Source organism: Haliotis asinina, chromosome 4 (genome assembly GCF_037392515.1).
Source record: "Haliotis asinina isolate JCU_RB_2024 chromosome 4, JCU_Hal_asi_v2, whole genome shotgun sequence".
In the NCBI taxonomy this organism is placed as follows: domain Eukaryota; kingdom Metazoa; phylum Mollusca; class Gastropoda; order Lepetellida; family Haliotidae; genus Haliotis; species Haliotis asinina.
This window is the reverse complement of record NC_090283.1, coordinates 55807385-55878260: the sequence shown is the minus strand read 5'-3', so window position 1 is coordinate 55878260 and position 70876 is coordinate 55807385. Positions and strand designations below refer to the sequence as shown.

General features: G+C 42.2%; 3 protein-coding genes across 4 annotated transcripts; 2 read left to right on the top strand and 1 right to left on the bottom strand.

Moving 5' to 3' along the window:
- The first annotated feature begins 28376 nt into the window (after positions 1–28376).
- Positions 28377–29053, top strand: LOC137281023 (uncharacterized). The gene has a single exon (XM_067812182.1). It carries the CDS (start codon positions 28377–28379, stop codon positions 28944–28946), a length of 570 nt encoding a protein of 189 aa, XP_067668283.1. The 3' UTR covers positions 28947–29053.
- Positions 29054–31754: 2701 nt separating this feature from the next.
- On the top strand, positions 31755–35468 carry LOC137281022 (uncharacterized). The gene is made up of 7 exons (XM_067812181.1): positions 31755–32078; positions 32260–32384; positions 33684–33745; positions 33984–34229; positions 34421–34592; positions 34800–34951; positions 35281–35468. The coding sequence occupies exons 1-7, from the start codon at positions 31755–31757 to the stop codon at positions 35466–35468; spliced, it is 1269 nt and encodes a 422-aa protein (XP_067668282.1).
- Positions 35469–39349: 3881 nt separating this feature from the next.
- On the bottom strand, positions 39350–70631 carry LOC137281698 (echinoidin-like). Of its 2 annotated transcripts, none has more exons than XR_010956755.1 (6): positions 70498–70631; positions 67629–67790; positions 67072–67179; positions 66268–66381; positions 40374–41373; positions 39350–40096 (listed from the first exon to the last, which is right to left on the bottom strand). XR_010956755.1 is itself a non-coding variant. In XM_067813110.1 (6 exons), exons 1-6 carry the CDS (start codon positions 70562–70564, stop codon positions 40089–40091), a joined length of 558 nt encoding a protein of 185 aa, XP_067669211.1. In that variant the 5' UTR covers positions 70565–70631; the 3' UTR covers positions 39350–40088. The 2 variants fall into 2 exon arrangements, 1 of the variants encoding a protein (XP_067669211.1); XM_067813110.1 differs by having other exon boundaries at positions 41275–41373.
- Between the last annotated feature and the right edge of the window lie 245 nt (positions 70632–70876).

Below are 70876 nucleotides of genomic sequence, written 5' to 3'. Positions count from 1 at the left end.
TAAGGCATATACCCAATCAGTTGCAGACGCACTTACTGCATCTGAAATCGTGAGTATCCCTTCTTCCCAATTCCACCCACATCGTAAACCTTACTGAGTAGTATAGGGAATGACAGTCCGAAAACACTTTTCAAAAACCCCTCTAAAAAGCCTCATTTACTAAATGAGGCTTTGGTGGGACTATTAGCTCTTGCTATTATTGCCCCTACTACAAAGCCACGCCATCACGTTTACCGTGACTTGGCAGGCGGTAACACTGTGCCGTACGGCACGATCAATAATTCTTCTCTTACAAATCCCCTACCCGGCCCATCCCTCAAGTAGTATAAGTTAGGTTCGTCGGCTTTTATATCCACTTTATCTATGTTGTAAGTTTTGACTGACCATATAGGATCGGTGGCTCGCTTACGGCTATCGCCCTCGTGTTCCCCCGGCTGGTATAGATACCTAACTAAGGCCCTATCTGGTATCTGTTTCTCCTTTCCACGCAATGGAGCAGACGACTCTGCTAACACTGATTTTAGTTTGATAGCGTCTGCCGGTTTCTTACCAATGAGCCGGGTTACTTCATGGTTGATTGCCGACACCACCTCGGGTAACCTCGCTACCCATTCGGTCGATCGTTTTCCAGTGGTTGTCATTTCCCTAGCATACTGATAACCGAACAAGCGCTCAGCCAAAGTCCTATTAAATCTCTCAACTATAGCTTGGCTGCGATGGGCTCCGGCCGTGCCACGTCTGACCTTTGTATCGTGTTTGGCTAGCAGTTGTGAAACGGCACCCATGAACTCCCGTCCGGGATCAACTTGCAGCTCTGTTGGCCAAGTCAGCGGGCTGCGTTTGTATATGCGTTCTAATCCTTTGGCTACTTTGGCCGAATCTTTCGTGGTCAAGGGTTCGGCTTCCTTGTAACGACTGGCTACGTCCACTACGGTTAAGGCATACTTGTACCTCTTATCATGAGGTAGGAACAGTAGGTCTGCCTGGTGAATGCTATTAGGTATGTTAATTCCGAAACTCCTTCTAGGTACGTAGCGTGGCGCCGGCAAATAGATCTGCCACAGGGCTTGTTTTTCAAGCCACGCTTTGGCTTTCTCTGGTGATACTCGTGCCATTTTAGATAGCTTATCTACTGCGCTAGCTCCTTTCCAATATCCACGCGGGCTGTAATAAATAGCCTCAAATTTTTTCATGTCCATACGCGTATGTGTTTATACCATCAATAGCTATCCAACGTTTCGTGTCCATAGGCGATAAGGACGTCTTGTTTATAGTCAGTCCGTATATCTTATGTCCATCACTTCTAAGCGTGTTCATCTTATGTCTAAAGGTACGGGTTTTGAACAGGGCCTCCTTGAATCTGGCGTGTTTGATGTGTTGTTTCACCACATACTTCTTAACCCCTTTAGCTTTTCGGATCTCACTATTGTCGGCTTTCAATATGGAATACATCTTAGGTCTCAAACCTATGTACTCAGCTATTGGCGTGCCAGCACACTCGTCCTTCATCTTACCTAGGACCTTTTTATTTACCGTGCTGTGTATAGTATGGGTCTTAGGATAGTCGCTGGTGTCGTATAAATCGAGTTGTTTCCCCATGTCCTCGTACACGTCCTCGGTTCGAATCTCCATCAGCAGGGAATCCGTGTCAGTGAACAGCACTTCGCACCTGTCGCCGTACTGTTTCTTGAGCTCGTTGTAGTAAAAGTCGTACATCAGGTGTTTGGATAAATCGAGGATACTCATCCCAACGTAAACAGGTCGGTTGAATTTTATGTGGCTTTTCTTCATGTGTATGGCAACTAGGTCGTCTGTGAATATTTTATTACGGTTGAATGCCGGACTGGCTATCAATTTCCTGAGCTTGTCTTCCTCACTAGATCTAACCAGTTTCACGGTTACGCGTTTCCTCAGGTTTTCCATAGTCTTACCAAACACCGAGTTGTTCATGAGCTTGTAGAGATTTTTCTCAAAATCACTGGTGGCTTTTTTTCGTAGGTCTGTGTTCATTCTGATGTAGGGCTCCATCCATGGGCTCTGGTCGAACATGAGCACCCTGTGTATTTTGGTCAGCCTCATACCCAACGACAGGTACAGCTGTAGGTTGCGATAGTGAACGATGTACTTGGTCTTATTCATTAAGTTAGGCACGAGTTTTTCAACGTCTGTCACACGCCCACCTAACAAGTTATGTTGGTACTCAGACATCCAGTCTGGGTTAACCCTCATACGTTCGGGGGCCAGGGGGTAGCTGTTGTGTGATGTGTGTAATTCCTTGGTATACTCTAAGTCAACCTCGAGGATATACCCTTTGTTCGAATCTGGTGCAACCCCCATAACATCAACGTTTGGTACCCATTCGAATCCTCCTGTAGGTAGATACTGACTCATAGCCCAGCCGTACAGGTTATTTGCGTCGAGGTAGAGAATGTGATTGGTTGGTTTGTTAGGATCGTAACCTTTCACGTATTGATTATTTGCTTTCGCGTATCGTTTGGATGCCATGGAAATCCCACCTCGCAAGCCTTTCTCAATGAATAAGTGCATGTCGTAATCTATAAGCAATTCTAAATTAACTCCTGTCTTTTTAAGCAAGGCGTCCCACGACAGACCTGGGCTGGTGTAATACCATGCGGGGTCGAGTTTATACTGCTTGAAACATGTCCGCCGAAACGTCTCGAACACGTCGGCTAACAGCAGTACATCTGTCCTCAAGTACAGGTCGTGATAATCGCCAAGGTTCTTACAACCAAGTTTATTCCATACGTTAATCGCGTGCGAGTAATCGTCTCGTGAGACGGACGCCTCATTCAGCTTGCTATAAAAGCAGTCGATAGGAGGTAGTCTGGTCTCTGTGAACTTAGCCCAACTATCCATGTACTCATATGGGTATACGCCCTTCCTCATGAGCAGGTGTCTAGTCTCGGCGTCTGTGTATCGATCTGTGATAGGGAAGGTATTGTTGGCCTTGACCAGACTGTCGAGTGACGACAGGAGGAATTGAAACGAGTCAATGAACCTAAGTCCGTTTAAGCTGAAGGAGATGTATCTCTCCATGTTGTTTGGGATGCACGATATATTACCATCGATTTTCGCGATGGCCTGCATGATCAAGTGAGAGTCGTATCCTCTCAAGTTGTGAAAGACAACGGGGATGTTTATTGTCTTAGGGTTGATTTTAAGCTTGAGGTTGCACGCGTTGTGAGCGGCGCCTCTATACTTACCAGTTATATGGCAGTGATCTCTCACCGAATCACCGTTAAGTGGCGAGTCGCACACGTGGCAGTTAGTGCTACTGGCGTGAGCTAGCTTGTCGGCTCTGGTCATACGCATTGGAGCGATTTTATACAATGCATTCCTAATAATTTTTTCTTCCTCCTGCAAGCACTTTAGAAACCTTTCAGCCGCGTCAGGACCCCTATACACTACCGGAGCTTTCGTTTCCCCGTCACAACGGACGACAATGTATCCAAACGAACAGGCTTTATGCTCTTGTGTTTTGTGTGTGAAACTCCCACTAGTGGATGATTCCCCTACAATTAAGGCTTCGAAGTCGGCGTATATTATATAAGGCACAGACATTTGGTTCTTGTGATTGTCGAATTTTAGGATATTTTCACCTTCCTTAGGCATGTCGACTCGTATGGCCGTCTGCCCAACACCTTGGCAATCCTCCAGGTGGGATTCTAATAAATCAGCCCGACTGAAACAGTGTAGGCATCGTACACAAAAGTGTTTTTCCCCATCGTGTTTCGACTGGTCGTGTAACAACCGGCTGAGATGTTTTATCCACGTGTAGTGATACTTTTCACCTTTTTGAATCATGAATAAATTAATAACTTGACAATCCTTCACCGGGCTGACCCTGTGTATTATTGTTGTATTACCTTCGTGACCAAAAACATTTATAGCCAGATTATTCTGTTTTTCTACTTTAGTAATCTGGGTTATTGGGGTTGGTTCATCTATACCATCCCAGTTGAGCCCATCATCCTGTGGATAATTAGAAGGCCTGTTCGGATTAGTGGCAGCTGGAAATATGGCTGACCTGAGAGATAACCTCATGCAATCGTTTCCTCTATTCTTAACGTTTACTATGGCTTGTTTGTTCTTATAGTAGGGAGGCAAGTCTAGGTATGACCCACCTCTGAACGGCACGTATTTAGCTATGTCTAGATAGACGTTATCGATTTTATCTACAACCCACCCGGACCCCATGTGCGTGTAGCGTTCTAGGTATTCTCGTATCTGCTGAAAACTTGTATCGATTGATGCGTCAATGGTCTCTGCATGTGTGACGACCTCTTGTTTACCTCGGAAGTAAGGTTGAAAATACTCAGTGGTACTCCCAACCTGCTTATCGAGCGACATTTTCACTGTGATCTGAAACTTGATACTTCCTAGATTATTTAGTTCCTGGTTGACCTTATCAGCTATCAGAGGCTTGATATCTGTAATGTCTATGTTTCTATCAACACGCATGCACCAACCTCTCAAATAATTGCCTACGGCGTGCTCAGTGCGCACGAACTGTAGGTCAATAGCTCTATTCTGTCGTAATAATTCTAAAAGCTGTGGTTTTCTCATACGAGAATACCCGCCTAAACCCAAATCGTGTGCCTCGGTTTTCAGTTGTTTTATAGTTGGACGTGCTACTGGGGTATGTGATAACAATGTGGTTAACCCGGCTTTCCCCAGTTTTGAATAACCCGTGTATCCAAGCTGTTTCGCTTGAGCTTTTAACTGTTTTACCGTAGGAGGGACTTCTAAACCTAGTAATCTCAACAATGCTGACTTCCGCATTCTAGAATACCCGATAACACCTCTCTGCTTTGCGGCCCGCTTGAGCTCGCGCACAGTAGCCATAGTGTTTACACCTAAGAGAATCAATGTCTAATTGGTCGGCAGTAACTCTTAAAAAATATTTTCTGGTGGCCGGGTACAATTCTAGACATTCTGTCAAATCGTCCCACGTACCTGGTAAAATATATAGTGTGGCTGTTTCAATCCAGTACTCACCTTGGGTATAGTATTCCTTGTATTCACTTATACTCGAAAAACGTTCTATATGGTATTGAGACGCGATATCCCGCTCCCATTCGAAGGGGTGAGTATACTTAACACCCTCTTTAATCCATACCACGTCCACTATTATCTTAAATCTGAAGCTGCCCCATAAAGCCAGTTCATATTTGAATATGTTTTCCACAGACATAGCTATACATAGGTGTGTATAATCTCTAATTGGTTCACAGTAAGGGGAGGTAACTCTTAAGTGGCTATCTTGAGCAGTCGCCTACGTTCTTTTATGTAGCCTTTTTTATTCTCGTATATGAGTTGATGTCTGACTACGTTCGCTCCGTGAGCTTTACATAAACAGTAGTGCCCTTTAACCCCGATACCACACACAGAACACGTGTAGTTAGGACTTCCCATATGGAAACAACAGAACCCCTGATTCCTGCATTTCCTACCACAGGCCTCGGTCTTCCCCATAAGTATATATTCACATCGATATGGAGCGGGTCTCATGTTTACTTATATAGGTATTTTAGTTTAATTGCTTAGCAACCAACGCAGTAGCTGCTATACCCAACACTATGAAGCCCAGTTCACGATTCATTTGTCCCTTGGATGGTGTGTAGTACTGAGCGAGTGTGGGTTTATTGAGCGGTTCCAATTGTTTACCAGTTAGTAGGTAGTATTCTTTCATTCCTTCATCGACATCGTAGAATGTTTTAATGGCATGGTTTTCACGCTTGAGTTGTTCGTTAATAAAATCGATCCTCTGGAGGCGTTTTTTAACGTACTCGGCCTGTGCTCTTTGTAATTTCTCAGTAGCGAGATCGTGCCGCTTCCTTTCTTCCTGTATTTCAGCCGCGTGATCATCTCGTAGTTTCGAGAAGAGGAAATTACTCCCGGAAAATGCCAGGGCATTCACTAACGCCCCACCAACCATCATAGCTATCGTGGCCATCCCTATATTTATTTCATTATATTATCAGGTATTATTCCTTGTTTTACTAGGATGTCTTTTGTGGCCATCGCCATACCAAGGTTCATTATGAGCATACCCATATCCTGCAGGTTGAAATCTAGCTTGATAGTTGGTTGTTTGAGCACCATTTTAGTCAACCGAGCGTACCCTACTGCTAGACTGGCGACCACTGTGGCGTGGTATGCGTCGTTGACGAACGTTTTCCCCTCAGACATTATGTATATGATATAAAATATTTTAAATTATAACATGATATGCGGGTCTACCATGGGGGATACCCCCATACCCTCACTGTTCTCACTGTTGGGTTGTGGCTCACTGTGGGAGGTGTATAACCATGTTATAACCACGGCAGCAGTTACGCCTACAGCCAACAACAGTCGGGTTGGGTTGGTCACTTTATGTTGGTTACACCACCGTTTTTTACCGGCAGCTACTCTCTTAGGATTCTTCTGCCTGGTTACTGTTGGTGGTACCCCCACTGGGGTCACTGGTTCCTGTGAATCCACTGGGGCCTCCTCCTGTGCAGCATCCATCTATACTATTATTATTATTCTTTCTCTCAAATTGACAATGTTTTGCCGTGATAATCGCCGCCGTCACTGGAGCCAACAACATACCATATTTGTGGTACAGCCCGCAGCTGATAGAGCTCACGGCGTGTTCGATAAAAGGGTCTTTATCTAGGTCCTCCCACAGGTAAAGTCGGCGCTCTGGTGGAATGGGAAGGAATTGTGATACAATACCGGTGTATATCTGGGTCATAGCCGATCCTATTGTCTTTGTCATTTCTGCTCCGAGCCGGGACTCGTATCTAGCGTACAGCTTATCGATTTCTTCGGCTGACATTTTGTTGATTTTATCTGGAGTGTAGTCTCCAAAGTAATGTTTGGCTTTGCCGCCAACAGCCAACGCCACCAGTTTCTCTCGCTTGTCATCAGTGGGGCCTGCGGGCGACAATTGTTCGAGCAATTCCTCACACTCCATCTTATAATATAACAAGTAAGATTTAGTTTTAACTATATAATACCCGATACAGACAAAACACAGAGAAATGAAAGTTAAGTTGCACACGACAAATACTTCAAATATCATAGCTATGCTTAGCATTTGCTTAGCTTTGCTTAGCTTTGCTTAGCTTTAGCTTAGCTTTGCTTAGCAAACTATATATGCTACTGGTTGGTCGGTCTTTAGAACGAGCTTAGCGTGTTTAGTTTCAGCGAGCTGTTTCTTCACCCGTTCCCGTTCTAATTTACTCATCACATCGTTCTCTCTCAAACACTCCTCGAACGAATCCCTATCCTTGCAGTGAAATAAGGCCACCCATCGCGTCTGCTCCCTGAGGTCTTTCAACACCGAGTTGAACTTCTGCGTTAGCACCCAGACGCTGTGATTTGCATGCCGGCCGGAGAAGGCCAGGTACGATAGCATGTCTCTCTTTTTTGTTATCTCGCGATTAGCGCTGCAGTCGTCCAGTATAAACAGCGTCGGTTCCCCTTTAAATTTCTCGTGAAGAGCTTTCAACCAATCCTGCAGGCGTGTTCCAGGGTCGATTTTGTGTACGTCCGGGTCCGTCATCACCCAAGGTCGCGCGTACGTTTTATTCATGCCCAGAGTAGGGCACATGATAACGATGTTATCGAACACACCCTTGTAGTAACCCTCCAACATATCCAACACGAAAACGGTCTTCCCACAGCCAGTCTGCCCGCATATGATAGCGCAGTGTGGGTCAGTGGGGAGGGGGAGACCCCCACACCCCCCAGAGGTTGGTAGTTTATTGGGGGGGTACCCCCCACTAGTAGATGGCTTGCACGAATCTCCCATTGTCTATATTAAGTTGCGCGTCCATAATAACGTACAGATATAATTTCAACTTACCAGCGGTTTGAGCCTTCTTAGTAATCTGGATGGTTATCCCTTCGCTGCCGTTATCTATACGACGCCCGCTACCGTGCAGTTTATCATCATCCGTGGATCGCATGTCCAACCATAGGGCGTACTTGGTGGTCAGGTATTCACCGATCTGCACGGAGCCGAGGTCCAGGTCCTTTGTTATGTAATCCCCCACTGGTAGCTTTTTTATCTCATCCCACTGCTGGTGTGGCCTCATACCATGACTGAACAGCTGGTTGGGCACGCCCTCGATGGTAACTTCCACCTTTTCAATCTCGGGGTTGAAAAACTTCTCGCTGTCCCTCCGGAATGGATCGTAATCCTCCACGGGGACGACCAGGATACCTTTCATCGATCGCGCCGGCACGTTCAGGTTGATATTCCACACAGTGTCGCTCTTATCTCGCACGACTGATCTATGCCTCAGTACGCGATCGTACAGGATAGCCATCTTCCCAGAGTACTGGCTTCGAACCTGCCTGGCCAGCTCCGGGCTAGTGACCATGTCGAACTCCAGAGAGATGTTGTCTATGGAATAACTGGCCTCATCACCGTTCGGCGTACGCACTACTTTGCTATAGTCGTTAAACGTGAGCTCGTATTCTAGCCTATCACCCAGCGCGGCCTGGTAAAACGGCGCGTGTCCCGTGAGCAACTCGAAGTCGAGCGGCACGCAGAATCGATTCCCGTATGCTAGAGCGATGGCCTTTTCACCGTCCGATAGTTTGTCTTGCTGGTCTGTCGTGAAGACGTATCCTATGCGCGCCCGGGTTGATTTGCTGATACCCTGGTACACATCATTGACTCGTTCTCTCTCGCTTTTCCAGAGATCCTTGTAGCAGTGAAACACGTCGCTGTCGTCGATGCTCAGTACCTCGTTACCGCTGATCTTGACGGTCGTTTTCTTGATGATAGCTCGACCCACGTTCCGCACTAGCTCGCGTTTGTCGTTGTCGGAGGTCAACGTGATATTGAACGCCAGTCGAACAGTGCCTGGTACAATGAGGTCATTCTCACCAAGGTTTGGAAATCTAACCAGCAGAGTTTGATTCTGGTCTATCTTGCTGGGATTGTTGGTGATGGTCACCGACTGTCGCACGGCTCTGGCACCTAATGGCTCTCTCAATTTTCTGAAAGGATCTAATTTTCTACCGTACATTGTTATATATAAATAAAATATATTTAAATACTAATGGATGAAGACATACCTATGGATGATATGCGGGGCGCTAGTGCCCAGGTATACGATGATGAGCAGGAGACCTCATTTACTAGTTTGCCATTGAGCCAACAACTTTTAGAAACAACGGTAAATGATTATTACGAAGGATTAAAAAGCGATAAAAACTACGTTGAACCAAAGGGTCGAGACTACAATAATTTTTTTATTGATAAAAAGGGTGTTCTACGTCTTAAGTCTGCCCCAGAGGTCAACCTCTTTAACAAGATCAATAAAAAACCACTGGCCTTGTCAACTCTAGCCAGCCGCAATGGTGGTGGCGAATTTATCATTAAACATCTAAACATGCCTGATTACGGTGGTGCAATACCTAAGACCGTTAAAGAAGATCTGCAAGCTACCAGATCCCACCTCACCACTATAGATGAAATGACGCCAGAGCGTGCTACAGAAGCCTCGGACAGCATAGAAAAACTGTTGAGCACCTACTGGGACAAACCGTTACCGGGATTTGACTTTCCGGTAAGGGAACTGTACGGCTTAGACGAAGCCGTGAAACGCGTGCGTGGAGAACTCGTGAACAACATGGGGAAACTGAACGAAATCGACGAGCACATCGCTAGGGAAAAAACCAAACTCACCGAAACTGAAAACGATGATATGAAGCGTCGTATCAATGAACGACTACGCGATTTAGAAGACGAGAAACGTACACGATTGGAAGCCGCTTCCTCGAATCGTGAACATCTTCGATCCCAGATCAGTCGCATTCGGGAAACAATCGATAGAATACTGAATGAGGATACAACTTTAGCCAACAAGATTCGGATATTATTCCGGGAGCAAGGGGTCACCATCGCCAGCATTCTGACTGCATTGGGTTTCATTATATCAACCTTGGTGGTGTCACTGGTGGGGGGTGCCCCCACACCCCAAAGTGCCGGCGGAGGGGGAACTCCAACAGGTGGTGGTGTTAAAGACTGGATCAAAAAACTCGGGGAAGGCCTAGCTAAACTGGCTGGTAAAGCCGCCGAAGCCCTTCGCGGCATCCTGGGTAGCATCATCTCGTGGTTGTTGAGCGCTCTGTCTAAAACTGCCATGTGGCTCAGTCAAAACCTGTGGGCAGCCATCGTCGCCGTGGCGGGTCTGGTGTACGTAGCGGCTAAGAAATCTTTAACCAAATAAGTCCCAAAGTTACCCCACCAATCACTAAAGTTGTTTTATTATCAATATGCTGCTGATAGGTGGTGGAAACCCCCGGGGGTACCTCCACATGAATTTTAGGCTCCGGAGGTGGCGCCACTATACCCTTTTCACGTGGTGGGATGTGTGGGATATGTGGGGTGCTAATATCGGGGTTGATGCCCAACTTTTGGTCCGCCGTGGCTATGACTATTTTGTTGTTATAACCCACCACTTTTTTTATTCTCAGTTGCATATCACTCGGAGACATATACAGCCCCACACCGAACACGTAATTGACTTTCGATCTGGCGTATTCTAACACGTTTTGGTAGCGTTCGATGGCCCGCGGGAGATCAACTGGAGAATTAATAGCATCCTCAACGTTGGCAACGAACTGTTTCTGAGCGTCGTAAGCAGTTCCCTTACCAATGATGTTGGAACGCGTTTGCGACTGCGCACCCAACAGCGACCACACATACGTTCGAATCGAGTCGTTCAACCTGACTACCCCTGCACGAGTGAATCCTTTCGACGTGTCTAGCATGAACATTTTCCACCCGTCTGCGGTTGACTGCTCCACTTTCTGGACTGTGAAAGCAACACCACCTTTAAAGTTCATACGATCATCCCTCCATTCATTACTCGACAAAGCAAAGTCCGGGCGTAGTTTACCTTGTTTCAGTATAAGATCACTGAGTTCTTTCACTGATCGCACGCCATCAGAAGGAATACCCAACCCGTGGTTCGGGCCCGGCAAACGCCAATCCGTCTTCGGGTTTATTTCGAATTCATTACAAATACGTTCGTAGGCCCGTCTATCGTATGGGTTGTTTGTTGCGTCCCACGCTTTGTCCTGTGGGAGGGGGGCACTGATCTCTTTAAGGATACGTCTGACCTGGTAGTACACGTGGAATTTGAACACAGACTGACTCAGCGGTCCACGCCGAGTGTCGGTCAATGCCACACCACACCCCGTTGTAGCGCACCACACAGCAAAGTTGAATTGATTCTGCCAGAACTGCATAGGGTTGTTGAACCACGCGTGGACTGCCTCAATGTTAGTCACCATAAGCTTATACTTATCGAACACATCTAAAAGCTGGGCATTGAAATACAACTCAGGAGCAACCACGATCTTCATGGGGGAGAAATCTACATCCAGTTTAGGGTAAAACACACCAGGGGAATACATTTTAAAACTATTATATAATAAATATATATGTAATATGTACATAACACTTCCTGGAATAACGAGCGGTGAGGCCGTTCAGCTGACGCACGCGATCGATAACACGTCAGGTCAACTCGAAGTCGCACTCTGCGATATCACCTACCTACCGCAATGGACTAACATTAATATCAGCAACAATAAGCTGTTCGTCAGTGGAACTCGCAGCCAGATAACTGACGGCTACTACAGCGTGTGCTCTCTAAACGACGAGGTCTTCAAACCCCTGGGAGCTGAACTCAAGATGAACGACTCAAACGGTACAGTGGTGTTAATCAACAATGGAATAAACCCTTTGAGGCTCGGCCGACCATTAGCAAGGATGCTCGGTATGTCTCCTGACGAGATAAAACCAACAACAACCGTCACAGGCACGAAGTTACCCGACCTAGTACCGTACCGAGAGCTGTACATTCATCTCGGTCAGGTGAGCACAACGTACAACATTCAAGGAGGTCACCCTTCCACTATACTGAGAGCAGTGCCGGTGAAAACTGAGAAATTCAACGACGGTAGAACCGAGTCATTTTCACCACGGCAGTATAAGAGATTAACCCAGGGCAACATACCTGAGCTGACAATATCGGTGTTAGATATAAATCATAATCCTGTAAATATAGGATACCTCAGCTTAACGCTTCACGTAACATGACCAGCGCACAAGGACCCGGAGTGAAAAAATGCGTCAATATCGGGATCTCCGACCTCGGAGACACACGCGGTTTCGACGCTCCCGGAGTAGATGGTAAATCATACGCCTTGCAACTGAAAAACAACATTTACAAACGCGTTGAAATCCCCTCCGGTGGAGCCCTAAGTGATATGATAGATACCACAGGAGCAACAGCCAACACTAAGTACGCCCTCGTCAACACCGGTGATGACAACTGGAGAATATACCCATCATTCGGAGGTAAACTGTTCGATTTAGACGATTTTGAGAGCACTACCGTCGTCAAAAACAAACCATATATGCTCGTCTTCACCGAAGATGATAAGTGGGTGTTGTTACCCGATAACAAATGGTTTCTCAATATTAGACTCGTCTCCCCTTACGTGTTCACGGATAACAAAGACAACCACCTAAACAAAGTCGTGAACAATGGAACCCTGCTCGTGGCTTACGTCCCAACTCAGAGACGTAGCATAGTCGTCAGCCCAGTCAACACTATAGCAGCCCACATGCTATCGAGTAAACCGGCCATGCAAAACGTGAAATTGCAGTTGGTGTCTGAATTCGAAGGCGTGGTCAAGATACTAGAGAGTCTACCGGCAAACTCAACATTGTTCATCAAAGTCTACCTAGGGGAACCATCGGGGAATGATGTCGAGATCGTGAAGGGGATCAAACTCGGGTGGGTAAAACGACACCAGTTTCAAGTTTGCAACGTTTACGTGCGGGTGGGTGTCGACTCCAAGACCAGTCTACAGGGGGTCAACGTGATTGTGGAAAATAAGATATCACTAATCAATATCTTCCTGCCTGACAACATACACTTCATGGGCATTAAGTTAACCCCTGAATTATTATCAGAAAACCAGTTGGAAATTATATCATAATAGTATAATAATGACCAGTCATCATCCCAACACTACGCTTAACGACCTGGGAGATACGGATGGATTCGATCAGCCTGGTGAGGAAGATGAATTATACATCCTACACTTCAAAGACAACGTATACAAACGGGTGTCGTTATCAGATTTTAAAGAGCCTAAATGGTTGATCAACTTAACACTCACCTCACCTTATATCACAATAGAAGGAGATGAAGATCAATTAATCTCTAAGATTAGGAACAACGGCATCTGGGTCGGGGATTTCATTCCGGAGAGGGAATTAGCACACTTTCCACATGTTGGTCACAAAAAAAATGGGTTATCAACTTTCTTCGAAAATAAATTAACATTTAGCGAATATCTTCCTAGCATATCATCCCCTTGCACACTCATCATAGAAGTCTTCTTTTATAAAAACACCCTACGAGTACACCAAATTTTACCCGGGGTGTCAATACAATGGTTTGACGAACACTTAGACCAATATTGCCGTATTGTTATACAATGGGATACCAACGGGGGTACTATAAACCACTTAATAAGCCTCCGTGGGGTTTCTATTACAACAGGAAATTTTATTTACCTCTCACCTATTACCCTGGGTAATCTAGATCTTGTAGACTTCAAATACATTAATAGAGTATTAACTGAAACCCAATTAAAATATCTTTCAAAATATATATTATAGGATGGGTCTGTACCCAGTCGTAGAGGAAGTAGCGAAGACGTTGGAAACCGTAGATGGGTTCCGCTTGAGGCAGTTATGTGATGTGAAACGTCAACTAGAACAAGACCGTGACACGCGGAAAGCACTATGTAAAAAATACAATAGAGCTTTCAATATCGTGGACGGGGCTGACACTACCCTTATGGCAACCAGCATGGGACTAGGGGCGGCAGGCGTTGGGTTGTTAACCACCATCGTGGCTGCACCTATAGTGCTAGGTATTGAAATAACGGCTGGGGTGACAGGGTTGGTAGGGTTGGCGCTTAAGTTAGTATCACGCAGACTTAATCGTAAGGTATTGAAACACGACGAGATCAGGGTTCTGGCCGAAGCAAAACTCAACACAGTGAGTGAGCGAATTTCCACGGCACTCTCTGACAGTAAGATCTCAGAAGAGGAGTTTAGTTCAATCCTCTCTGAACTCAAAAAATATAACGGAATGAAACAAGATATTCGATCCAAGTCTCGTAAGTCTGCTATCAGCGAGGACGAGAAAAAAAAGTACATAGCACAGGGAATACAAAAAGCCCAGCAAGCCTTTATTATGAACACCAAAGAGATCGTAGGCGGTTCACGTTAAACTGTTTCCTCGATATAAACATAACATAGCCGTAAGCGAGCCACCGATCCTATATGGTCGGTCAAAACTTACAACATAGATAAAGTGGATATGAAAGCCGACGAACCTAATTTGTACTACTTGAGGGGTGGGCCGGGTAGGGGATTTGTAAGAGAAGAATTATTGATCGTACCGTACGGCACAGTATTACCGCCTGCCAAGTCACGGTAAACGTGATGGCGTGGCTTTGTAGTAGGGGCAATAATAGCAAGAGCTAAGGGTCCCACCAAAGCCTCATTTAGTAAATGAGGCTTTTTAGAGGGGTTTTTGAAAAGTGTTTTCGGACTGTCATTCCCTATACTACTTTACTGTGAAGGATAATTTACAAGATGTTCACTATGATATGCTCTGCGGAAGACGTTTCTGGGTAGCGAATGGGAAATCACATAATCAAAATGTTTCTGTGCGTCTTACAACCAGGCAAAACGTATCTTTCCAGGGCAGCATCGAAAATCTGAACATCTTTTAGATAACAGATTTGATGAAGTCTGTGAAGCTGCTGAAGCTGATAATCATGACTATTTTAAGGTCAATAAATGGTGTAAAAGGAATTCTGGTACTATTAACAAACAACAGTGTAGTATATGATGGGTAATGCAAATACATATCCAGTATTTTTGGTAAATGTTTCAAGCATCTTTCGATTCCTTATTTAGATGACCCGTGAAGGATCGGGGTAGAATAGGCCTTCAGCAACCCATGCTTGACATAAAAGGTGACTATGTTTGTCGTAAGAGGCCAGTAACGGCTGAGACTAGGATGTTGGAGAACATGAGCGTTTCGTAATCATATCTACACAATTATTATCTTAATTTATTACACACTTACACACCCTGTGGCAACCTTATGTGAACTGACAAATGGACTTATTTCTCACCTTTGTTTACCTACACCTAAGTATGCGAGCTTGTATATTTCGTAAACATTAGACATAAAAATCCCTATAACATCTAGGTCAATGATTTTATCGCTTTTCTTGTAGTCCATGAACCGTAATACATAGGATCACCAGGACAGTCTCGGTTAGAAGTACAAATTATGAAATGATCACGGGCTTGTCAGTCTGTCATCATACTAGTTTCAACAAGCAGAATGTTCTGGTTTGTTTGTGGGGTTTTATTTTAACTTTTATTTTTAGCTTTTTTATTTAATTATTTTTATTTTATCTTTTTTATTTAATTATTTTTATTTTTATTTTTATTTTATACTTTACAATTTTATATTATTATCTGCTGGGAACAGGTTCCACATGTCAATATGCGAAGACACTATACGTGTGTTTGTTACCTTTGTCAAGGTACTGCTTTGTGGTTTCAATGCGAGCAATGACTTCCTATTAGGGAAGACCTTGATTTGTGTGTTGAATATTATCTCACAGCACAATATATCCGGTTATACTAAATGTAATACGAGATCCTCCAAGGATCCACGATGTCAAAATGGCAACTACATACAAAACACAGTGTCCATCACTTCTGCAGGTAAGTAACATCAATAGTTCGACAACTTGAATCAACAGATGAAAATACGGTCTGGCCTCACGTAGAACTGATTGAATATGCGCCTACGGGGTCAGAATTGCCCCAAATACCAAATGGCGTCATCCGACGTATTCAAACATGTCTATTACCTGCGAGTGCCAAAATATTGGCTCCATGTTTTTCGTACGATGCCCTGGGGGAAAATATCAATTTGTCATGCTATGATGTTTCTTCTTATGGCGTTGCGTTCTACATTCTACAACGGCGGGTAGCCACCCTTTGTTTGAAAGTAGATTTCAGTCTATTTTCGTCAATTTGACGACTTCGGTAATAAATAAAATATTACATTCGTGCTCATGGTGTACAATACAACATAGCATGACACTGGATCTCATATAATATCCACTATGTTTTACTGTAAGGGTGCGTATGTCATAAGTTTGGTGGCTACCCCGGTCAGAATTGGTTTTCAGCAGATCATGCTCCAACTTACTGACAAACGGGTGGTGAGGCTCTGCTGTATCCCAGATACGTGCTCATGATGTCAGTCATTGGTTCCCGATCAATTCCATATCTGAAATTTACTCAATGCGGCGTCAGACAAATAAAGCGGAGGCGTATGGCACGATGACTAAAACTTTTTGTCGAATTGTGTCAGAACGATTTTCTTGAACTGGTATGATCCAATGCTAAAACATGGCAGTTGATGTGTATAAAACTGACAGAGTGTAAGGTTGGCAGATTAACTAGGTCGGGTAGGAATCACTGCCTGTAGAATGTAAATTCAAGACAACTTACATTCCTATAACACGGTTACATATTTCTCAGCACAGATTCAAGTGAGTGAGGGGGTTAGTTTTACACAAAGTTTAGTAATTTTCAAGCATTATCAAGGCGGAGGTCTTCACTCACTGCACCCACGTGTGGCATCGAACCCGGGTCTCCGGCGTGACGAGGGGACGCTTTAGCCACCAGGCTACCCCTCTCTCTCTCTCTCTCTCTCTCTCTCTCTCTCTCTCTCTCTCTCTCTCTCCTTCAATATTGCTGCGGTTTGGCGACTGATATCGTTGTGTGTCAACAGAAAATGGAAAAATGCTATTTTGCCAGCAAATATGTTAACAAAGATAATTTTAGATGTTCCTAAACACTTTGTCACAATATCAAAGACATGTTTGACCTGTTTTCACTAATGCAAATCAGCAGAAAATGTTTAAAACAACTGAAATCATAGGACAATTTTCAATTACAATTTTATACACTCTACAACAGGTGTTTCTTGTTTTATTATCTGAAAATGGTGACTATAAATGGTTTATCTTTGTCGCAAAGGTTTCAACCTCTCTTTGGACATCTAAATAACTGTTATTGGTGTGTTTCGGCATGGTCGAAAATAGGAAAAAATCATTCTTCTGAAAACGATTCAATTTACCTGAATAGGAATGCTTGTGAGAAATTCTTTGTGTGATTTGCATAAAGCCCTCTGACATATCTTTAACATTTTTTCAGTAATTCATAAATTAAATGTAGGAGCGTGACGGGTTTTTTTTTGGCATTTACTGTAGAACGATTGCATAAATGTCGTTGATACAGATCAGGAAAACTTTATTCAATCAGAGGCGGTTTAATTGCGTAATGTGGTAATGGCCAGGTCCCCTATGACGTCACCTGCTGAAAATGTTTTCGGTGAAATATATGTGCACTAGTCATACTGATGTTCAAATATCATGATATATTATTTCCCCATTGATGATTAAAATAAACTGATGTAAAGGGTTTCCTCCTCTAACTGCTGCAATTTCATTCTTATCGGACTCAAAGCGGATCCTCCCTGTGATTTTGATGTGTTGGTGTGTTGTGGGTTTTGATTTTGCAAGAAAGAGAAAGTTTCTTTTAACGCCAGTCCTATCCCCATTGCATTGTCACGTTACAGGCAGAAACGGATGTTGTCAATGCGAGAGCGAATACTAGGGATATAATTAAGCAACAAACATGTACTATAACATGATCTCATTGATTTAGCCTCCAGTTAAAATATGAAGTTGACTTAATTATCAAGTCACCACTTTGACGAGTTCACACGCGATTCCTCAAAGTGATATGTGCGGTGTTTCAAATACGATTTTCCTGAACCCCCTGCATGCATAAACAGAAGTGTAAACGATGCTTCGGTGTAATGAGCTAATCAATGTGATTTGCTTGTGTGTTTACCTTAAAGGTCACATGCAACGTAAAACACAACTTCGCAGATTCTGATACCTTTCCGTATGCACGTACGGAAACAAATCATCAAAAATGCCACTTCACCCTATAAAGACGCGATGAACACAATGCCCCCGTAATGAGCTATTTAATGGGTACTCCCTCACTATAGGATCACTATATATAGTGAGTGAGTATAGTTTTACGCGATATATTTATATATATATATATATATATGTGTGTGTGTGTGTGTGTGTGTGTGTGTGTGTGTGTGTGTGTGTGTGTGTGTGTGTGTGTGTGTGTATTCAGGATGTTTACCAGTTCCTTATCTTCCGTTCATACATTTGAATTTACATCTTATAACTTCACAATATCACAACAGGCATTTAATGTGGTTGACTTGTGTGTTTACCTTAACATGCATTAACATCCTAAGTTGGTACACACGAGACTGAGTCTGGTTTGTTGAGATGAAGACTGAATTGACACATTTGTGGATACAGTACATCGTAAGATAAATGCACCACCCCGGTAACAGATCTACAGCCAGTCTATCTCATTGTACCCATTTGAGGAATCGAACCCAGGTTTACAGCGTGACGAGTGAACGTTTTGACTACTACGACTACTGCTGGAAAGTATTAGATGAGCCACGACCTAACAAATGACTCTAATTTGCATATATGGGAAAGCCCTCCAGAACATTCCATTTGAAACAAGAGGGAAACACGTTGTCATCTGAATATTTAAAAGTTCAATTTCCTCGTGTGAATCGTGTTTTGATTGTTATATCATACTTCTGGACTCGTTTCCATTGAGAGGCATTGAGTTCACGCCACTTAAAGCGTGTATTGCACGTGCTTAATCCCCGATCTACCTCATGTACCTGTAGCAATGAAGTGTTTCATCTACATTCCCTGCCACGCCTACCTGTCACAAACGTCCTTACCGCGCGGGCTCATCTACTACCCGTCAAGCAGTAAATTACTCCACCGAACCGTTTCCAGGAAGAGTATGATTGGTGATTTCTACATACCTACGGGTAGTCTGGGCCACTAACTTTGTTTACCTTGCTCTCACATTTAAATGTCACGTTCAAGGTCTATAGCTGTGAATGTTATCTCACCTGTATGCAGTCATTCAGCAACACAATAAACATGCAGCGGACAGATTAGTCATGTTAGTCATCACACACAGGCGCAGCGATGACTTAGCATAACATCACTGCCACAGACTAATTCGCATATCACGTGACCGGAGTTTTCTCTGGCTTGTAAACAAATGCGCACATTCATTAATATGCTGAGCCTGGCATAAGGCAAGCGATTCGACGAGGTTTCCATAATGTTTTACAGTGTTACGTAAATATTTTTCTACTATTGCGTCAGTAAGGTTTGACAATACATATTTATATTTGAAACCGGCTGCATGGTTTGCTATTCATTAGGCTTCGAGGACAGCACATACAACCCATGTAAACAAAGGATCGCTACGCAAATCGAAATAATGTTACAAGTTTTAGGATAATTACTATTTTAATTACCATTTTAACAAAGATGTTTAATTAGATGTGTAGACTCATCACAAATAAAACAGTTATGAAATTTGTACATTATATTGAATGAACTGTGTATGATGTGAGGAATCGTCACATCTTTCTGGCCTGTAGCAGAGATACTACGCTAGCTCGCCGCATGGAACTCTGGGTAGGAGAGTGCTTAGTCATATCTCAGCTGCCGGAAGTGACCTTTGTAGCCACGTAGCTACTGCTTGTGGTGCAATTACCGTGTTCGTACAATGTAAATCCTGGTTATTTGTAATACGTACCAACAACAAATTTCAACTTTCGTTTTACGATGATGCTTTGCCACTCATACACGCCATGACTTGCTGTAATTGTATCATGTCCTACACAGAAAAGAGTCTCTATCGTGTTACGTTAGTTCTACGGTCATGTGCCAAACGCGTTTCAATTTTCACCGATCAGTGGGGTGCGAAGACGTTTTTATTTCGTGTCGCGTCTCTTGGTAGCGTCAGATTTTTTCAGTCTTTTTAAAATGATATCACTTATCGTCACCCACGTTCGTGAACGCAATTCCGGAAGCTGATTTGTCGTCTGCTTCGCAGTGTGACATAAACAATAGCAACTATGTCCGGATAGGGAAAGGAGACGAGTAAAGACGCAAAACAGGTCAATATCAATATGATAACTGATGGATATATCAGCCGATGTTCCAAGTGTATTAGACCTCCATCCTTCTACTATTTCCAAAATGTGTTGGGAAGACGTGTGGCATTCGTTGGACTGTCGATAGGGACTGGAAAAATGTCATCTTTACTGATGAAGTGACTATCGTTGCTAAACCTGATGGAAGACTTTGATGAAGTGTGAGGAAAGCGATCAGAAAGATGAGAGGCAAATGTCTCCGGGAATAGAGCGGTTTATGAAGTGAGGGTGAGGGTGCATTACATATTACAGTGTAGGGTGTTTGGTGTTCGTCGAGGGAACTGTGAACAATAGGGTTGTGTTTTGGCAAATAAATTGTATTGCAATATATTGCGATTCACGCACCAGTATTTTGATACGTATTGTGATATACTGCGAGCTCAAGTGTTTGACAGTGAGTGACACTAATTCTACTTGTCGATCCTAATTCCAACATTAGTCCCTAAACATATATATTATGATTCTGACAGCAGCAATATCAAACTTAAGTTGTGTATAGTCAGATTCAAACTGTATGTACACATAGACTCTTGTAACACACACACACACACGCGCACACACACACACACACACATACACACACACACACACACACACACAAAAAAAAAAAAAAAATCATAGTATTTCAGAATTACGTTTTATCACTGACGAATGAAGGAAAAAATTGTTGTGAATGAAATTTTATTTCAAAATAAAGATAATCACCTAAAATCTTTATTATGTTCTTTACCCCAATATACCGTTCTCAGAAATAATATTGCAACACGCATCGTTTGAAAAGCGCATTGCTACAAACCGGTATACCAGTATTACCGTGCGGCCTTTCATAACTTTTTGTGGCATGTTGTTGTGTAATGATGGCTGTTTCAAGATCACTCATGTTGCTGTTCACTGGATTGTCTGGTCCAGACTCGATTATTTACAGACCGCCGCCATATAGCTGGAATATTGCTGAGTGCGGCGTAAAACTAAACTCACTCACTGTTTCAAGATCATAAAGCACCAATCATAAAACACCACCATATATTTCCGGAAATATGGAAACGCAGGAATGACATTTCCCAGCTACCATGACCAGCACAGAGACCAGATATGTACCCAATCGAAAATGTTTGGCTCGTATTGTAAAACAATGTGAAAAATAAATAATAATAATTCTACGATCAGGGAGACTTGGAGATACTGGCAAACTTGAGAGACCTACGCTTTCACAAGTAATGATCTCGAAAGGGACACATAAAAGTTTGTAAAGCAACAGGAGCAACAATGAGGTATGCAACATGTTCTGTATTTGCCATATCCAGCCGCGACCGTAATGTCTGCCGTCTTGAAAAGTGAAACAATTTTGGCTCTATAAGTGCGTTTTGTACAAAATCGTATCAGCTGGCCACTCACATACGGTAAAGCACACTGTCTTTGCAGGGGTGTACCTACTATCAGAGCTCCAGATAAGCTTTTGGCCATGTGGGTATGATACCCATACTTTTCAAACTAAGTGGGTATTTCCAACTTCAAGTGAGTATCTATACTTTTTGATACCCACCATATTTTTAAAATATGGGTATTCATTTAAAAAAATATGTTTAAGAGGTGTCATCACTTTCCTTCATCAACTCTATTAACTTGTGAAATATTTGAACATTGAAAACCTATCGTTAAGTTCCCATACAACAGAAACAACTTAATAAACTATTTGTTAGCTGAACACTAGCTCTTGACTTTGGATGCGCTGAGGATCTTTCAGAAAATTGATTCAAAAGACACTGAGCAATAAATTCTTCTATTTCGAAATATGAGCATATTGCCAATATTGTAACAATATAAAACTGTGGTTAATAAATTAAACAATGTTTGTCACCCACACACGCACCCACACATGCAATTACACACTCTTTAGAATGGTACTAGTGATCTGCATCAGAAATTGCACTAATAACATACTCTGATGACTATGCTTGTCACTGTATTTTAAAAAAATATAAACTTTGTAAAAGAAATGACCAAATTTATTAGGGAAATGAACCAGACTTTCAAGTAAATCCACAATGTAAAAATACTCCATAGTAAGTGCCAACAGTGAAATATATTCCTGTGATTTCGCGGATACCAAAACTAAACATTGAAACAATCTGGAACAGGTGATTTATTTAAATTGTAATCAACATCAAACACCAACATAATAACAGGAACACAAGTTTATAAAAGGTTATTTACTAAATGTGTATGATTTTTAACTTCAGACACATTCATGACATAAATTATAATAGTAGGTATATTATATGAATCAATGCTATACTTTTAACATAACACAGCTCATATAATTCTAATCTAGATAAGAGAATGAATAATTTTGGAGTAAAACATCATACATACTTACATGTAACGTGTCATTATATGTGAGTATCATTGCCACAACTGGACTATTGCAATACCTCTGCAATACAACATTTATAGAGTCTCTTCAAAATAATCTAACAAAATGAATTGTTGGTAATAATTGAACGGGAATATCTTTCCCATTTGAAGAAATGACAAGAAGATTGTAAATAAACTATTGTCACATAATGGCTTTGACTTGGTTTGTTCTCTTTGATATTAAAAATCTTTCCCATTTGAAGAAATGACGAGAAGATGTAAAAAAATTGTCACATAATGGCTTTGACTTGGTTTGTCACTTCGATATTCAAATGAAAATGCAGTCATATAAGTATAATTTCAGTTGTCACTTTAGATTTCACTTAGTCACAGTGGCAGAAGAAAGCCTTGGCACTTTGGCAGGCCTGGGCTTGTATTCAGACATCAGTCTCCCCTTTCGCCTCTTTTTACAAAGCCAGCGGCGGATCGCTGGACGTGGATCATAGGCTCTTGGTGAAGGGCCAAACATGCTAATTTTCAAGAGAACGTCCAGCTTTTCAGAGCCCAAAGAAGATCTGAATTTTGTTTTCAAACGATTTTGTGAGCTAAAACTTCTTTCGCATTCGACACTAGTCAGTTGCATAACAAGAGCAATGCTCGCAAGTTTAGCACAGTTGGGCATTATGTCCTTGTGCAAAAGAATAATTCTTTTGCATAACTGGTCTGGTTGAAGTTTGGAGTATGACCCCTTTATCATGCCTAGAAGTCTCGGCCACTCCTCTGCAAGCCATTGTGGGTCAAGAAGGGGTTCCACTCTCTCCACATGATCAGTTGTACCTTCAAACAAACCTCCTTCTGTTATCTTTGTTTCTTTTTCAGTTCCGTAAAGCTCACCAAGATGAGTGACTGAATCCATTGCATCTTCTTCGGCTACTGAGCAGACTGTGATGGGTTCAAATACTTGGCTCAGGTCTTCAAATATTTGTCTGTCATTCTCTCTAAACCTGCACTTGATGTTTTTCTCTAGTTTCTTTACATAGTTGGTCTTCAGGGTTGTGAGCTGCTCCTCCATAGCTTGTGAAAAGGTGAGGTTTTCACCCTTTATCTGAGCCTGCCCTTCAGTGACATCCACCCGAGTTGTCATTTCTTTCTCAGCCTCTCCTCCATTGCTGCCAATTACACTAATTTTGGCCAGAGTTCCTTCAATGAGTGGCTTTAACTCGCTGAAAAGAAGGTTATGTTTCTGTAAGGCTGTGCTCAGTCTTGCAAGTTCAGAATGAATGTCAAGCATAAATGCTGTCAACATAGCAACCTTGTAGTTGCTGAAGTACTTGAGCAATCCTTTTGCCACAGGATTTTTCTCAGCTGAGAATTTGGATAAGGTTACAAGAACAGAGCTATAGCTCTCATACACGGCTTCCACTGCTTTCTTCAAACCCAACCATCTGACTGAATGAGGTTCCTTCACAATCAGTTCAGGCTCGTTCAGCAGATTTTGCAGTTTCTTGAGTGTCAGTGTTCTAGCGCTTGATGCACTGATAAAGTGATATAAAGCATTGAATTTGTCCCTGAACTTTAATAGGCATTCATCCTTCTTAATGGAATCAACTAATGCCAGATTGAGCCTGTGTGCTACACAGTGTGTTTGTATAGCGAAGGGTGAGTATTTTCTCTGCATTTGTTTACCAACACCAGTGTGTCTGCCCATCATTGCTGCTGCACCATCTGTCGCAAGTGAGACACATTTGTGTAAGTCAATTCCATGCTTTGTGAACTCATGCGATACACTATTCACAATAGTGTGTGAACAACCATCATCAATTGGTTTGTTTGCCAAGAAACTTGTCACTGGTTCACCTGAACGGATATACCGAACACAAATAGACAGATGCTTTTCCACTGTGACATCAGTACTTTCATCTAGCATTAGTGCAAATACTGGAGAGGACTTGATGTCATTAACAACTGAAGCAGTCAACTCATGAGATATACACTTTTGTATTTCTGACACCGTGTCCCAAATGAGATTCTTATACTTGACATTTAATCCATTCTGTTCTTGTAAAGCTAATAGTCCATTGACCTGTTCTGAGGGAAGTTCTGACTTGGCACAATAATACACTGTATTAAATAGCAATATATCGTCACTTGAACATTCCTTCGCATCAATGTCAGCACGTTGCAAATGCTGCATTGCCAAATCTTTTTCACCCTTGTTAACACAACGTTTATGTTCGACACTTTCATTGTGTCGGACAATGCTTGAAATCTGAACACTCGGCGTACCTTCGTAAGCCCACACAGTTGTCAAGTTTAGATTTGTCTTTTCTGCTTGACACAGACTACAACATAATCGCATGAGATTGTCCATTTGATTCAAGACTAACCACGGATACTTTCGTTTCCACATGGAAACAGTTTTTTTCAAGACCTTATTCCCATCGTGTCGTTTTGCATGTGCTTCCCCACCGGGAATCGCTGATGTGACAAGTTCATTCAAAATTTCTGCAGCAATTGATTCTGACCGAGAAACACAACACTTGCCTACTAAATCATCTAATAGTCCTCTAATGAATGTGTGTTCTGTTTCAAACGTAAAGAAACGAGATATTTTGGTCTGATCGCGTGGGAGCTCTCGACTACGTCTGCCCGCCATATTGTCTTGTTTACAGGACACATAGATAGCAAGCAGTCTTTTGATTGGTCACTATTTATAGATGGACCAATCACTGAGGGTTTAACAAACCCTAGTTTTTATAGATACAATTTTAGATACTTTCAATCGCGAGCATTTGGAGATTAAAAAATTAGAAGTTTGTTTCGATTAGCTCGAATTTATACGATACGCAATATGATTTTGTTGTGTTGGGTAAATACGCAATGTTATTCTGACATAGCGTAAACGTAAATATTTAGTGTTTTTCCATACGCAGGCATTTATTTTTCTTGCGTATTTCAGTTTTTTTGTTGCGTATTATACGCAGATACGCAGCTTATCTGGAGCTCTGAGTTACTATTATCAGAAAAGCCCGGGCTTATACGTGATTGTTGCTGAAATGTTTGAGCAAGGTCTCAACACTATTGTAGTGAGTGAGTGAGTTTAGTTTTACGTCGCACTCAGCAATATTACAACTATATGGCAGCGGTATGTAAATAATCGAGTCTGGACCAGACAAACAAATCACAGATACAACGCGCAACAAGTTGAAGGAAAATATTGGCCATACTTTCAGATCACTGAGATCACAACTTGATCAAAGAGAGAAGGAACTTCTGTCAGACCTTGAAGATCAGACAAAGGAGGCCAAAACAAGTCTCCGCACTCAACTAAACGCGTGTGAAGAAGCTTCGAAAAGATGCTCTGAGGTTTTAGGTTACATCAGCAAGGTTCTCATTTATGCCTCACAGTCAGACCTCCTGGACTTGGAGAGGTCTGTAGGGGATGCAACAAGGGGTTTACCTTGACAAGGCTGAGACTCAAACCCAGAGCATACCAGCAGCTGTCTTTGGTACCAACGGCTTGTTACAGCTGAAATCAAACATATTACGATTTGGTGCTGTCGTGACCAATCACATTGAAGTGGTGTATGAAAGAGGTACTTAAAAATATTAGAGTTGATTGCACGTTCCTTTTTCACCGCCTGTAGCGTTCTGGCGGTTGTCAGACTTCCTTTTTTATGGAAACTGCGGTGGTTGTGTACTTCAGATCGCTGACTTTATGTGAGCGGGTGAGTGTGGGTTCAAATCACGACTAAACTCAACCTAGCAAAAACTCGAATTTGTACTTTATAGAGGAAGTGTAATCCCAAAAAAGAACATGTCAGACATCATTCTCAGCAACTATTCTTAATCGAGCATGAAGTAATATTATACTTGAAGCACTGTTAGTTATTAGCTCACTGACTCTGTCCAGTCACCAGATCTGTATTAGATACTTTGAAAACACGCACTGTGTACTCAGTAATACATGCTCGTAATATAGCGGGAAGTTTACAGTGGAGATTTATTTTGGACGTTCCATTACTGCTGACAGGACGTAAAACACTATTGATTCATTCTTTCTTAAGGGATTTGACGCTAACATTTACATCAGTGTGTTGATTCAGACAAGGAAACTCAACCTGAGCGTGACGTCATGGCTGAGATGGAAATCCAATATAGAAACGTGAGTTTGGTAACTAAAATAATACAACACACCATAACCGTTAAAGAAGAGCGTATGCGACAGTGTGTACGACTACAAAGTATTAAATGTACTAGAAGCAATTACAATTTAAGACAATTATCTAAAACGTTTTGAATCCGTTTACAGACGCACATGTCCATAGTTACTTAACTAACGTTTTATAACTTCAGTTATGTTGGGTCACGCTGGAGACCCAGGTTCGATTCACTGTACATTGTAGGCGGTTACAAGGTTTTCAGTCCGTTGTAAAAGAATCCAGAAAGATGGCGGTGCCAGTAGATAAAATGTACGGCATATTCGGTACAATGAATGTTCTTTTAAGAGTTAAGTTCAAAACAGTTAGATATTTGTACATAACTACCGCCTACCTTACCATATGTCCCGACATGCATATTTACTGACAATGATTTCTGATTAAGTGTTATCTTTTCAGAGCATCGGTGACATCGAGAAGAGAGCCTCAGAAACCACCCATTTCCTACTTGGTAAACTTCAATCACCTTTGTTCCTGTACTTTCGTCGTTCAGATGCCATTGTCCAGGTTCTCACATTAAAATAGTAGCCTGTGTATTGGCTTTCTCATTGATATTCCCTACAAGATATGAAACTCCTGCTTTATCATAGTGATGAGTGTGTTGATGTTGCAGGGCTGCTCAATGAATGCGACGTTCACCTCCTGAAACCAGATGCCGTGGACAAGTCGATGGTGCTGAAATGTACGTTCATAATTTACCCATTTGCCATGTATGTTTAAACTGGAGTCCGAACCTATGGTCACTTCATGGGGTGATGTTTAGGGTTTGGATACATTAGTCATCCCAAATACAACTGAACCTACAATCCAGAGATCAACAGCATGAGCATCGATCTACGCAAAAGTAATACAATGGCATGTATCAACGTAGTCATCGAGCCTGACCACATGGTCATGTTACTCACCGATTATTGCGAGCGTGGGTTGCTGATGACCAGCTCTTACTCGCATCTAACCTAGATTTTAAAGATTTGGATTTTAACATCAAATTACGACTTATGTCGCACTGGACAAAAACGCGTTTCTTCTAGTACAATGCAGTTGAGTCACATGTCTAAGGTAATGACTCACAAATATCACATATTAACTCTTGGAATCTTGGTATTACAGAGTGACCTGACATATTACATGAAGCTTGTTTACACAGAGCAGGCAGACACAGTGTCAACACAACAACCACCTTTATATGTATACTGACGTAGTGTCGGGAACATTCCAATAAAGCGTGACTGTATCATTATTCAGTCAGAACGTTCATGGACAGGAAGTAAGCAATAGATTGCTGCAAGCAGGTAACTGGAGCGCTATCAAAAATTGCCAGTATACATATATGATACGACATGTGACGCAGAGCTCAAACTCAAACCTCTAACCATTGTGACCCAGTGATACCTATCACCTAATCAATGGCCATACAAAGTTAAAAAAAACGCACTCTCGTAACAATATTTTGTGTTTAAATCTAAACTACATGTACACGTTGTAGGTATACGTCTGAAGTATGACCCAAATCAGCAAAGATGCTGGGAAGGGGAATCTGAAGAACTACAGAGGTACATGCAGCAGTATCCCCCTCTTCCGGGCTGGCTGTCCTCAGTACTGGGAGGTGAAGACCAGGGTCGGCCTGGACAGAACACCCACGGAGACCTTGCTCATCCTGGAGATTGGCGGCTGTGCTGAGGAAGAGATGGACGAAACGCCCTACGTAGCCCGTCGTCCTTATGCCTACAGTATGACCGTCGGCTACTGTACTGCTCACAAGGGTATCTGCAGGAAAACCTGGAAGGATGGAAAGGAAGTGGTGCATCTACCTGACACCATCCCCAACACAGCAGGGTCATCACACACACTGCTCTACGGTGTTGTCTATGATGACTCCAGGAATATGATTGTCTTCATTGACGTAAATGAGAACAAAGTGATGTCGACGTTAGATCATGTAGACTGTAGTGAACCACTGTGGCCGATGTTCGGGGTATACAACCTCACAGTCAGCATGGGACTTGTAGTGGGAAGCGACATCAACATGACAGAGGAGAAGAAAGAGATGATTATCGAGGCACTGTCGTGATATCGTGTTATGACTCCAAGAGGTATGTACCAACGATATCAACTTGAGGGAGGTGAAGAAAGCGCTAGTTATAAGACGCTGTCATGTTGCCATGTTATGACACGGCGGTCATGGAGGAGAGTAGGAACACACGGATATATATCAACATGGCAGGGGAGAAGGGAGTGTTGATTATTTTATGAGGGCATGTCAGATAGACAGACGAGCAATAGATAATAGTTTGTCCCAGAAAGGTGCTCCTCCCTGATAAGTATTGGTCTCCCCATTTGGTAGAAATTGAAATGTTTGTATTGTGACAACTTTCTACACAATGATAACGCTGTACACATCGTTAACGTAGAGGACACCGATTCCAGCCATATTATATACCTTATGTGTACCTTAACGCTTTAAAACAACAAGTTCTGAACAGGAAATGCGTTACTGGCATTAGTTACATTGATTTATGTGGACTTATATGATTGCTTTCTAGAAAGGTACAGTGTAAAACAAGACTTGTAAATAGTGACTTTCACTGTCACGCTTCTATTATTCTTCTACACACATCTGTAACCTGTCTGTATGTTGTGAGGAAATAAAAACATGAATAGAGAGATAGAAATTTAGAATTAGTTAATAACAGTGGCTTATATACGAACATTGCTGATCAACATCCACTGTTCAGCAGCAATATCACACTGGAGATAGCAGCATGCACCGATGGGATAACATGTGAGGGGAACAATCATGTACAATGTACTAATTGGTAAACATGTATTGAAGCTGCAATATGGTGTAGGAGCCAACATGTTTTGAGGGACCAGCATGTACCGATGAGCCAACATGTATTGAAACTGCAACATATCTTTAGGAGCCAGCATGTACTGAGACTCCAACTTGTTCTGAGGGGCCAACATGTATTGAGGCTCCAGTTTGTTCCGAGGAGCCACCACGTTTTGCTACTTCAACATGTTTTGAGGACCCAACCTGTGTAGGGAATCCAACTTGTTCTGAGGGGCCAACGTGCCACCACGTTTTGAGGCTCCAGCTTGTTCTGAGGGGCCAATGTGTATGGAGGTTCCAAAATACATTGAGGGGTGACAGACATAACGCACGGAAAAACTAATATGAAAATTAGGATATCGACTTCCAAACATGAGTAACCTTTTATGTAAATTCTATATGTATTATTATAGTAATCCATACCATACTGTCTGGTCTGGCTTGTAATAGACGGGGTAAAAGTTTCAAACGTTTAGACATTTGATTTTTCAAAGATAGAAACATACTAAGCTCGATCACAAACTATTTCTTTCAGTATAAATATTTTGTACATCAAATATGCATTCACTGTTTCGCCACACGTTCAGTCTTTCACTCACGCACGTGTCACGGAAAATCAAATCACACATATATCTCGGTGATGACCGAGGTCAGTCTCCTCAATAGGAAGGGAAGTGGTGGTTACGGCTGGTTGTTAAAGGAGAATACGAGTGAATTGCAATAATTCGGTGACTGAAAGATATAGTAATCATAAACATATTCAGAAATTTTCAACTTGAAAATTCGCATACTTTTGTTTTAATCGCGAAATCAGTTTCAGTGATTGTGAGCTCCGGCGATTATGCATATTTCGCGAGTGCTCACGTGACCTTTCCGCCCGTGACGTCATATGTGACTACAGTCCGCCATATTGCCAAAGATCAAGCGCTTAAGAAGTAAGAATCGTCTCGTGTCTGTCCTGTTTTTAAGTGGTACAATGGTGTACTGCGTCGCCTGGGGGTGTACTGCGTCATCAAATAATGGGAAGAACCAACATTTCTTCAGATTTCCAAGTGAAAAGACCGATTTAGACAGGAGAAAGGTTTGGATTCATAGGTGTCAACGTGGTGAGAAAAACTGGAAACCAAGCAAAAATGCAGTTCTGTGTTCGGATCATTTCGAGTCCGATGCATATGAAAGAGACCCGTTTCGCCTTGCACAAATGGGATATGAAAATCCAAAAGCTCGGCTAAAGAAAGATGCAGTGCCCACGAGATTCAGGACAAAGAATTTCATGGATGGATTGCCTAGTGTTACACGGGGAGCTTTCAGGAAACGACGAACGGACGAGGTAAGTAATTAGAAAAAGAAATAGAAAACGTAAGGCAACATGAAGAGTTTCCAGGACAAGATTCTACATCAACTAATGACATACTCACTGGACCGTCTGCTTCATATGTGAACAAAAGTTCACATTTTGTCAACCAGAAAACTCAGACTATTTCACAGCAGTGTAGTATATCACAACGAACAAGGAGGATTCAAGTTACAAGTCCTTGCCAGTGCAAGCCAGTCACTACCATCTCCAAAGAAGTTCAGTGTGATCTTGCGCCACTTCCACCTCTAGAGCTATTTTCAGCTGAAAATGCATCTATATCACAAGGTAGTTCTAAGCAGCATGAGGTATACAGTGTCATCGAAGCAGTGGAGGACATTGATGCTTGTGAGGACACAATTCTTACAAGTGATGAGGAATACATGCCTTCTGAATACTCAGAATTGGATGACAGTGAAACTGACTGTGATACAGATACTGATAACAATACTGAATCATTTCTCTACTTGTCAGCAAATCCCCAGACTGAAAGACAGTTTCTTGTCTCTGAAACTTCACTTGCTAAACTATTCAAGTATTGCTCACATCAGTCTGGTTCAACTTCAAGTTCACTGTGTGGCATGACTTGTGAAGTGAAACTGGTGCAACATCAAGGCATCATGATAACTGTGGAGGCAGAGTGCTTGAAGGGGCACACAAAAAGATGGCAGAGTCAGTCAATGCTCGGGACAATGCCTTGGGGCAATCTTCTGTGTGCCAGCAGTATTCTTTTGAGTGGGGGATGTGCCTCCCAAGTACTGCGAATGTTCAAATTCATGAAAATGCCTATCTTTAGCATGGATACTTTCATCAACATACAACGATGTTATACTGTACCATCTTGTCTAAAAGTTTGGCATGAGCATCAGTCAAGCTTGTTGGAGCGTGTTGGTGAGAATCCACTTGTTTTGGGAGGTGATGGGAGATGTGACACGCCAGGACATTGTGCGAAGTATGGCACATACACCTTGATGGATCTTCGAGACAGAAGAATTTTGGACATTCAGCTTGTCCAGGTGAGTGGCAATAAGTGAAATCCCAAGATACTGCTGTATGTTATAAACATTTGTGTAAAAAGTAGCAATATTGTGGACATGTGTTGTGCTTGATGCTGTTTGCAGCTTTATTCCTATTAAGAAATCTGGAAATCTGGAACAGACAGTTAAGTGATTGATATGTTCGTGTTTATTGTTTCAGAGCAATGAGGTGAAGAATTCACATCACATGGAACTTGAGGGATTGAAGCGAGGATTGTCATTCCTTGAAGAGAAAGGATGTTCCATTAAGGAAGTCATCACAGATCGCCATGTCTCAGTGAAGAAATACAGTATGGTTCAAAATTATTGAGAATAGCTAAAGCGTTTCATATTATTAAACGAGAACAAATCAGATGAAATTGAATGTATTGCGAAAGTGAACTGACCTTTTCATGTTGTGTAGGTAACAATTTAATATTTTATCAAGTCTCCTTGAGCTTCACGGCACAGTCTAAGACGGGTAGGCATACTTCCTATCAGAGAGGTTAGTGTCTCGTGAGTTATGCTGTCCCAGTATCGGACCATTTCTCTCTTCATGTCTTCAATTTTTGTCAACCCCTTTTGATTCACACATTCCTTCATCATCCCCCAAATGTTCTCAATGGGATTTAAGTCAGGACTATATGCAGGAAATGGTAATGCAGTCACATTTTTCTCCTGAAACCACTGCTTGGCATGTTTTGCGGTGTGTTTAGGATCATTATCTTGCTGCAAAATCCAATCATTTCCATAAAACACATGTGCACTTGGAAGGAGAAAATTATCTAATATGTTAGTGTAGCGTTGACTTGTCAGATTTCCCTCAAACACACACAGCGGGGTCGTTCCTAATAAGGATATCCCTCCCCATACATGAAACTTTGGGCTGTATTTAGGTCGTCGCTACAACGGTGCTGACGCAGACTTTGTCCATATTTTCACATTATTGGGATATACCCATATTGAGCTTTCATCAGTAAAAATCACATTTTCCCAGTCAAAGTTTTCATGTGCCAAACACCACTCAACACGCCTGTCTTTATGTTCTTGTTTCATGAGAGGAGAAGGAATTCCAGTCTTTTTCTCCCATCCAAGATCAATCAAATTTCTTCTAACTGTAGATTTTGATACAACTGTTGATCCCCTTTCTATCATTTCATACCTGATGTTGGAGATGCTTGCCCTTTGCTTTTTAGACGCTAAAATTCCCAGCCGGACGCGATCTGAGAAGTCCAATTTTCTGGGTCTCCCTGCTCCTTTCTGGTGCCCAAAATCCTTTCCCTCTTTAAACTTCTTCCTAATCCTATACACAGTAGAAAGAGGAGTTCCTGTTCTCTGTGCCAATGTATTTACATCATCAATTCCTTGATTACACAACTCAAAAATCAACCTTCTTTTATCTTCAGCAGAGATTGTTGACAGTGCTGAGGAAAATGACGTCTGCTACAAATTCAGGGGAGGTAACTCTAATTGTACTATACTCAGTAGGCCAAGATGAGTTACCTCCCTTATACCATTACTTAGTTTTAAGTATCAGTGAATCAGTTGAGGTGTTAGGATAGCTCAAAGTAAGAAGAAAAATTCTCAATAATTATGAACCAGACTATACATGAGAGAGCAGCATAAGGACAAGGAACATTACTTTGATGTATGGCATGTAACCAAAGGTAAGGAATTAAATAATAACATAGGTCATTTGTAATGAGGAAAGCAACTCAATATACATAACATATTTTGTGTTCATCTGTTCATAATACAGATTATTGATGTACGTCAATTACTATTTGCTGGCATTCAGATAAAAATGAGTTGGCTAATTGTAAATATGTGAAATCTGATGTGAACTGCATATGAACACTGTTGCCTACCACTAAATTACATTTTACTTATTCCAATTGATGCCAGGAGTTGGGAAGAAATTGGAAGCAGCAGCCAAAAAGCCTGGATGTGCTGCAGTTCGTCCTTGGATCAAGTCAACTACAAACCATATGTACTGGGTAGCTGCTTCATGTAAAGATGATCCAGATTTGAAAGTGGACAAATGGCTGTCAGTGATAAATCATGTTGCTAACAAACATGAAGGACACTCGTCCAAGTTCAAGCAGTGTGAGCATGGACCCTTGACTGAGGAAAGGCTATGGTTGAAAGAAGGTTCGCCTTTTCAAATGTTTCTTAATATTATTAGCATTTCATATGTGACCAATGAACAAGTTCTTTTCATTATTTATACACAGTTAGGCATTAATTTACCGTTAGTATGCCAGACTACCATAAAGGTACACTTGACATTAACTATGACAACATAAATGAAGACATTATCAGTAGCAATTTTGTTTTTATAGGTTCTAAACCATACAAAGCTTTCATGGAGGTTGTCAGCAGTGGTTACCTGGTGAGAGATTTGCCAAACCTGTCTCCAGTGTATCAGACTTTTGCATTGGAGGTTTTTCACAGTGTGGTGAATCACTTTGCGCCGAAGAATACCCACTACTTTTATGCTGCAATGATGGCAAGGTGAGATATGCATAGAACCCCTCTGCAGACATTCATAATAATTGCTCCAATAATTTCTACAATATATACATTACAGATGCCACTAATAAGTGTGGAGTGTTCTTGATCTCAGCTGCAATGCTTGGTTTACACTTTGTAGAAGTGAGTTCAATAACCATAGCAGTGACATATATTTTTCACTTATCACGCCAACTTTAAATATTTCAGAATGTTCCTTGCTGCTCTCCATTTCAATGAAAATGGAAACCGCGAACAAGCAACAGATCAGGTGGGCAATTCAAGATGGAAGATGATGTATCCCAAATCAAAGAAAGGAGAGGAAGCTGTAGTTAAACCTGTGAAACAACAAGTTACTTTCAGTAAGTCTGGAACTGCAGATTTTTCACATGCAAAATTAAGACTGGTGTAACAGTATTGTTTTTGTTTCATATCATATTTCTGTTGAATTTTAACTCTCACTGTTGATGTAGTGCTTTTTCAAAATGTGATCTGCTGCCATACAGCTGGAATATTGCTGAGTGCAGGTAAAAACTAAACTAACTTTCTCAGCATCCGATATGTTCCCTTGATCTTTTGCACCAAAATACATTTGTGCATGAGTACAGTGAAAATGAAGCCTGTGTTGTGTTGTCTTTAGTTTTTAAATTGTTTGTATTATAATTATTAATTGCTATTTTGTATCATGCAGACTATGCGGAAGACCTGCAGCGGGCTGTAATAGAAAGAAGAAAAGCTTTGCCAAACTACACATCAGCAAGGAAAGATGCAGACAAGCAATTCCACCGTACACCTTTGCCACTTACCAAGAGCTTTAAACCCGTTGTTAAGAAAGACTTGGTCACCCAACAAAAGTCAAGATTCTTGATGCCGAAGTAGAGTATACTTGAGATAAGCCTTGCAACAGACTCCGAGACTCTGTCAGTTGCACTACTGTTGTAATTTTGAATGGAGCATCTGAGACCTTGTCGTTACTTGCTGTCTAGTTCCTTGGAGCATAGTATATCACATGTTTTACGAATACCTAAGGTGTAGTTTAGATAGAAAAAGATACCACTGGTCATCATAGATAGGTTTATTTACATGAAATATGAAATCAGTCAACAAATACACAAAATTAGTTCGGGATGTTTGGAATTTTTTTTAATTATGAATTTTGACTCACTGATGAAATATCAATTGTAAAAATACTAATATCCCTGACATATTTTGTTCAGGAAATTCCTGCTTTATACGTAGTCTGAGTGAAACAAAGTGATCTCTTTTGTTGTTATTCATCAGACGACAAGAGGTCAACCAACCAAAAAATGACAAGGTTATGAAGTACCGGTAAATAAAATTTGTGACTTTTACGAATTGACTTTTGTGTTATTTGCACTTCATAGCTCTATAATACATTCATACAGGTAATACTATTAGGCATTGGTGAATATCTCTGTGTTGGAAGGCATGATGCAAAACCATTGACATGTGGTGGGTTAAAAACATTATCCCCAGGGGTGGAAATTGCTAGTGAACTAAAAAAAAAATTGCTAGTGTACAGTGGCACATGTAAAATCACTTGCCCTGATAGTGAAGTTTGCACATTAGAAACAAAGAAACACTGGCCTGGAATGTTGGGCAATACACTATTTCCACTCCTGAATATGACATGGAATTAATACAATAAAGTAATCTATTAGGGTAAACAGTCACAGCTTATTTAACTGACAAAACAGTCTTGATAAACTGGAAGCCATCTGACTCAGCTCATTCTTCCAAATGTATTTCATAACAGATTTGAAATTGTTGAGTGAAAACATTGAAGATTGTCAAGGTCTTGCATACTTGAAGCCAGTGTATGTGTCTGATTCTGCTGGAAATGCCTCCCTAATTTTTTTCATAACACAGGAAGGATGAACCTTCCTACATTTCTTAGGAAGCATATGGTACACCAATCTGGAGAAGCGACGATATGAACAGTATCTGTATGCCCTGCAATTGAAGGAAGCTGAGATCATCATTTTATTAAATAGATACCATCGCAAACTTGTATTTTAATAGTAATCGATGAATTGAGACAAGATGCTCCAATATTGGTGTTGTTTTCACATTTCTATGATTTCCCATTTCCATCTTTACATCAAATAATTCATTATAATAAATTAATTATCTTTTTGAATTATATTGTCCCCTGTGACACATATGTAGTTTACTTGTGAATCAGAATTTATGGCTGTTTACACGCACACATACATACATACATGGGTTCAATTACTTTGAAATGTAATAAATTATATTACAGTTATATTCATTTTCCACAATTAAAATTACACTTTAATTTAAAAAGTAATTAATTTAATTACAAAAGTAATTAATTACAATTACAAAAAAAAATTCTAAAAATATTTTTTTCTGTATTTCTTTAATTGACAAAGTCCTGTGTCATGATACCTATTTTTGAAGCATTAATGCATGAATTTTTCATGCTCATATCAGTCAGTCCCCAAATCCGGTTCACATTTTTAATGTCCAGAAATTAAATTATAAAAATTTTGACTGTTTAATTTCTAAACTTTAAACATGGTTCAGTCTGTTGTTTTTTTTATCCTGTGTCCATTAGTTGGAAGTCCTGATAAATTTCGCTCAAATGACAAACTTATAATCCATATTAACATACTGAAATATTTGTCAAGTTATATTTATGCCTTCCTGAATTTCATGATTATAAAAATAGGACTAAAGTTTCAGTAAGATATTTTAGTGCCATATCCTATGAGAAATAAACAAAGATGCCATTTTGATAGGAACTTGACAAACAGTATAGTTAATCCCCCACTTCCTCAAATACTGAACTACATTCAGTCATGCATTACTGATTCCCTTTGTTTCATACCAGTGCAGATGATGATAGTTTAATGCCATTCACATGGCATAAGTTAATGGCAGTCGTAATTATGTCTATACTAACCTAGCTGGAATCTATTTCAAACATGTTTTTAATTAACTAAGACTAACTATTTGACTGATGTTCTTTTGACAGTGTTGTGTACATTTATAATGTAAAGGGTGGAAGACATTCAATTCTCTTTCAAAACACCTGCTAGAGTATGTACAAACAACAAGCTTCTAATTAAAAAAAACACTTTGTTCTCGTTATTGTACAGAAAATTACTGCATGGGTTGCCTGATAACCTTCAAAATTAGAAAAACGTAACGTTAAGGTGTAATTTCGTGTAATAGAAAATTTCAATTACTTTGAGATATTAATTAAATTACAATTAAAAATGACATATTTAACGATCAATTACAAATTACATGCAATTACACAGATTTTTGTAATTAATTACATTCAATTTCAATTACAAATTACAATTACCCCATGTCTGACATGCATGCATCCATACATCCATACATACATACATACATACATACATACATACATACACACGCACACACGCACACACGCACACACACACACACACACACACACACTTACTTACTCATGTATTGGCTCGTTGTCGTCAAGTGGTCCATCCTGCTGAGCAAACTCCAGTAATGATACCCACACCACTCCTCTCCTAAGACAACTGTCCACAAAATATGGATGTTCAGTGATACACTGCACAGATTCTTCGTCGCACATGCGTTCTGTTTGCTGAATCTCCTGGCAACATTTACTCTCAAGACCAGTTGGCATCGGGATGCATTCGCCACAGTCACACCTAAAATATTATATTAAGTGAGAATTATTTGTGCCGATCGCCGGCCATACACACTTCACACAATTAACAAAAAATGTGCTTACTGTTTAAAATGTTATACACAAACATTCCCTAAACCGTGTTTTACATGACGATAACTATGAATGACGAAACGTACTAAAGAGCTGAGCGCATAAAACGTTACTGCGATCGGATAAATAAAACTACTCCTTGACAGGAATTAAGTACGTCGGTATATCAAAACCTGGTACATGAAAACAGTATTAACCGAGTCAATAAAACCGATTATTCGATAATTGTTTATATGACGAACTTACCAGTCTGTGTTCCCGAGTCTTCCGATGTTGACATCAAGTGGTGCCTCCGTTTCACTGGACTCTTCCTCTTCATCACCACTGGAATTTTCTATTCCATGCTCCAAAATTGGCTCATATTGATATGGCCTGACATCCAGGTCAAAAACAACATCGGGAACATCTCTTACTGCTTCTGAATCCATGATCACAGCCAACTTGTCATTCCAAACCATAGAGGTAGCAATCGGCGACAGGCACATTTGACGTCATGTCACGTGATACCCGCCGCTGCTCATTAACTGTCGGGTCTTTCCGTAATAGGCGGAAATTCGAGAGCGTTTTTCACGCGTCAATTGCTAATTTTACATATTTTTTTTGAAATTTTGATTACAGTAAGTGTTTTTAGTGTGCTTCCTTCCATTATTGCAAAAAACACAAAACGTTCGTATTCTCCTTTAAAGCTTCGTGTGGCACATCAAAGGTCAGATTCTCTACATGGCCACTGCGTGTGAGGTCTGTTACCAGAGCCCTCTTTTGGAATATGGGTAAAATCGGAATAAATGTAAATCCACTCACTCCTCAAAGCTACCGAGGTGGTTACAGCGTTCGCGCAGGAACGCGTGTGAATCCCCACATGGGTAGAACAATGTGTGAAGCACATTTCTTGGGATATTGTAGGAATATTGCTACAAAAGGAACAGAACCAAATTCACTCACTCACTCACTCACTCAGTCAGAACTGGATTAAACGAAACAATAGTTTGAGATTCCCAGATTTTATTTGCGTAATAACTGAGAGTTTATGAGTTCAATCTGTTTTGAGAAATATACAGCCATGTCATAGGAAAATTCCTCTACGGCAGATTAACATTTCGGAAAAAATGTGATACACATTGGGTAAGTTGATTTACGTACTGCGAGTTTTACACACATGAACAACTGGAACGACTTAAATAGGAAAGTTTCATTTCAACATACTATATTTAAATATGAGTATCTTTTACCTAGCATTCCTCTATGACGATCTATATTATAAATAAAAGATAAACTCATGTAGTTCAGTAAACCTGGTTACTGAAACATAACATGTGGTTTCAAATTGAAATGCTCTGAAAATAACGAGTAAGTGAAATTACTTAAAAAATATACATTGGTCTACATTGACGAGAAGAAACTGGAGGAACATACTTTGCAACAATTTGACACGCCTCAGCTTTGTTTGTCTAACCCTGTTTTCAGTAACTTTCCAGTTAGCGGTTTCAAACAGTCTGGACCAGACAGTCTAGTGACTGACATCATGAAGACCGATTAGCAAAACCTGGAGATCCCAAGTGTAGTCAGACAGTCCAGTGCCGGTGTCATGGCCTGCTCAAACAGCATTCCAACTCTTCAGGTTGGCAGATGTACCGTAGCACGTTGATGTAGACATACGGGCTGTTTCATTGACGGATGTTGGGTTGTGTACTTAGATGCATCCTGTGGTAATGTTGCACGTACATTCAGCTATCTGTGAACAAAAATAAGTGTGCCTGTTGCATCTCTACGACTAGTTCAGCATCATTTGACAATATATGAAACCTACATTCACATAATATTTTGGCTTCAACTGTATTATACTGTACTGTATTGTAGCTTTCGCTCGTTAGATACCAAACCATTCACTCATTTCATAAATATGGAATTACACGGGGCATAGTTTAGTATTCTCTATATATAAACTACAAAAGAAATTGACCAGTGCCATCAGGTAACTATTTCATAATGTGGGAGTATAATTAACATACCATCTGTGACTTGTTTGTATATGATGGAAACTTGTATGGATATTCAAGTGCTGAGCTCAGACTAGCTTCTCAAGATTCAAGCCTGTCATCTCCCAGTAAGAGTCACCCATTACTCGTTGATTGTGCACAAAGCAAAGACATACAGTATATTGTGATGAAAGTATAAAGGTAAATATATGAACAAAATGGTTTCCCCACCCGATCCCACAATACAAACAACGCGTAAGTAGCATGTATGGCATTAAAACCACAGAAGAGACATCCATGTCATTAGGACATTAAAACAACGCAGGTAGCACAGATGGCCATGTACTAGGACATTACAAAAAGATAGTGGATTTAAATGTATTTGGGCACTGAAGCAACAGACGAAACATGCGCGATACTGTAAGATATAAGAAGCAGCAACCATGGTATATTAATTGATATGTCAAAAGAAAAAAAACACCAGTGTACATTTATTTTTCTCTCACTTCCATTCTCTCAACACTCGTGTCTCCCAATTCTTCTATCGTGACTTTCAGAAGTTCGATGATAAATATAATACAAATTTTGTATTGCTTAATATATATCATTATAAACTTTCGACATCAAAATGCTTGTGTAGCGTCTGGTCATCTTGAGTGCCTCCCATTAACATTTACATGAATTTTCTTGAGCAAGCATAATGGTTAAGATCATTCAAGTATAGTAATCCTTTTCAGTTAACAGGGAAGGCAAAGATGTGTCTGCGGTCGAAGTCAATCTCGTTGTGGTTGTCGAAGTAACATTTACCAGTGATGCCATTGTAGCAGTTGATGACGATGCTGAACCCATAACATGTCTTAGCATTCAAATACTGGGTTATGCATCAGCTTCTTTTGAACAAGTATAATGGTTAAGACCGTTCAAGTACAGTTACCCTTTTCAGTTAACACAGTGATGAGAGATGTTACTGCTGGGGTTGTCCAGGTTTTACTCGTCGGTGGTATCGTTGCAGCTGTTGATGTCGATGCTGAACCTACAACAGTTACTAGCACACTAAGTTTGCGCTGTTCAACACTGCCACACAAAATGATTGAATATTTTAGCATGACCCATTGTATTAATGTTCAGGTTTTAGACATTTGTTCATCACACGGTTCTTCACATGGAAGAGACACACATATAGTAACTTTTGCACTTTACTTTACTGAAACAAGACACATACCCAATCCAGTAGTGTACACACTGGGGGTGCGGGACCACCCCATGTACCAAGGCATGAATCAATAAATCTACTTCTCACTCCTGTTAACTTGTAAACCCATAACACGATTACTTTTCATCTCCTATGCAATTTTACACACACAGTCTTCCTCGGAAGAGTGCTCATGTGAATTAATTAATTCTTCATCATATGAAACAGTTGGTGTAGGTGCTCTAAGATTTTCTTCATCTTGTAAGATATCATTTAACATAAAGTCGTCATTATTTCCCAGGGTAATTACAGTTCCCATTTTAGTTTTATGCTTAAAGAAATTCTGACTCTACTCCAACAAACAGAGGAAACATCAACACTTCCTGCATGTAAAGTGCCCACAGGAAATAATAAATGGATAGTTTACTTTATTTCCAGTATTATCTAAAACTGGTTGATACCCAATATATTTTTTGCGGATCGTCTCTACTGATAATCATTTTAGTTCTATCATAAACGTGAAACCAGAGTACTAATTTTTCATCATCATCAGGAAGTTCTTTGCTTTTAGCGCATAAAATCAGATTTGGGAAAAGTTGATCAGCATTTTCAACTGCACCTGAAGAAATAGTTGTTTGTATTGGTAAAGATGCTTTTAAATCACTTACTTTTATTACACCTTTTGGTATCTGAGATGAAATATCGTCAGAAGCATATGATAAACCCATCTTCTTCTTCTTTTTCTGTTGATTTGAAACACGGAAGTAACATACAAAATTGTCATAAAAAGTTCTGATTGAAATAGATAGTTCGGAGGAATAACTTCATTTGTCACATTGACTCCTATGCGGCAGCTCCATTTATTAAAAGATACACTTAAACCATATTTTCGATATTTTCCTTCTTCATTCTGTTCCTTTGGTAAACTCCTAATAGACTGCTTTTCATCCTTAAATTGGAGTTTTAAAGGAAAGTTTTATATCAGTTAAATACAAAAGGTTTACATATTCTACTCCTTTATTTTTTAACTCTCGTTTTTTTTTATTCCAAGCAATTTTTCAAACGGAATCTGGAAAAGTATGATACACTACAGCTTTTCTACATCTCGTAATAAATTCTTTGGTAGAAATTGTTTGAAACGACATTTTATATTTTGCGCTATAATATATATATATATATATAAAAGTAAAATTATATATATGTGTGTGTGTGTGTGTGTGTGTGTGTGTGTGTGTGTGTGTGTGTGTGTGTGTGTGTGTGTGTGTGTGTGTGTGTGTGTGTGTGTGTGTAACATCTATTTGGTTCCACATCAATTAAAAATAATAACAGTTTACCAGGTATCTCCTATGATGTCTTTGGTATTCATAATAAATGCTTGTATTATTTTCTCATACTCGCAGGTAACAGACCTTTTTTTCTGAGACTTTGATCGATTCTCTTCTTTCTTTTTGTTATATTTTTTGAGTTCACACAGGATCAAACGAAACTCTTCCTCCAAAACTTTATTGTTATTGAGTGAGATGGAAATTTCATCAAGTTCCTTTGCTTTACAATTCAATTTGTGAGATACAAACTTAAAAAACGACCCCACCATTCCTGTCACCATAGCTGTTATTTCAAGGGCTAACACCATGGGTGTGGCTACAATGGTGTCCACAACTCAGCTCCTACTGCTCCTAATCCCATGCTAGTTGTCATAAGGGAGGTATCAGCACCATCCATGCAGTTTAAAGCTCTATTGTATTTTTTGTATAGTGCTGCCTGAATATCATGGTCTTGTTCTGGCTGGCGTTTTATTTCACATATCTGTTTAAGCCAAAACCCTTCTACACTTCCTGTTGTATTTCCATCTTCATCTAGATTATTGTACAGTTAAATGAGTGAGACATGAATATGCCTGTTTTGGACTACAACGTGAACCCCATCAAGGCTCACTGATATTTATTATGATGCAACAATATTGATTCTCATGTCTATTGAACCAGCGTATTCTCAGTCCTTCTAAAAATGTTCTTGAACTGGAATTCTCTGTGAGATATACTTCTATAACGAGCGTGGTGTTTGACTTCATACCACCATAATTTGAATCTGACAAAAGAATCACATTGGTAATCAGATATGCTGCATATGAACAAAGTAGCATTCGAGTCGACTCGAGCTAACATGCTGCTAGTGTGGCCTAGTATTCGTTATACTCGTATGGTATTATCTCTGAAGGGATTAAAAGACATGAGAAGGATCCCGTTGTTAGTAATTTTGGAAATGGAATCATTTTGATTAAAGGAGATGTAAGGTGATGTGAGAGTTATGATGATTAACCATTCGGGATCTTTAATATCTGTAAGTGACATCCATTTGTACACGTCCTCTTCATAGTATAGGAGGTACGGGGTGTCTTCCTCACCAGGTGAATTGAACCACTTTGTGTCTCCAACATCACCAAGCAACAGGTTGGGGTGATGACCACTGTTCATATAAAATGTTTCCAGTTGTTTTTCTGATGATTTCCCAGGCATGCACTTCAAATCCATGAAATGTATGTTCTCGGGTAGAAAAATCTTGGACATTAATGGTGACACCCTGCAGACTGGTGAGTCGTCTCCCACCCACACATAAACAGAGCAAACGTGACACTGGTGTTTTTTTAGCCCACTTGAGTTTGATTCCCTTCATGATCTCGATTCCCTTCATGATCTCAAACTCGCTCTGCAATGGTAAGCCTAGGTAGACTTGGATGACCAGTGTGGAATTTTCTTGTAGACTTTCCAGGATGGTGACCATTCAGTCAAATTCAGACACAAACTGCAATACTGCGTTTTGCTCCCCTGGTTTACACGATGGCATGTGGTCTGACATAGTCAAGACTAGGTTGATGATTACACTGAATCTGTGTTTCAGGACATAAGCTATGATTAGGGTTCCATTGTTAGTGACTTTGTTTAGGTGGTGGTCTTTGTTTTCCATGAATACGTATGGGGAACCTAGCATGATGTTGAGAAACCAGTTGATTCGAGATGGTAACATCATCCATTTGTCTTCTAGATCAAACAATTTACCACCAAACGATGGGTATATCCTCCATTCGTGCTCGTTGTTGCAGACTAGGTCATATTGAGTGTTGCTGACAGATCTTGATGTATCTAGGTTAAAGTTACCATCACATCTCAGCTAATTATCATACCCGCGAAGATTGTGAAACACCTCTGGGATGTGAATATGTTTAGGATTTATTCTTAGCTTCAAGTTACATTCATTGTGGGCTGCATTTACTGGTGTATTTACCAGTAACAGTAATCTCTAACTGAATCACCATTCAGAGGTTCACCACACACGTGACAGTTTTCGCTTTTGTTGTGGGCTTCTTTTTTCTTGATAATTTTTTGTTCGTTTTATAAACACTTTAGAAATTTTCCAGCTGCGACTGGACGTCTATAAAGTTAGTTATGTTAGTTTGACCCAGAACGAATGATCACATACCATAACCTACACGCTTTGTGCTCTTGTATTTTTTGTGTGAAAAATTTATCAGTGGATGAGCGACTGTATCGATTGGTTTAATGATAGCTTTGAAGTCAGCATAGATAATATATGGCACTGGCATTTGATTTTTGTGGTTGATACATTTCAAGATGTTGTTGTTTTCTCTCGGCATATCTATTTGTACAGCTGTCTCCTCTACACCTAGGCAATCAACACGGCACGAATCTAACAGATCGACCCTAGAAAACCTAAGAAGGCACCTTTCACAAAATTGTATCTATTCCCTGTGTTTTGATTGATTATACAACCGTCGGCTAAAATACTTGTTCATGTGTACTGATATTTTCCACCTTGTTGGTCCATAAATATATTGATCATTTTACGACCATCCTTATACAATAAAGGATTTATCATGTGTACTATTACGTTGTTGTCTTTGTGTGCATTGATGGCTAAGTCTGGATTCTGTTGTTCTAGGTTTTGATCTGAGAGATGGAGTGGATTTGTCTATACCTTCCCAGTTAAGCCCATCATCTTCTGGATAACACCAAAGTTTATCGAATGTTTTTCAGTTGGAAATTTAGAGGATCTTATCACTGCCATCATACAATTGTTGCCTCGGCTTTTAGCCATGGCTTGTTTTTTTCTTGACAATACATAGACAGGGGTCAGTACGATCCACCTCTCAATGGTACAGTCGTGCCCAGTTTATCTGAACACTTATGAAAAGGCTTCAGACTTAATCGTTATTGATTACTTATAAACAAATATCACTGCATACATAAAATGTCTCATACCTGTTCATGCAGTTATGCTCGCTTGAAGAAATCAGTCATAGCTTTTTGCACTGATTGTTTAGAAAAGCGAGAGGACTTTTGCTGGTCAGTTCATCACAGTCAACATTCACAAGATCATCGGCCGTAACAGTCACAGTTGCAACTTATGCATAGGATCGTTGTGCATCCTGAAGTTCTGACAAGGCCATGTCTTCTTGTGGGTCCTCATTTGATTGGATAATATCCAAATGACGAAAGCACTTAGCAATTGTCTTTTCGCTCACAGCTGTCCAGGCTTGCTTGATCACCTGGATTAATTGATTATAGTGACCCACAAATTGACATGTTTCAAAATTAACTCAGTGTCACCTTGCTACTCAAATGTACTTAATCTTCTCACGCTTCAAAGACTGCTGACTTCTTTCATGTTACGCCATGTGGGGCCCTCGGTAATTGCATGTGTAAACATACCGGTGCTCAGCCATCCGGATATATAGACAAAAAAAAGCAAGGAAGTTTTGTTTGGAAGGCAAGTTTTCTGGATATATCAGGTTTGGATAAACGGGGCAAGAACTGTATATAGCTTGTTATATCCAGGTAGACCATGTTGATCTTGTCAACAACCCAACCAAACTCCACATTAGTGTAGTGTAGGTTTGCTGTTTTAGTAATTCAATGAGCTCAGATTTCTTCATATGAGAATAAATTCTCATTCCACGTTCACGTGCTTGTTTTGTTAGTTCTTTCACAGCAGGTGTTTTTTTAACTAAACTAAAAGTGCTTTATGGTTCAACTTCTTTATTCTACAAGGTCACAACGTTTCGAGACAGATTCTAGTCTCTTCTTCAGGTGAAGTGAGGGTAAAACTAAAGGGTTGCAGTATATATACACATAACAGTAGACTGATAACAATGGGTAACAAGATATACAGGTTAACAAGATATACAGGTTTCTATTAGTAGTATATACAATGACAGTTCTGGACCACTGTCAAGAAATGTCTCTACAAAGCCTTATTTACTAAATAAGGCTTTGGTTGGGCCCTTAGCTCTTGCTACTATTACCCCTACTACTTAACGTGTGTTGGAGGTAACACTGTGCCGTACGGTACGATCAATAATTCTTCTCTTACAAAACCCCTACCCGGCCCATCCCTCAAGTAGTATAAGTTAGGTTCGTCGGCTTTCATATCCACTTTATCTATGTTGTAAGTTTTGACTGACCATATAGGATCGGTGGCCCGCTTACGGCTATCACCCTCGTGTTCCCCCGGCTGGTATAGATACATTACTCCTACTACTTAACGTGTGTTGGAGGTAACACTGTGCTTATGTCATGTTTATATCGATGAAACAGTTTAACGTGAACCGCCTACGATCTCTTTGGTGTTCATAATAAAGGCTTGCTGGGCTTTTTGTATCCCCTGTTCTATGTACTTTTTTTCTCATCCTCGCTGATAGCAGACTTACGAGACTTGGATCGAATATCTTGTTTCATTCCGTTATATTTTTTGAGTTCAGAGAGGATTGAACGAAACTCCTCTTCTGAGATCTTACTGTCAGAGAGTGCCGTGGAAATTCGCTCACTCACTGTGTTCAGCTTTGCTTCGGCCAGAACCCTGATCTCGTTGTGTTTCAATGCCTTACGATTAAGTCTGCGTGATACTAACTTAAGTGCCAACCCTGCCAACCCTGCCACCCCAGCTGTTATTTCAATACCTAGCACTATAGGTGCGGCCACGATGGTAGCTAACAACCCAACGCCTGCCGCCCCTAGTCCCATACTGGTTGTGATAAGGGTAGTGTCAGCCCCGTCCACGATATTGAAAGCTCTATTGTACTTTTTACATAGTGCTTTCCGTGTGTCACGGTCTTGTTCTAGTTGGCATTTCACATCACATAACTGCCTCAAGCGGAACCCATCTACGGTTTCCAGCGTCTTCGCTACTTCCTCTACGACTGGGTACAGACCCATCCTATAATATATATTTTGAAAGATATTTTAATTGGGTTTCAGTTAAAAATCTATCAATGAATTTGAAGTCTCCAAGTTCTAAACTACTAGTCAGGGCAATAGGTGAGAGGCTAATAGACTTTTCTGTTGTAATAAAAACCCCAAGGAGGCTTATTAAGTGGTTTATAGGACCCGTGGTATCCCGTTGTATAACAATACGACAATATTCGCCTTTGTGTATGCTAAACCAGTGTATTGACACCCCGGGTAAAATTTGGTGTACTATTTGGGGGTCTCCATTGTCTGAATACTCAAAGAAGACTTCTATGATGAGTGTGAAAGGGGGGCCAGATACCGTTGTTCCTAATCTTAGAGATACGCCCCAATTCGGTTAATGTGATATAAGGTGAGGCGAGTGTTAAGTTGATCAGCCATTTGGGCTCTTTTAAATCTGATAACGACATTCGTCTGTACACATTGTCTTTGAATTGCAGGATGTATAATTCATCTTCCTCACCAGGCTGATCGAATCCCTCCGTATCTCCTAAGTCGTTAAGCGTAGTGTTGGGATGATGACTGGTCATTATTATACTATTACGATATAATTTCCAACTGGTTTTCTGATAATAATTCAGGGGTGAACTTCATACCCATGAAGTGTATGTTGTCAGGCAGGAAGATATTGGTTAGTGATATCTTGTTTTCCACGATCACGTTGACCCCCTGCAGACTGGTGTTGGAGCCGACACCCACCCGCACGTAAACGTTGCAAACTTGATACTGGTGTCGTTTCACCCACCCGAGTTTGATCCCCTTCACGATCTCGACATCATTCCCCGATGGTTCCCCTAGGTAGACTTTGATGATCAGTGTTGAGTTTGCCGGTAGATCCTCTAGTATAGTGACCACACCTTCGAATTCAGACACCAACTGCAATTTCACGTTTTGTATGGCTGGTTTACTCGATAGCATGTGGGCTGCTATAGTGTTGACTGGGCTGACGACTACGCTACGTCTCTGAGGTGGGACGTAAGCCACGAGCAGGGTTCCATTGTTCACGACTTTGTTTAGGTGGTTGTCTTTGTTATCCGTGAACACGTAAGGGGAGACGAGTCTAATATTGAGAAACCAGTCGTTATCGGGTAACAACACCCACTTGTCATCTTCGGTGAAGACGAGCATATATGGCTTGTTTCGGGCAACGGTAGTGCTCTCAACATCGTCTAAGTCGAACAGTTTACCCCCGAACGATGGGTATATTATCCAATTATTATTACCGGTGTTGACAAGGGTGTACTTAGTGTTGACTGTTGCTCTTGTGGTATCTACTATATCACTTAGGGTTCCACCGGAGGGGATTTCAACGCGTTTGTAAATGTTGTTTTTCAGTTGCAAGGCGTACGATTTACCATCTACTCCGGGAGCGTCTAAACCGCGCGTGTCTCCGAGGTCGGAGATCCCGATATTGACGCATTTTTTCACTCCGGGCCCGTGTGCGCTGGTCATTTTACATGAAGCGTTAAGCTGAGGTATCCTATATTTACAGGATTATGATTTATATCTAACACCGATATTGTCAGCTCAGGTATGTTGCCCTGGGTTAATCTCTTATACTGCCGTGGTGAAAACGACTCGGTTCTACCGTCGTTGTATTTCTCAGTTTTCACCGGCACTGCTCTCAGTATAGTGGAAGGGTGACCTCCTTGAATGTTGTACGTTGTGCTCACCTGACCGAGATGAATGTACAGCTCTCGGTACGGTACTAGGTCGGGTAACTTCGTGCCTGTGACGGTTGTTGTTGGTTTTATCTCGTCAGGAGACATACGGAGTATCCTCGCTAATGGTCGGCCGAGCCTCAAGGGGTTTCTTCCGTTGTTGATTAACACCACTGTACCGTTTGAGTCGTTCATCTTGAGTTCGGCTCCAAGGGGTTTGAAGACCTCGTCGTTTAGAGAGCACACGCTGTAGTAGCCGTCAGTTATCTGGCTGCGAGTTCCACTGACGAACAGCTTATTGTTGCTGATGTTGATGTTAGTCCATTGCGGTAGGTAGGTGATATCGCAGAGTGCGACTTCGAGTTGACCTGACGTGTTATCGATCGCGTGCGTCAGCTGAACGGCCTCACCGCTCGTTATTCCTGGAAGTGTTATGTACATATTACATATATACTTATTATATAATAGTTTTAAAATGTATTCCCCTGGTGTGTTTTACCCTAAACTGGACGTAGATTTCTCCACCATGAAGATCGTGGTTGCTCCTGGGTTGTATTTCAATGCCAAGTTTATAGATATGCCTGATAAGTATAAGCTTTCGGTGACTAACGTCAAGGCAGTCCACGCTTGGTTCAACAACCCTATGCAGTTCTGGCAGAATCAATTCAACTTTGCCGTGTGGTGCGCTACAACGGGGTGTGGTGTGACATTGACCGACACTCGGCGTGGACCGCTGAGTCAGTCTGTGTTCAAGTTCCACGTGTACTACCAGGTCAGACGTATCCTTAAAGAGATCAGCGCCCCCCTCCCACAGGACAAAGCGTGGGGCGCAACAAACAACCCGTACGATAGACGGGCCTACGAAGGTATTTGCAACGAATTCGAAATAAACCCGAAGACGGATTGGCGTTTGCCGGGGCCGAACCACGGGTTGGGTATTCCTTACAGTGATGGGTTCGCGGCAAAAGCATTTAACCAATATATACTATCACACTTTATGAAACGAAAAATGTTTAGTTCGGATAGTTTTTTCCATATAATACAGGATCTTGTTCATAAACCTGCCAAATATGGGCCACAACCAGTGAAAGATGCTAGTGATGATTTAGTGAGACGAGGTATACTTAAGCAGGGCTATGCTTTGTCAAGTAATGAATGGAGGGATGATCGTATGGACTTTAAAGGTGGTGTTGCTTTCAAAATCCAGAAAATGGAGCAGTCAACCGCAGACGGGTGGAAAATGTTCATGCTGGACACGTCGAAAGGGTTTACTCATGCCGGGGTAGTCAGGTTGAACGACTCGATTCGAACGTACGTGTGGGCGCTGTTGGGCGCGCAGTCGCAAACGCGTTCCAACATCATCGGTAAGGGAACTGCTTACGACGCTCAGAAACAGTTCGTTGTCAACGTTGAGGATGCTATCAATTCTCCAGTTGATCTCCCGCGGGCTATCGAACGCTACCAAAACGTGTTAGAATACGCCAGGTCGAAAGTCGACTACGTGTTCGCCGTGGGGGTGTACATGGCTCCGAATGATATGCAACTGAGAGTAAAAAAAGTGGTGGGTTATAACAACAAAATAGTCATAGCCACGGCGGATCAAAAGTTGGGTATCAACCCCGATATTAACACCCCCTATATCCCACACATCCCACCACGTGAAACGGGTATAGTTGCGCCGCCCCCGGAGCCTAAAGTTCAACCAACACCACAGGAGGTGGCCCCCCATATTCAGGCCTCCTATCAGCAGCATATTGATAATAAAACGGCCCTGGTGGTTGGTGGGGTAACTTTGGGACTTATTTGGTTAAAGATTTCTTAGCCGCTACGTACACCAGACCCACCACGGCGACGATGGCTGCCCACATGTTTTGACTGAGCCACATGGCAGTTTTAGCCAGAGCGCCCAACAACCACGAGACGATGCTACCCAGGATGCCGGGAAGGGCTTCGGCGGCTTTACCAGCCAGTTTAGCTAGGCCTTCCCCGAGTTTTTTTATCCAGTCTTTAACACCACCACCTGTGGGAGTTCCGCTGCCGCCAGGTGTGGGGGTTCCTCCCACCAGTGACACCACCAGGGTTGATATGATGAAACCCAATGCAGTCAGAATGCTGGCGATGGTGATCCCTTGCTCCCGGAACAATATCCGAATCCTGTCTGCTAACGTGGTGTCTCGGTGGAGGACTTGATTGATGGTTTCCCGTATACGGTTGACCTGGGATCGAAGCTTTTCTTTGAAGGAGGATGCTGTCTCCAGCCAGACCTTCTTTTCCTCTTCCAAATCACGTATTCGTTTCTCGATGGGGGCTTTCCGAGCCTCGTCCTCAGTTTCACCGAGTTTTTTCCTTTCATAAGCGATGTGGTCGTCTATCTCACTCATTTTGGCCGTGCTTTTCCAGAGATGACCACGAATGGTTTGCATTAACAGGTCCAACCCCCGCAGTTCCCGAAAGGTACTTTTGAGCCCCGGGAAGGGCTCGTTCTCGTAGTCGGCCAACACCTTTTTAATATCATAAGTCATGTTTTGATCCGATGGGGCGTCCCTGATGCCTTCCAGACTTTGAACTAACTCCGGAGGAATCTTAGGTCGCGCGCCACCGTAATCTCTGAAGCCTAGTTTATCGCGGATAAAGTCAATCCCATATCGATTTTTCAGTGTTGATAAGGCAAGCGGTTCTCTCTGGCTTTTTGTCATGAGATCAGTATCCGGGTGAGACTTCAAACGCAGCGCGCCATCGATGATGGTAAAATCGGAATAGTACCTTCCCGGCGCCTTGATGTTGTCTTTCTTTTCAACTTTGTTGTAATAATCGTCGACTGCGCCCTTAATGAGTTCGGCCCTTTGCTTCGATAATGAGGTCTCAACTTCGTCGACAGCCGGATTGCTGAATGAGGTCTCCTGGTCATCATCGAATGCCTGGGCACTATCGCCCGACATCTCCGTCATATCTATGTCTTCATCCATTAGTATTAAAAATATATTTCTTTTATATAACAATGTACGGTAGAAAATTAGATCCTTTCAGAAGATTGAGAGAGCCATTAGGAGCCAGAGCCGTGCGCCAGTCGGTTACTATCACCAACAATCCCAGCAAGATAGACCAGAATCAAACTCTGCTGGTTAGATTTCCAAACCTTGGTGAGAATGACCTCATTGTACCAGGCACTGTTCGACTGGCGTTCAATATCACGTTGACCTCCGACAACGACAAACGCGAGCTAGTGCGGAACGTGGGTCGAGCTATCATCAAGAAAACGACAGTCAAGATCAGCGGTAACGAGGTGCTGAGTATCGACGACAGCGACGTGTTTCACTGCTACAGGGATCTCTGGAAAAGCGAGGGAGAACGAGTCAATGATGTGTACCAGGGTATCAGCAAATCAACCCGGGCGCGCATAGGGTATGTCTTCACGCAAGAACAGCAAGACAAGCTATCGGACGGTGAAAAGGCCATCGCTCGAGCATACGGGAATCGATTCTGCGTGCCGCTCGACTTCGAGTTGCTCACGGGACACGCGCCGTTTTACCAGGCCGCGCTGGGTGATAGGCTCGAATACGAGCTCACGTTTAACGACTATAGCAAAGTAGTGCGTACGCCGAACGGTGATGAGGCCAGTTATGCCATAGACAACATCTCTCTGGAGTTCGACATGGTCACTAGCCCGGAGCTGGCCAGGCAGGTTCGAAGCCAGTACTCTGGGAAGATGGCTATCCTGTACGATCGCGTACTGAGGCATAGATCAGTCGTGCGAGATAAGAGCGACACTGTGTGGAATATCAACCTGAACGTGCCGGCGCGATCAATGAAAGGTATCCTGGTCATCCCCGTGGAGGATTACGAGCCATTCTGGAGGGACAGCGAGAAGCTTTTCAACCCCGAGATTGAAAAGGTGGAAGTGACCATCGAGGGCGTGCCCAACCAGCTGTTCAGTCATGGTATGAGACCACACCAGCAGTGGGATGAGATAAAAAAGCTACCAGTGGGGGACTACATAACAAAGGACCTGGACCTCGGCTCCGTGCAGATCGGTGAATACCTGACCACCAAGTACGCCCTATGGTTGGACATGCGATCCACGGATGATGATAAACTGCACGGTAGCGGGCGCCGTATAGATAACGGCAGCGAAGGGATAACCATCCAGATTACCAAGAAGGCTCAACCCGCTGGTAAGTTGAAATTATATCTGTACGTTATTATGGACGCGCAACTTAATATAGACAATGGGAGATTCGTGCAAGCCATCTACTAGTGGGGGAGACCCCCACACCCCCCAGGGGTACCCACAACTACCCACTGACCCACACTGCGCCATAGTGTGCGGGCAGACTGGATGTGGGAAGACCGTTTTCGTGTTGGATATGTTGGAGAGTTACTACAAGGATGTGTTCGATAACATCGTTATCATGTGCCCTACTCTGAGCATGAATAAAACGTACGCGCGACCTTGGGTGATGACGGACCCGGACGTACACAAAATCGACCCTGGAACACGCCTGCAGGACTGGTTGAAAGCTCTTCACGAGAAATTTAAAGGGGAACCGACGCTGTTCATACTGGACGACTGCAGCGCTAATCGCGAGATAACAAAAAAGAGAGACATGCTATCGTACCTGGCCTTCTCCGGCCGGCCTGCAAATCACAGCGTCTGGGTGCTAACACAGAAGTTCAACTCGGTGTTGAAAGACCTCAGGGAGCAGACGCGATGGGTGGCCTTATTTCACTGCAAGGACAGGGATTCGTTCGAGGAGTGTTTGAGAGAGAACGATGTGATGAGCAAATTAGAACGGGAACGGGTGAAGAAACAGCTTGCTGAAACTAAACACGCTAAGCTCGTTCTAAAAACCGACCAACCAGTAGCATATATAGTATGCTAAGCAAAGCTAAGCAAAGCTAAGCTAAAGCTAAGCTAAAGCTAAGCAAATGCTAAGCATAGCTATGATATTTGAAGTGTTTGTCGTGTGCAACTTAACCTTCATTTCTCTGTGTTTTGTCTGTATCGGGTATTATATAGTTAAAACTAAATCTTACTTGTTATATTATAAGATGGAGTGTGAGGAATTGCTCGAACAGTTGGGGGTCTCCCCCACGCCGCCGGCAGGCCCCACTGGGGGTGTGGGGGATTCCCCCAAGCGAGAGAAACTGGTGGCGTTGGCTGTTGGCGGCAAAGCCAAACATTACTTTGGAGACTACACTCCGGATAAAATTCACAAAATGTCAGCCGAAGAAATCGATAAGCTGTACGCTAGATACGAGTCCCGGCTCGGAGCAGAAATGACAAAGACAATAGGATCGGCTATGACCCAGATATACACCGGTATTGTATCACACTTCCTTCCCATTCCACCAGAGCGCCGACTTTACCTGTGGGAAGACCTCGAGAAAGACCCTTTTATCGAACACGCCGTGAGCTCTATCAGCTGCGGGCTGTACCACAAATATGGTATGTTGTTGGCTCCAGTGACGGCGGCGATTATCACAGCAAAACATTGTCAATTTGAGAGAAAGAATAATAATAATAGTATAGATGGATGCTGCTCCCGAGGTGACGGAAGTGACACAGGAACCAGTGAGGGAAACCCCTCCCGAGGTGATACCCCCCACAGTGAGGGAAGTGACCCCTTCACAAACAGAAACCAGACAGAAGAATCCTAAGAGAGTAGCTGCCGGTAAAAAACGGTGGTGTAACCAACATAAAGTGACCAACCCCCGACTGTTGTTGGCTGTAGGTGTAACTGCTGCCTTGGCTATCTCGTGGTTATACGTGGGGGTACCCTCCCACAGTGAGCCCCCACCCAACAGTGAGCCCCCCACCCCCACGGTAGACCCGCATATCATGTTATAATTTTAATATTTTATATCATATACATAATGTCTGAGGGGAAAACGTTCGTCAACGACGCATACCACGCCACAGTGGTCGCCAGTCTAGCCGTAGGGTACGCTCGGTTGACTAAAATGGTGCTTAAACAACCAACTATCAAGCTAGATTTCAACCTGCAGGATATGGGTATGCTCATAATGAACCTTGGTATGGCGATGGCCACAAAAGACATCCTAGTAAAACAAGGGTCGGTGGGGCGTTAGTGAATGCCCTGGCATTTTCCGGGAGTAATTTCCTCTTCTCGAAACTACGAGATGGGGCTGAAATACAGGAAGAAAGAAAGCGACACGATCTCGCTATTGAGAACTTACAAAAGGCACAGGCCGAGTACGCTAAAAAACGCCTCCAGAGGATCGATTTCATTAACGAACAACTCAAGCATGAAAACCATGCCGTTCAAACATTCAACGATGTCGATGAAGCAATGAAAGAATACTACCTACTAACTGGTAAACAATTGGAACCGCTCAATAAACCCACACTCGCTCAGTACTACACACCATCCAAGGGACAAATGAATCGTGAACTGGGCTTCATAGTGTTGGGTATAGCAGCTACTGCGTTGGTTGCGAAGCAATTAAATTAAAATACCTATATAAGTAAACATGAGACCCGCTCCATACTGATGCAAATACATACTTATGGGGAAGACCGAGGCCTGTGGTAGGAAATGCAGGAATCAGGGGTTCTGTTGTTTCCATATGGGAAGTCCTAACTACACGTGTTCTGTGTGTGGTATCGGGGTTAAAGGACACTACTGTCTATGTAAAGCTCACGGAGCGAACGTAGTCAGACATCAACTCATCTATGAGAATAAAAAAGGCTACATAAAAGAACATAGGCGACTGCTCAAGATAGACTCCAGTGCGTGAAAGGGTTACCTCCCTTTACTGTGAACCAATTAGACATTGGTTCTCTTAGGTGTAAACACAATGACTACTGTACGCGAGCTGAAGAGGGTCGCAAAACAGAGAGGTGTGATCGGGTATTCTCGAATGCGGAAGTCAGCATTGTTGAGATTACTAGGTTTAGAAGCCCCTCCTTCAGTAAAACAATTAAAAGCTCAAGCAAAACAGCTTGGATACATGGGTTATTCAAACCTGGGGAGAGCCGGGTTAACAGCATTGTTATCACATGCCCCCGTAGCACGTCCCACTGTAAAACAACTGAAAGCCGAGGCACACGATTTGGGTTTAGGTGGGTATTCCCGTATGAGAAAACCACAGCTTGTAGAATTATTACGACAGAATAGAGCTATTGACCTGCAGTTCGTGCGCACTGAGCGCGCTGTAGGCAACTATTTGAGAGGTTGGCGCATGCACGTTGATAGAAACATAGACATTACAGATATCAAGCCTCTGATAGCTGATAAGGTCAACCAGGAACTAAATAACTTAGGAAGTATCAAGTTTCAGATCACAGTGAAAATGTCGCTCGATAAGCAGGTTGGGAGTACCACTGAATATGTTCAGCCTTACTTCCGAGGTCAACAAGAGGTCGCCACACATACAGAGACCATTGACGCATCAATCGATACCAGTTTTCAGCAGATACGAGAATACCTAGAACGCTACACACACTTGGGGTCCGGGTGGGCTGTAGATAAAATCGATAATGTCTATCTAGACATAGCTAACTACGTGCCGTTCAGAGGCGGGTCATACCTAGCCTTGCCTCCCTACTATAGGAACAAACATGCCATAGTAAACGTTAAGAATAGAGGAAACGATTGCCTGAGGTTAGCTATCAGGTCAGCCTTATTTCCAGCTGGCACTCATTCAGATAGGCTTTCTAGCTATCCCCAAGACGATAGGCTCAACTGGGATGGTATAGATGAACCCACCCCCATATCCCAGATCACTAAAGTAGAAAAACAGAATAATCTGGCTATAAATGTCTTTGGGCACGAAGGTAACAAAACAATAGTACACAGGGTCAGCCCGGTGAAGGATCGTCAAGTTATCAATATATTCATGATCCAACAAGGTGAAAAGTATCACTACACGTGGATAAAACATCTCAGCCGGTTGTTGCACGACCAGTCGAAACACGATGGGGAAAAACACTTTTGTGTGCGATGCCTACACGGTTTCAGTCGAGCTGATTTATTAGAATCCCACCGGGATGATTGTCAAGGTGTGGGGCAGACGGCCATACGAGTCGACATGCCTAAGGAAGATAACAAAATCCTAAAATTCAGTAACCACAAGAACCAAATGTCTGTGCCTTATATCATATACGCCGACTTCGAAGCCTTAGTTGTGGGTGGGGATTCCCCCAGTGGTACCTTTACCCACAAGACACAAGAGCATAGAGCCTGTTCGTTTGGATACATTGTCGTCCGTTATGACGGGGAAACGAAAGCTCCGGTAGTGTATAGGGGCCCTGACGCGGCTGAAAGGTTTCTAAAGTGTTTGCAGGAGGAAGAAAAAATTATTAGGAATACATTGTATAGAATCGCTCCCATGCGTCTGACCCAAGACGACAAGCTAGCTCACGCTAGTAGCACTAACTGTCACGTGTGTGACTCACCACTTAACGGTGATTCGGTGAGAGATCACTGCCACATAACTGGTAAGTATAGAGGCGCCGCTCACAGCGCGTGCAACCTCAAGCTTAAAATCAACCCTAAGACAATAAACATCCCCGTTGTCTTTCACAACTTGAGAGGGTACGACTCACACTTGATCATGCAGGCCATCGCGAAAATCGATGGTAATATAACGTGCATCCCCAACAACATGGAGAGATACATCTCCTTCAGCTTAAACGGACTTAGGTTCATTGACTCGTTTCAGTTCCTCCTGTCGTCACTCGACAGTCTGGTCAAGGCCAACAATACCTTCCCTATCACCGATCGATACACAGACGCCGAGACTAGACCCCTACTTATGAGGAAGGGTGTGTACCCCTATGAGTACATGGATAGTTGGGCCAAGTTCACCGAGACCAGACTACCCCCTATTGACTGTTTTTATAGCAAGCTGAATGAGGCGTCCGTCTCACGAGATGATTACTCGCACGCGACTAACGTATGGAATAAACTGGGTTGTAAGAACCTGGGTGATTATCACGACCTGTACTTGAGGACAGATGTACTGCTGTTAGCCGACGTGTTTGAGACGTTTAGGCGGACGTGTTTCAAGCAGTATAAACTCGACCCCGCATGGTATTACACCAGCCCAGGTCTGTCGTGGGACGCCTTGCTTAAAAAGACCGGAGTTAATTTGGAATTGCTCACAGATTACGACATGCACCTATTCATTGAGAAAGGCTTGCGAGGTGGGATTTCTATGGCATCCAAACGATACGCGAAAGCAAATAATCAATACGTGAAAGGTTACGATCCTAACAAGCCAACCAATCACATTCTCTACCTCGACGCAAACAACCTGTACGGCTGGGCCATGAGCCAGTATCTACCTACAGGGGGATTCGAATGGGTACCCCACGTTGATGTTATGGGGGTTGCACCAGATTCGAACAAAGGGTATATCCTCGAGGTTGACTTAGAGTATACCAAGGAATTACACACATCACATAACAGCTACCCCCTGGCCCCCGAACGTATGAGGGTTAACCCAGACTGGATGTCTGAGTACCAACATAACTTGTTAGGTGGGCGTGTGACAGACGTTGAAAAACTCGTGCCTAACTTAATGAATAAGACCAAGTACATCGTTCACTATCGCAACCTACAGCTGTACCTGTCGTTGGGTATGAGGCTGACCAAAATACACAGGGTGCTCATGTACGACCAGAGCCCATGGATGGAGCCCTACATCAGAATGAACACAGACCTACGAAAAAAAGCCACCAGTGATTTTGAGAAAAATCTCTACAAACTCATGAACAACTCGGTGTTTGGTAAGACTATGGAGAACCTGAGGAAACGCGTGACCGTGAAGCTGGTTCGGTCGAGTGAGGAAGACAAGCTCAGGAGATTGATAGCCAGTCCGGCATTCAACCGTAGTAAGATATTCACAGACAACCTGGTTGCCCTACACATGAAGAAAAGTCACATAAAATTCAACCGGCCTGTTTACGTGGGGATGAGCATCCTCGATTTATCCAAACACCTGATGTACGACTTTTACTACAACGAGCTAAAGAAACAGTACGGTGACAGGTGTGAAGTGCTGTACACTGACACGGATTCCCTGCTGATGGAGATTCGAACCGAGGACGTGTACGAGGGCATGAAAAAACACCTCGATTTATACGACACCAGCGACTACCCTAAGACCCATGCCATACACAGTACGGTAAATAAAAAGGTCCTAGGTAAGATGAAGGACGAGTGTGCTGGCACGCCCATAGCCGAGTACATAGGTTTGAGACCTAAGATGTACTCCATACTGAAAGCCGACAATAGTGAGATCCGGAAGGCTAAGGGGGTTAAGAAGTATGTGCTGAAACAACACATCAAACACGCCAGATTCAAGGAAGCCCTGTTCAAGACCCGTACCTTTAGACATAAAATGAACACACTTAGAAGTGATGGACATAAGATATACGGACTGACTATAAACAAGACATCCCTGTCGCCTATGGACACGAAACGTTGGATAGCTATTGATGGGATAAACACATACGCGTATGGACATGAAAAAATATGAGGCTATTTACTACAGCCCGCGTGGGTACTGGAAAGGAGCTAGCGCAGTAGATAAGCTAGCTAAAATAGCGCGAGTACCCCCGGAGGAAGCCAAAGCGTGGCTTGAAAAACAAGCCCTGTGGCAGATCTATTTGCCGGCACCACGCTACGTGCCTAGAAGGAGGTTCGGTATTAACATACCTAATAGCGTTCACCAGGCAGACCTACTGTTCCTACCCCACGACAAGAGGTACAAGTATGCCTTAACCGTAGTGGACGTAGCCAGTCGTTACAAGGAAGCCGAACCCTTGACCACGAAAGATTCGGCCCAGGTAGCCAGAGGATTCGAACGCATATACAAACGCAGTCCGCTGACGTGGCCAACAGAGCTGCAAGTTGACCCCGGACGGGAGTTCATGGGTGCCGTGTCACAACTGCTAGCCAAACACGATACAAAGGTCAGGCGTGGCACGGCCGGAGCCCATCGCAGCCAAGCCATAGTTGAGAGATTTAATAGGACTTTGGCTGAGCGCTTGTTCGGCTATCAGTATGCTAGGGAGATGGCCACCCCTGGAAAACGATCGACTGAATGGGTCACGAGGTTACCCAAGGTGGTGTCGGCAATCAACCATGAAGTCACCCGTCTCACCGGTAAGAAACCGGCAGACGCTATCAAACTAAAATCAATAGTTGCAGAGTCGGCCGCTCCATTGCATGGGAAGGAGAAACAGATACCAGATAGGGTCCTAGTGAGGTATCTATACCAGCCGGGGGAACACGAGGGTGATAACCGTAAGCGGGCCACCGATCCTATATGGTCAGTCAAAACTTACAACATAGATAAAGTGGATATGAAAGCCGACGAACCTAACTTGTACTACTTGAGGGATGGGCCTGGTAGGGGGTTTGTAAGAGAAGAATTATTGATCGTACCGTACGGCACAGTGTTACCTCCAACACACGTTAAGTAGTAGGGGTAATAGTAGCAAGAGCTAAGGGCCCAACCAAAGCCTTATTTAGTAAATAAGGCTTTGTAGAGACATTTCTTGAAAGTGGTCCAGAACTGTCATTGTATATACTACTCTATTAATTGATGTACAGGCTTCAATTGATAGATGTACAGGCTTCTAATTATGTACAGGCTTCAACTGATTGGTGTGCAGGCTTGTGTTGATTAGGTTAACGAGTTACAGGTAAAGATGTTTGGATAAAGATTAGTCACTGAGGATAAGGTGGTCCCATGCATTGGGTAAGTAAACACCTCCGTCTCTGCTGATTGAGGGATTGTTCCGCTTGATTGCAATGGCTTCTAGAATATGTCTCGAAACGTTGTGACCTTGTAGAATAAAGAAGTTGAACCATAAAGCACTTTTAGTTTGATTCCTCCAACTTCTACATGCCTTTGAAACAGGTGTTTTTTGATGCTTTAAACGTAATAAATCTAGTAATTCATGTTTCCTAATACGAGAATAACCTCAAAGTCCAGGATATATATAGGATATACTCGTGCACTGAGCACATGTGAGCTGGTCAACAGGAGAGCAATTGGTAGTGATGCAGACTCTCAGGTACACCGTTGTACACCTGTGTATTTGTGAATTTGTTTCCACCATTACCTCTGATCCCCTTGCAACTTTCGAACAGCGAGGGACATATGACCCTTGCACATTTCGTGAAGCAAGGGATCGAGTGGGGCACTCTAATGGTGAGAGAAAGCCACCAATGCACTCTTCCTCAAGAGAATTGCACAGATATCTTTCTAATTCTTCTGAGGAAGACTTCGTCTGTTATGGCCCATTTTACTATTTTTTTTAAAGAAACATTCCTCTTTCATCTTTTTTACAGGAGAGATGAAAAGTAGTCATGTTATGGGTTTACAAATTAACAGGAATGAGGAATAGGATACTTATTGATTCCACGCCTTACATGGGGTGGTCCCGTAATCCCAGTGTTTATACTACTAATCCAGTTCACTCTGCTTGTTCAGGGAGTGCCTTCCAGGGTCTATGAGATCCCTTGGAAAGACTGATAAGCATTCTAGTTTGTTATTCACGAAATGATTGAATATGTTGAATCAAGACAAATTTGTTCTTGATCAATGTGCTTGAAGTAAGGGAGTGACATACAGCTACAATTTGCATGGTATGACTTTTGAAGTTTGCTACATGGAGAGGAAACCACACCTCTAAACCTGAATATGAAATAAATGTTTACAGAAACATACTTTCAAGAATTTCAACCAAAAACAGTTCTAATAGGATTAGGGAATAACAAAAACAAAGTGACCAATACATACTCTACCTGTTGAGCAAGCAGTAAGCAAGAATGTTTTTTATATTATTTCATGACCTTGCCACTGCTGTATTTCAATAATGTACATCAAGGCTCCAGTCTAAATATTGGGCCAATGAGAAGGACTTTATCCAAAACCCCTTTTGTCCATACTACCACTGCTCGCAAAATGTGGTTAAATTTGGCCAAATTGTTTTCGATCTATGAACTTCAAAGTGAGCATGAGGTCGGTCAGGGAAAAGGTTCAGCTAATAGAAGTATTATCACACGGTAGGTGATTGCATTGAGTCGTGAGGTTCGATCATCAACTCCGTTCAGACGAATGCTCTAGGTGCCCATCTTTCAAGTAGTACAAATTGGGTTTGCAGTCTTTGATTCTGACAAGGTCTATGTTGTAAGGTTTTATCGCGATGTACAGCCACTGGTGACAAATCGGTGGATTTCATTTTGATTGCTTCTATGGGTCTCTTGCCCACGAGTCTGATGACATTGTTGTTGATGGTATCCACCACTCGCAGCAAGTGTGTGACCCATTCTGTGTTTCTGTTTTTAGGATCGACTAAATCCCACGAGTACAGACGTGAGAACAGGCATTCAAACCAGGTGCAATTGAATCTCTCAATGGTGGCTTTGCAATGAGCTTCCACCACCCCTCGTCCCACCTTGAAATTGTGCTTGGCCAGCAGCTGCGACACAGGTCCCATGAAGTCCGGAACTGAACTGTAACATGTCAGGCCAGGTCAAGCGACTGCATTTGTAGATGCATTCCAAGGATTGCATCAATTCAGCATCGAGACATCAAATTTTCTTCTTGTGATGTACTGAGGGGATGGCTGGTAGACTTGCCAGATGGTTTACTTTGTGAGCCAGGCTTTGGCTTTCTCATCCAAGACTCATACAGCTTTGGCAAGCTTCGTGATGGTGTCTGTGCCTTTCCAGTACCCACATAGACTGTAATATTTTTTTCCATTGATGTATGTATGCATGTGTGTGCATGTGCGTTCAACTAACTATTCGCTGTATGCGTAAGTGGTCACTCATTTAGTGTCCATGGGAGACAGTGAGGCCTTTTTGATCATCAGTCGGAGTGTCCTGTGTCCGCGGCTTCTCAGCATGTTTGTTCAGTGCTTGTACATTTTGTTCTTGAACAGGGCTTCTTTGACTCTTCTTGATGTGCTTTTTCACCACATGTTTTTTCACACCTTTTGCCTTGCTGATTTCGTTGGTGTCCGCTATCTTGATGGAATACATCTTGGTTCTCAAGTCAACATATTCGGCAAGCAGCATGCCAGCACACTTGTTCTTCATTTTGTCAAGCATTTTTTGTTGTTGATGGTGTCGTGCAACAGGTGGTCTTTGGGATAGTTGCTGGTGTTATAAAGATGTATGCTTTTTTCATGTCCTCATACATGTCCTTGGTTCAAATTTCCATCAGAGGAAATTCCATGTGTCCAATTCAACCCGTGTCCATGTCCACTTCGCACCCATTGCCATACTGGTTATTTTTCTTTTGTAAAAATAATACATCAGGTGTTTGGAAAACTCGAAGACACGCATCCCCTCGTAAATGGGCCAGATGAATTTAATGTGGGTATTGTTCATGTGCAGCATTGCCAAGTCATCACTGAATATCTTGCTCCAGGTGAACGCCGGAATGGCAATGAGTTTTCTGGGTTTTCTTTCCTCAGTGGATCTCGCAAGCTTTATGTTGATGTGTTTTCTAAACTTCTCCATGATCTTGCCAAACACCAAGTTGTTCCTGAGCTTGTGCAGGTTTTTCACAAAATCACTGGTGGCCATTCGGATGTAATTCTCTATCCACGGACTTTGATCAAAGTCAGAGGTTTCCCAGCAAGGTTCGTTGGTAGTCAGACATCCAGTCCACTGACAATCGTGTGGGAGCCAGGGGATAGCTTTTGTGCAAGTCATGCTATGATGCTGGATATTCCAAGTCCATTTCAAACAAATAGCCTTTGTTGGGTTTGGGGAGATACAGGCCCATGGCCCAGGCATACAGGTTGTTTGCGTCAAGGTAGAGGAGGTGTTTAGTAATTTTGGCGGGATCATAACCTTTCAATTACATGTTGTTGGCTTTGACGTAGTGTTTTTAGGCTATAGAAATCCCACCTCGCAAACCTTCCTAAAAAAAACAAGTGCATGTCATCATCCATCAGCAGTTCCAGCTCCAATGGGGTTGTCCCATGACAGACAGTGAGACGGAGAGAAGAGACGGATTCCAGACCCTACTGTGTTGTGCACGTTTTTCTGAATATTTCTAACACGTCAGCCAACAGCAGCACATTATGGTAGTCGCCCAGTGTCTTGCAGCCCAGCTTGTTCCACACGTTGATCACGTGTGAGTAATCAGCCGGGATGACAGACGAGTCAGTCAAGGTGTTGCGAAAGCATTCAATGGGAGGCAATCGTGCCTGGATCAACTGTCTATGTATTCATAAGGGTCGACATCCTCCTGCAAAAGCAGAGGTGATGCAGAAGTCATCTGGCTTTCAAGAGACCATCAAGACATTAGGAACTGAACAGTGTCTATTAATTTTAGATGGTCAAAAGAAAACAATATGTATTTATCCTTGATGTTGGTGATTGTGATGCATGTTATGTCGCCACTGACCTTCAAGATGACCTGCATGATAACGTGAGAATTGTAACTGGGAAGGTTGTGAAACTCGACAGGGATTTTGAGGGTGTAGGGATCAATTTTGAGCTTCAGGTTCCAGACGCCTCTGCACTTGCCGGTGATGTGAAAGTGATCTCTCACAACATCACCATTTAGAGGTTCATCACACACGTTGCAATACTCAGCTTTCTTATGAGTTCACTCGGGTCATGAGCATGGGGATGACAGTATGCAGAATTTTCCTGATGGCTTTCACTTTGTGTTGCATACACTTGAGAAATGTTTGGCTGTATCAGGCAGAGTCAACGTTTTTGACAAGGCCTTCAGGCACAAACATCTGATGCTTGTGTCTTGCGAATTTCGAAATGATGTTGTCGTCTGGCATATTGATTCAGACGACAGTCTGTCCAACCCTTTGGCAATCCTCCCAGTGTGATTCCAGCAGGTCGGCTAATATGAAGATATGCAGGCACCATTCGCAAAAGTGTTTCTTCCTATTGTATTTCAATTGGTCATACAAAGGTCTGCTGAAATATTTGATCCACACATAGTCATACTTGTTGCCTTGCTGAATCACGAGTAAACTGCGTCATCTTGAGTCATTCACCATTCATCAGAGAGCTGATTCTTCACACGATTGTTGCATTCCCTTCCCTCATGTCCGAACATGTTGATGGCAATGTTGTCATTGTGTTTTTCGATTTTGGTGAGCTGGGAGATAGGAGCGTGTTCGTCTATGCAGTCCAAGTTGAGGTCGCCATCTTTGGGATAGCTGAAAAGTCTGTCCAAATGTGAGTTGGCTGGAAACAGCGTAGATCGAATTTCCACCCTCATCCAATCAGTGCCTTTGTTTTTGATGTTTTAACCAAATTTTGTTTACAACTCCGTAGTGGTATGGACAATAGGGGTTTTGGATAAGGTCCTTCATTTATTTATAAGGTCCTCAGTTTAAAAAATGGGCCCTTGAGAAGGACCTGGTCCAATATACCTATTGTCTCCACTACTAACGTTGATCACGGAGAGTCATGGATGGGTGACCGTTTTCGGCAGTTTCACTCCTAGAGGATTCTAAGACTTCTGTTCTTGCCTACAACGAGGGACACGTGGCACATGTGGTCTCACCTTAGGCAAGTAGGTTTGCTACATATTGCCTCTCTTCGCCTAGCAGAAAGTGCTAAGATTGTTCTGTACAAGTGGGCCCTGGGCCCCATTCTTCAAAGCAACTGTTGACTGCCACAGCGCTACAATAAGCTTTGGGGAACAGAGCTCTGGTATGCACGAGTATGTAACAATTTCGGTCTGTTATTGGTCCTAACACTAATGACCACTATATACGTAAAGTTACTAATGAAGAAGAGATTCATGTATCAACAATAATAATTAATCACAAACCAAGATACCTTTCTTCACACAAATATATCGGTAGAAACGGGAACAATAAAAGTCATTCCATGCGCCAAATGCCAAAAAGTTGGTCCCAACACAGTCCTCATTACCTAAATCGTCAGGTTGATCTGAAAGGACATCATCACTCATAAAGAACCTGAAAACAATACATCATGTACACAAAACTTCACACACAAGAAAAGTTCATGTGGTGAAGATACATTGATTCGTCAAAAGGGGGCATTCATGGGCGTAACTGCTAAGTCACAGTATGAACGTAAACAAATATTCTCTTAAGATGACTATGCCTTGCAAAGAATAATTAGGCACTAGTATCTGAGAGCTTCTCTCTGTACACTTGTCTGTGTGGTGTGAAAGCAAAATCATTTTCTTGATTGCATGTTCCAAAAGTGTTCAGAGTTATGTCCCTTATTTGTTACAGAATGTGATAGTTCATGATCATGATTATTAGTCATTACCGTATTAGATGTCACTCATGTGAGAATAATGTCTGTATCGCTACATACTATGGACAATGACTATACCTTAGAAAGGTTATACAGACACTTGTATCTCAGAGTTTCCCCCAGTACACTTACTTGTGTGGTGTAAAAGCTAACTGATTTCATTGCCTGAAGGTTCCATGAATGTGGAACTCAGTGGTCTGACTCGCTTTAACCATGCCCCTTGAGTCAGGAAATGATATTTCAAACATTTTCGTCATGATCTTCCCCTTGTCATTACTGTGTTAGAGGGCTCAGCTGTCACACAAAAGAGATCAGTTTCTGTATTGCTACAACCTTACGACACAATGGTACCTGATCCCCAGTTGGAAAAGTCAAGTGCAGACCCGTCCGTCCAGCGAAAAGAACCTTCTTCTGTAAGATCATTATATCCGATCCAGATGTACATAGACGAATTGAAACCTGTAACACAACGGCACATACACTGATCAAATCAGATTTCAATAATTACTCCTGAGTGTACACTATGTGCAATAAGTGTTATTTGTCTGTTTCTTTAAATGATTTTCCAAAAAATTATTGAGGTCCTAACTTTAAGTCCGGGCACAGCATGGTATGAATTTTCAAATCGACTCTGAAAGCTTGCCAGATGCAGGCCTCAAGTTATCTCAATCCTTGGCAGCAGAATAGCAGTCCGTTTTGTCAGAGCAGAGGAAGTAGTAGTGAAGTAGTGGTTTCCAGAGAATTAGGTAAACGTTATCATGACATGGATAAAGCTATATCTTTGCAAAGTCCATCAATGTCATAATCGTAAAATGGACACGTTAAATGATTCCGATATATAAGTTAGAGGAGAGATAGTAAGTACAAATGATACATTCAGGTAATAGTAGTTAGTTAAGGTATCTTACTTGAGATATATGTATTTTCCGATTCGCTATGAATGCTTGCCAGATGTGCGCCTCTTTGTTGACAATCGTTGTTAGCGGAATGCCAGTTCGTTTCAAAAGAACTGAAGAAGTAGCAGTTTGTTCCATTGCTCGTCCAGCCTGATGGGCAAGCTGAAGATGATGCTGCAGTTACAGAGAGAAAAGACCAAATGTAAATAGCATCTGGGAAATACAGCGACCGTCAGAAGAAAATGGCCACTGTTTCCACACCCATACGAGAGTGGCCAGCAGATATATGGGTGATTATCGTGGGCAAGGGTCTTCGCCGGCAAGATACGTTGACACGGAATTAATCATTAACCCGATCCACAAAACGTCGTTTTGTTTTGTTTGTTTCAAACATATTTTATTCACGCAGAAAAAGCTTAGGAACAGGTTCTCCAACTCCACCTCTCTGCCTTCATGTACATTACTAGTTAAAGTATATATATCCTTTTTAACTGATAGTTAGCATCCACCTGACGAAGAGGCAAGGAATAGCCCAGAAACGTTGTGAAAACAATAAAGAAGAAGTTGACATCCATAACAATTTGTCGTATATTCTCCAACTTAGAATACCCTCTCCCTGGTATGTACATAGATAGTATAGATTCCTGCAACTAGAACTGACAGGTGTGGACAAGTAGGTAGTAGAAGTAAAAAAGAGATAGAGCCATACAGAATAATATAGAAATGCTATACAAATCGTTTTGTCTCACTGATGAATGATTGCACTAGCTTGAATACAACTGAAAACCCTGCCGAAACACCTGCTGATGAACAAATGAGCTTAACAGATAATGTGAAGTTAAAGGTCACATGCAACGTAAAACACAACTTTGCCGATTCTGGTACCTTTCGGTATGCACTTACCGAAACAAATCATCAAAAATGCCAATCAACCTATAAAGCTGAAAACACGCGATGAAAAAAAGCGAAACGTATGCGCAGTGAATAGGTCTTGTAGTGTATATGATTTTGTTTGACAACAGTATATGAATCCATACTGACACGACGCATCAAGTACACAAGTGACTCGCTATACTTCTAAAATGCCCATCAAACAGATCATCTTTCTGTACACAAAATGAACCCTCAGCATATCAGCAAATGAAGCAGCCAATCTGAAGCCGTCGTTACACCTGAGTGCACATCCATCCGCTATGACTGGTTTCGGTCTCCCGAGGGCTTCGTTTCGGGGGGGAAGTAAGCCCAAGTACAAAATATTGCGCTTCTGAATCGCGATTGTACGCTTATAATTTTGTTTATTTGGTTTTTTTAAAGCAGCAATGTATATTATATGTCATGAATAAGCGATAAATGTGTTTTAATTATGTTTGATTTTTTCGTTACATGTGACCTTTAACTCTCTGTTCTTTGTACAATGAACATTCAAACAGAGAGTGATACGAATCCTTAATAAAACTACCACATGTGCAAATGGGATCAGTTTCCAGCCCATCTCTGTACAAATCAGAGTTCAAACAACTAACAGAATATCGCAACTTGGTATGAATAATCTTTAATTGTCTTTTACCAGTGAACAAAACACAAAAAGGAGTAACCTGCCTGTAAAGTTACGACATGTCTTAACTCCAGAGTTTCTCATTAGCTTACGAATATCGTAGCACTACAGAATTTGGTGGTCTGCTTCGCTGGAAACACAATGAGCATCGATCTGCATGGATGGGATACGATGTTATGTCTCAACCAAGTCAGTAAGTCTGATGACCACCCGATCCCGTCAGTCGCCTCTTCCGACAGGTATGGGTTACTAAGGGTGGTCATGACGAACTTTTACCCCCATTTTGTGTCCTCCTACAAGCGAAGTTCACTGCATATTGCCCAACCGGAAAAGGTAACAATGTGCGTGTATTCGGAAGTCCACACGACTCAGGAATACAGCACGAGATATCAGTCCTCCTGACAACCTAGCCTCGTACGCTTCCTTAACACACAGAGAGCCATACAGCAACCTTTTGATCACGCAAAAACGATTAGAATAACTCAAACGAAGTGGCGATGACATCCTATACAGATATCACTATCCAGCGCAACTGTGCACCCTTCAATGTCCATGCCTCCAAGAGGCAACAGAGTGATCATGCTGGGCATGTAGTGAGAGAACTCATAATTGTAAATGCAGTTTTCTTTGATTTCGGATTTTAAGCTGTGGACTGAAGAACCAGTCACCCGATTTTTAATGTCTTGGCTGTTGAAAAGTCCAAGTGAAAAAAAAGGCACGGCACATCACACCCTGTCATATTAACTTTTGAGGGGTTGATCTTTGTTATACAGGCTTATATGTTCTAATCCAGGATTTGCAAGGATTATGGTCCTAGGTTTGTTTACTCCCTACTATTTGCCTTGCCTGCTGTAAAGTGGTAAACACCTGTATCACATTGTACCAGACAAAATTCAAATAGGGGCGGTGGAGTCGTCAAGTGGTTAAAGCGTTCGCTCGTCACGCCGAAGACCCGGGTTCGATTCCCCACATGGGTACAATATGTGAAGCTCATTTTCTGGTGTCCCCGCAGTGATATAGCTGGAATATTGCTTAAAAAGCGGCGTAAAACTAAACCCATAAAACTATAAAGACGTCTCTACTTCAACATTGTCTTGCTTGAGATAGCTCATTTCAGGGATTTAAATATAGTGAGTGAGTGGGTTTAGTTTTACGCCGCTTTTTAAGCAATATTCCAGCTATATCACTGCGGGGACACCAGAAAATGAGCTTCACACACACACACACACACACACACACACACACACACACACACACACACACACACATATATATATATATATATATATATATATATGAATGTGTTAAAGTGTACACAAAACTCACCTTCAGATATCAGGAAAACGCCTATCACAATCCTGAATATTACAGGGATACATTTCAATGTGTCCATCTTTAACCGCGTATGGTTCCCTGCGAAGTACCCACACACCACTTAGCCACCTAAACTTCATGCATGCTCTGCGTGTCTATTTTCACACGGTGTTGTGTAACGTGCAAGCAGTAAAGAATGACACAACCTTGCAGTGACAGTCTTTGTCCTGGCGATGATTTTCTTCCTGGTCCTGGGTACTACGATTCAGTGATTCTGCACTACATGGCAAAGAATGCAACTTTATACTGGCAAGCACCAGCCAACTGCTGATATTGCTGCTTGTAAAGATACGAAATATGACTCTCAGTATGAGCAAGGACCCACGACCCA

What these genes read in the sequence shown, in the direction of transcription:
- LOC137281698 (XM_067813110.1), bottom strand. Translation starts at nt 70,564, where the DNA reads ATGGACACATTGAAATGTATCCCTGTAATATTCAGGATTGTGATAGGC. An exon ending in CGTTTTCCTGATATCTGAAG is followed by an intron (nt 67,791 to 70,497) that starts GTGAGTTTTGTG and finishes CTGTAACTGCAG; the next exon opens with CATCATCTTCAGCTTGCCCA. An exon ending in CTTTTCCAACTGGGGATCAG is followed by an intron (nt 66,382 to 67,071) that starts GTACCATTGTGT and finishes ATGTCCTTTCAG; the next exon opens with ATCAACCTGACGATTTAGGT.
- LOC137281023 (XM_067812182.1), top strand. Translation starts at nt 28,377, where the DNA reads ATGACCCAAATCAGCAAAGATGCTGGGAAGGGGAATCTGAAGAACTAC.
- LOC137281022 (XM_067812181.1), top strand. Translation starts at nt 31,755, where the DNA reads ATGCCTTGGGGCAATCTTCTGTGTGCCAGCAGTATTCTTTTGAGTGGG. An exon ending in TGGACATTCAGCTTGTCCAG is followed by an intron (nt 32,079 to 32,259) that starts GTGAGTGGCAAT and finishes TTATTGTTTCAG; the next exon opens with AGCAATGAGGTGAAGAATTC. An exon ending in AAGGCTATGGTTGAAAGAAG is followed by an intron (nt 34,230 to 34,420) that starts GTTCGCCTTTTC and finishes TTGTTTTTATAG; the next exon opens with GTTCTAAACCATACAAAGCT.